At 38.8% G+C, this 72,089-nt stretch overlaps 4 protein-coding genes, 1 long non-coding RNA gene, 1 other non-coding gene and 1 pseudogene across 11 annotated transcripts; 3 read left to right on the top strand and 4 right to left on the bottom strand.

Moving 5' to 3' along the window:
• Positions 1-23,700: 23,700 nt before the first annotated feature.
• On the bottom strand, positions 23,701-29,252 carry LOC110924363 (annotated as a pseudogene).
• LOC110925657 lies at positions 29,005-30,771 on the bottom strand. The gene is made up of 4 exons (XM_035986481.1): positions 30,525-30,771; positions 29,795-29,852; positions 29,557-29,688; positions 29,005-29,494 (listed from the first exon to the last, which is right to left on the bottom strand). Exons 1-4 carry the CDS (start codon positions 30,589-30,591, stop codon positions 29,413-29,415), a joined length of 339 nt encoding a protein of 112 aa, XP_035842374.1. The 5' UTR covers positions 30,592-30,771; the 3' UTR covers positions 29,005-29,412.
• Positions 30,772-35,037: 4,266 nt separating this feature from the next.
• Positions 35,038-56,356, bottom strand: LOC110920906 (asparagine synthetase domain-containing protein 1). Of its 3 annotated transcripts, none has more exons than XR_002581985.2 (14): positions 56,197-56,356; positions 54,265-54,547; positions 52,150-52,334; positions 42,861-42,990; positions 42,544-42,792; positions 42,175-42,251; positions 40,923-41,010; positions 40,484-40,589; positions 40,278-40,371; positions 37,265-37,467; positions 36,403-36,470; positions 35,972-36,088; positions 35,708-35,764; positions 35,038-35,343 (listed from the first exon to the last, which is right to left on the bottom strand). XR_002581985.2 is itself a non-coding variant. In XM_022165142.2 (14 exons), exons 1-14 carry the CDS (start codon positions 56,305-56,307, stop codon positions 35,242-35,244), a joined length of 1,902 nt encoding a protein of 633 aa, XP_022020834.1. In that variant the 5' UTR covers positions 56,308-56,355; the 3' UTR covers positions 35,038-35,241. The 3 variants fall into 3 exon arrangements, 2 of the variants coding, with proteins under 2 accessions (XP_022020834.1, XP_022020835.1); XM_022165142.2 differs by having other exon boundaries at positions 36,403-36,502; positions 56,197-56,355; XM_022165143.2 differs by having other exon boundaries at positions 36,403-36,502; positions 42,544-42,786; positions 56,197-56,354.
• LOC110920907 lies at positions 46,608-47,168 on the top strand. The gene is made up of 2 exons (XM_022165144.2): positions 46,608-47,038; positions 47,128-47,168. The coding sequence occupies exons 1-2, from the start codon at positions 46,714-46,716 to the stop codon at positions 47,142-47,144; spliced, it is 342 nt and encodes a 113-aa protein (XP_022020836.1). The 5' UTR covers positions 46,608-46,713; the 3' UTR covers positions 47,145-47,168.
• Positions 56,357-56,433: 77 nt separating the features above from the next.
• TRNAT-CGU lies at positions 56,434-56,505 on the top strand. The gene has a single exon. It is a non-coding gene; the product is annotated as a tRNA-Thr (tRNA).
• A 1,836-nt stretch (positions 56,506-58,341) lies between these two features.
• LOC110922981 lies at positions 58,342-62,268 on the top strand. Of its 4 annotated transcripts, none has more exons than XR_002583610.2 (6): positions 58,342-58,559; positions 58,790-58,832; positions 59,487-59,647; positions 59,729-59,908; positions 61,231-61,559; positions 62,063-62,268. It is a non-coding gene; the product is annotated as an uncharacterized LOC110922981 (long non-coding RNA). The 4 variants fall into 4 exon arrangements; XR_002583611.2 differs by having other exon boundaries at positions 58,343-58,559; positions 59,501-59,647; positions 59,729-59,893; positions 62,063-62,259; XR_002583612.2 differs by having other exon boundaries at positions 58,343-58,559; positions 58,739-58,832; positions 59,729-59,893; positions 62,063-62,259.
• An 808-nt stretch (positions 62,269-63,076) lies between these two features.
• On the bottom strand, positions 63,077-63,520 carry LOC110924362. The gene has a single exon (XM_022168379.1). It carries the CDS (start codon positions 63,518-63,520, stop codon positions 63,077-63,079), a length of 444 nt encoding a protein of 147 aa, XP_022024071.1.
• Positions 63,521-72,089: the final 8,569 nt, after the last annotated feature.

Here is a 72,089-nt window from a genome sequence, read left to right as displayed (position 1 = left end):
ACTATTTAGAGTTGTAATGACCAAACGCTTTATATTGAGTTTTCGAAAAATCCTTTTGTTGATTTTGATTTCTACATTTGGCTGCATTCCAGTCTTGATCAAAAGGCCTAACCTTACGATAGTTATTCCTCATTGTCTTAGACCTTTCAGTCGTCACTGACTCAGAATAACGATATTGATTTGGCTTAACTTTCTGATTTTGTGCATGTTTATTTTTAGACTGCACACTTAGGAGATGAACACAGTTTCTGGCGATGTGTCCAGCAATTCCACAATTGAAACAAGTTTGTCGTTTCAGTGTGGGAAAGTTTTGAAGCTTCACAGCAGATGCGGGTCTCTTGGGTCTTGAGGATTGAGCTTGCTTGTTCTGTTTTGTTTGACTGGCTTGTGCCTTTTCTGAGCATTTAGATACCTGTTGGTCAGAACTAGCACTGGCACAAGCATGAGATTTGGATGAATTAGATTTATCTTTGTTTATCACTTCATCAGAACCATTTTGAAAGGATGTTTCAGATTCCGTTTTAATTTTCTCTTCAGAAAACTTTTCTTGCAATTTATCATTTAAAACAACCTCTTTTTCCTTTTGAAAATCAATATCAGTTTTAATCTCAGAAGATGTTGAAACTTCATCAACACATAAATCATCTGAGTTTAATAATGGTTCCTTTTCAACCTCGGTTTCTAATGGGGTCCCACTAGGTTCAACATTAGGGACATCCACTGAGATCGATTCAGAAGAAGAATCAGAACACTGTTGATTTTCTTGAGAAGCAGTTTTAGTGGTTTCACTGAATGCGTCCTGAGGGACCTCACCTGTCACACTATCATTAGCTGAAGAGTTAGAAACATTAGAATCACAATTTTCAGTTACTGAAAAACATCCATCATCACACACATTATTAAAAGTTTCATCACAAGCATTCACAGTTTTGCCCAAAACATCAGGCCCAAAAGAAGACGAAACATAACTATGAAACGAGTTCAAAAACGATTGTCCAAACACACAACCAGAATCAGTATTATCAAAAGTAGATTTAGAGGAATCAGAATCTAAAGTTTGTTCATTCCCAAACAAATCTCCCCACCTCACTTCAGGTACTTCATCTGCACATGATGAAGAAACGTTAGGATCAAAAGTACCCTTGGATACAAAACAAGCTGGTTGAACCACCTGTTTTTCAGCAGGTCTGACATCAAGTGATGACTTGTTGTTTTTGGGACCATATGTCATTTTGCTTTCATTCATTATCTCCTCCTCAGTCATGGGCAAGTAAGTATAATTGTCATTATACGGAGGAGGAGCCTGATTATAACCCAATCCCAACCCTTTCCTTTTATGGTATGCTAGCTGTTGATCACACAGGTTTTTGACTAATTTGCTAGAGGAATCAAACTTTTAATATTTAGCTCATTTATTTGATATTTATCTTTGATATCCTCTAGTTCTTTAGTCACAACGCATAGTTTTTCTTTAACCATGAAAAGTTGGGCCGTAGCTACACTAACATCATCCTTAAGTTGAATGCTGTCCTTTCGCTGAGCTTCGATTTTCTCCTTAAAAAGTTTTTCGTTATTAGTCAAAGTACAATTTTTTCTTTTAATGTCATTATAATCTTCGATTAGCTCAGCATTGTGTATTCTATAGGCTTCAACCCGTTCTCTACATTCAAGGGTACAGAAAACAGAAATTACCTCTTCTTTCGTGAGACCCTTGACTGGAGCTGAAAGAATCTGAGTCATGAAGGCAAGATTTTCGGCTGAAATCTCCTCCTCAGGTGCTGACGTCTCATCTTTAGTCGCTGGAACTTGATCATCTGTGGCCATGAAAGCAATGTTGCTTGAATTAGCTTGATTTTCTAGAGCTGAGATGTTCAGTCGCTCAATTTCCGAATTCCAATCAAAGGGCGAATCAGGCTGAACCACCAAGGCTTGAGCCAATCCCAGAGGTTGAGGACTTCCACTGGCAGCAGCATCAGTAGACATACTCGATGTGGTCACAAGAGCTCTCTCTCGATTGGGTGTAGCAGGTGCAGCAGGTTGGGCTAGAGTTTGTTCACTATTGACTTTACGTTTGGTACAGTTTCTTGCCAAATGACCTTGTTCATGACAGTTGTAGCAACGAAACTCAAATGGCATTTTTGTGGGTCTTGTAAAGGTAAGACCTTGCCATTTGTTTTTCCCGGTTTTCCTCACAAAATTTTTGGCTCTAAATGCTGCCATAGCCATCTGCCAAGTTATATCCATTTCTTCTACATCTTCGGGATGAATTTGATCTAAGTCATCCATAGAGAACTTAGGAGGACTAAGTTTACCAGTAACAAAAGCATTCAAGCAGTTTATGACAGAAGCAGCTATATCAAGGTTTTCTTTTGACTGTTGCGAGAAGAAAGCAATCATCTCGTTTGTAGCAGTGGGAGTTGACGATGCAGCAGTAGTAGCAGTAGCATTAGCAGAAGGTGGTGCAGCAGCAGCAGGTGCTGGAGTTCCAGAGTAGTACAGATTTGGTGAGGTAGGTGCCGCTTTAGCAGAAGCAGAGTTGCTGAACATTTGAAAACCAGCATGAGATACAAAAGCAGTATTATTGCTTGATGTCGAGGGTGTTGCTGTGTATCCTGCAGCCAACATGCTATTCTTGTAATTTGTTTCTCTTTGTTTATCATCTAGCTCACAAGCTTTAATGTGAGAAATCATTTCAGATAAGCTACATCTTGCTAGATCCTTGGTTTTCTTTATCATTGTGACACCCCGTTGAAACACGCTAGCTTGACAGTGGCTGCCTTAACTTTCGGGACGAAAGTTCTTAAAACTTGGGGATAATGTGACACTCTAGGTTTTTCCGAACGAACATCTTGTAATATCCTTGTGTATATATATTATTAAATGGAAACGTGACTTTTTGCATGATATGTGTGGTATGTATGTATTATATATATATTTAGGCGTATAAACTAGTGAGTCGAGACCACGACTCGAGACCACTCGGTCTCGAGTGGGCCTCTTGGGCCGTAACCGGTTTGGGCCGAAACCCCCCCTAAGCCTATTTTGAAACCTTGTATAAAATCCCAAACTTTCCCCACTTCCTTCATTTTACACAAACACACAAACACTCCTTTCTCTCTCACTAGAAACCCTAAAACAACACCCCATTCTCTTTCAAACTCTCGGTTCAAGCTCGGATCTCACAAGAAACACGGTCAAGATCATCATCACTCGGACACTTCATTTTCTCGGTTCCTTTCCTTTGTTTCGGCACCTTCTTCACAACCGGTTAGTAATGTAAAATGTGTAGATCATATGTGTTTGATGAACTAAAAGAATTATAGTTAGAAATCTTTTGCATGATTTGTATGAATTGTGAATGGTTGTGGGTGTATGAACCTTTCCATGTTGATGTCTTGCAAAATGATCAAAATAAATAAAAGAATGATATTTTAGGAATGTTTAAACCAATCAAGTCATGTTTAAAGTTACAAAATGTATGTTTCTTTGTTCTTGCATGATGATCTTGTTAAAATATGTGATTTTGGTTCATAAAAATGTATGATCATGTTAAAGTGAAAACCCTAAAATGATGAACTTGTTATGAACATGATTGAATGATAGTTGAATATGTGAAAACCCTTATGATTTGATCCATAATTGATTAATAGATAGTTTGGGTAAGTTGTTAGTTAAATCCTATTGGTTGTTTCCTGATTTGGGCCTGATGCTTAGTACCATTAGGCTGACTATATCTGAATCTGCACGTGAACAAGACAAGGACAGCATTGCGACTCGCAACCACAACGGTTGCGACTCGCAACCACAGCGTGACAACTCGAGACCGCAACGGTTGCGACTCGAGACCCCAACGGTTGCGACTCGAGACCAGACTCGGAACCTCTGAGGTTGCGAGTCAAGCCTGCACCACTCGAAACCAGCCAGCACAAGCCGAAACCTCCTGGTTGCGACTCGAGACCACCTTGTTGCGACTGGGCTGTCCACTTTGGTTATTGGGCCATAATGTGTTTAATATGGGCTACCTGTTGACTGGACTATGTGTTGCTGTTTGATTGTGTAGATATTAGGGCCGGCCCAATAACCCCATGTCTGTTTGTATGCATGCTACGTGTTAGTTATGTGTAGATTATACGTGAATGCTTGTACACCAAACCTGACCTACTGGTGACCATGTTAGGACGTGGTGACCAGCGTGTTTGACAAAGTAACCTAATCTGCCGAGCAACCCAAGGTGAGTTCACACACTAAAAGCATGCGTCCCGTGGAGGGACACGGACAAACTACCAACTTTGGGAAAAACACTTTTGAACCATTACTTCCGGGGGAAACCATAATGGGTAATTACTATCTCCGGGGGAGATATGTTTGGATACTATTTATAAATCACAACTAGCCATGCTAAACGAAACTCTATCACTTTAAGTCCCTGCTTACAGTACCGATTAATCGCCGGGGGCGAACGGGTTATTAGTTGATAGCGCTATTAGGTTTGACAACCTCACACCGTGACCGGGGGAGATCGGGCGTGAACTATTAGACCTTGCAACTTGGTCAATGACGATAGACATTGACTCGGGGCACAACAACTTTCCGTCAACAGTTTCGGTATCTACAGTTTAGTGAGCTTACAGATGGGGTAGCTCCCCACGACGTGATTGTAAATGCTTTATCTAAACAACTTAAGTTTTTGGTAAACTAAAACTGGACAACTAGTGAACTCACTCAGCATTATTGTTGACCCCTTTCTGCATGCTTTGCAGGTAACCAGTGACTGAGGAGCTGCTGCTTGGGGATGTGTAGTGTTCGTCAAAACCCGTGTGTTGGGTTTAATTATCTTGAACTAAGAACTATCTTTAAAACTATTTGGTTTATGCTTCCGCTGTTTTGTTCAAACTAATTATCGAACTTAAACTACGATGTTGCTAACTACCTTGGATAGCAAATATTTCTACTATTAATCAATGCTCAGTATAATTGGTGGCTGGATCCTGGTCGGTCACGCCTCCGAGCGGTGGTGTTCCGCACGTGGATTTTGGGGGTGTGACACATTGGTATCAGAGCCATTGGTTATAGTGAACTTGGTTTTAAAAAGGGAAAAATCTTTTTGAGAAAACCAGACTATAACTTGTGACTCGCGACGACACTACACTCCAAGTGCAAGGCTCAACACATTAGACCTCATAGCTCGGACTAGTGTTTACTTGCTTGCTTACCTTATGCTTCTTATTTTGCTATACGTACTAGTGTGCCTACTTAGATAGATACACCTCTCTCTTCTATCTCATTCTCGCTACATTACAACATCAAACTCATACTATGTTTTCTGATTATGAAGACAATGAGTGGACGCGGAAGAGGAAACATTAACATGACTCAGGCTCAATTCACTAACCTGCTTAACACGGTGGCTGCAGCTTTCGCAGCTCACCCTGGAGGTAAACTCGTTATCCTAGGATGTTTAGATCCTACCGCCACATCGCCTTTTATCCCTAAATCTATACGCTTCGCTTCTCACGAACAGGTCAGCATGCACCTGCGCAACCACCCGTGTGTACTTTCAAGACTTTCATGGATTGCAAGCCTCTCCCTTTCAATGGCACTGAGGGTGCCATAGGTCTTCTACACTGGATTGAGAAAGTTGAAGCTGTCTTTGCCGTCTGTGAGTGTCCCCCTGCGAATTGGGTGAAGTTTGCTACTGCTACGCTTGAAGGAAACGCGCTTTCCTGGTGGAAGGCGCAAATTCAGATGTTTGGATTGGAAACTGCTAATGCTACTGCGTGGGAGGATTTCAAGGACATGATTAAGGAGGAGTACTGTCACCGGGATGACATCCACAAACTTGAGAACGAGTACTATGCGCTTAAGATGGTTGGGTCAGAGATTGAAACCTACACTAAGTTGTCCAATGACTATGCTGCTCTTTGCCCAAACATGTCTCGACCTATGTATCGAAGAATCGAATTGTACGTCAAGGGTTTGGCTCCAGAAATTCGAAGCCATGTGACTGCAGCCAACCTCACTACCATTCAGCCGATCGTTCGACTTGCTCACAAACTCACTGATCAGGCCGTAGAAGAGGGCAGGTTGCCCAAAAGGATCAGTGCTACTGTCGGAACTTCTAGTGACAACAAGCGTAAGTGGGAAGGAAATCAAAGCAAGGATGCTAACCCCAGTCAGGCCCCAGCACAGCAAAGGAAAACTGAAAACAACAAGGGCACTCAACAACAGGGTGGCTATCGCGGTAACCACCCCAAGTGCAATAAGTGCAATCGACATCACAGTGGGCCTTGTGGGAAAAGTCAGTGTCAGCGATGTAACAAGATGGGGCATGAGGCCAAGGACTGTAGGAGTCCACGTCCCGTGGGGCAGAACCAGCAGCAACAACATCACGGGAACGCCAAGGGTTGTTTCCAGTGTGGAGCTGAGGGGCACTTTAAGAAGAATTGCCCTGAACTGAACCAGAACCGCAACAACAATCAGGGAGCTGGAAACAACGATCAGAACAACAACGCTGGGAATGGTGCTAGGGGAAGGGCTTTTGTGATTGGAGTTGGAGAAGCGAGGAATGACCCCAATGTCGTGGCGGGTAAGTTCCTACTCGATGATCGTTATGTTTCTGTATTATTTGATTCTGGAGCTGATGCTAGTTATGTGTCCCTACGTATTAGTAAGAAGCTTAAGCGTCCGCTTTCGTTACTAAGTTCTCATCATATCGTCGAGTTAGCTAATGGTAGAAACATAGAGGCCTCACATGTTATCAAAGGCTGCAAACTAGAACTGTCTGGTCAGACGTTTAGCATCGATCTTTTCCCTGTTACACTTGGAAGCTTCGACGTCGTCATCGGTATGGATTGGTTATCCAAGCATCGCGCTGAGATCCTCTGTCAAGAGAAAGCAGTTCGTATTCCCCGCCGTTCTGGCAAACCCCTCATTGTACAAGGTGGCAAAGGCGGAGAAATCTCCGGCGTTATCTCATTCTTGAAGGCCCAGAAGTGTTTACGAAAAGGGCACACCGCTATCTTAGCACTTGTCACCAACACGCAGGAAAAGGAAAAGAGGATTGAAGATTTTCCAGTGGTGCGTGACTACCCTGAGGTTGTTCCTGAAGAACTACCTGGACTCCCTCCCCACCGTCAGGTCGAATTTCAAATCGAGCTAGCTCCCGGAGCAGCGCCCATAGCTCGTGCGCCTTATCGACTAGCCCCCGCAGAATTGAAGGAACTCTCTACACAACTACAGGAACTATTGGATAAAGGGTTTATCCGCCCTAGTTCATCACCCTGGGGAGCACCGGTACTCTTTGTTAAGAAGAAGGATGGCACGTTCCGAATGTGCATCGACTACCGTGAACTGAACAAAGTTACCATCAAGAATCGTTACCCTCTCCCGCGAATCGACGACCTATTCGATCAGTTGCAAGGATCGAGCTACTACTCTAAGATCGACTTACGATCGGGCTATCATCAGCTAAGAGTCCGTAATGAAGACATCTCCAAAACTGCATTCAGAACTCGTTATGGTCACTATGAATTCCTTGTCATGCCCTTTGGAATGACCAACGCGCCCGCAGTATTCATGGATCTCATGAACCGAGTGTGCAAACCTTACCTCGACAAATTCGTGATTGTGTTTATCGACGACATCCTGATCTACTCGAAAAGTCAAGAAGAGCATGAACAGCACCTACGCCTTATCCTCGAACTCCTTCGCAATGAGCAACTGTATGCCAAGTTCTCGAAATGCGACTTCTGGCTTCGAGAAGTCCATTTCCTTGGGCACGTGGTTAACAAGGATGGAATTCACGTCGACCCAGCTAAGATCGACTCAATAAAGAATTGGCCTACCCCTAAGACTCCGACCGAAGTCCGCCAATTCTTGGGACTAGCAGGGTACTATCGAAGATTTATCATGGGATTCTCAAAGATTGCTCAGCCTCTCACGGCTCTTACTCAGAAGGGTATGGTTTATAAATGGGGTGAAGCTCAGGAAACCGCATTTCAGAAGCTAAAGGATAACCTCTGTAGTGCTCCTATTCTCTCGTTGCCTGAAGGCACTGACGACTTTGTGGTTTACTGCGATGCGTCTATCCATGGGCTCGGTTGCGTGTTAATGCAACGCGACAAAGTTATTGCCTACGCTTCTCGACAACTTAAGACGCACGAAAAGAACTACACTACGCACGACTTGGAACTAGGAGCAGTGATCTTTGCGCTTAAGATATGGAGACATTACCTGTACGGTACCAAGTGCACCATTTACACCGATCACAGGAGTCTCGAGCATATCTTCAAGCAAAAGGAATTAAACATGCGACAACGTCGATGGGTCGAACTCCTGAATGATTATGAATGCGCCATCAAGTACCATCCGGGCAAGGCCAATGTTGTGGCAGACGCCCTCAGCCGAAAAGACACTACGCCCAAGCGCGTGCGAGCGTTACAACTTACCATCCAGTCTAACCTCCCCACCCAGATTCGAAATGCTCAGACTGAAGCTCTGAAACCGGAAAACATCAGGGCTGAGTCCCTGCGAGGATCGAGACAACGACTAGAACAAAAAGAAGACGGCGCTTACTATGTGACAGGGCGCATTTGGGTCCCACTCTACGGTGATCTGCGTGGGCTTGTGATGGACGAGGCCCATAAGTCCCGTTATTCAGTACATCCTGGTTCGGATAAGATGTACCACGACATAAGAACCACTTACTGGTGGCCTGGCATGAAAGCCCACATAGCAGCATACGTTAGCAAGTGTTTGACCTGCGCAAGAGTCAAGACTGAGTATCAGAAACCGGCAGGCCTACTCCAGCAGCCAGAAATCCTGAAGTGGAAATGGGAACAAATTTCCATGGATTTTGTTACGGGGCTACCTAGGTCCCAACGCGGAAATGATACTATTTGGGTAATAGTAGATCGATTGACTAAGTCTGCACACTTCCTGGCCATTAAGGAAACAGACAAGTTTTCTACCTTGGCAGAAATCTATTTAAAGGAAGTAGTCTCGAGACACGGGGTGCCAACTTCCATCATTTCCGACCGAGACGCTCGTTTTACTTCCGAGTTGTGGCAAGCTATGCACAAATCCTTTGGCTCACGTTTGGACATAAGCACCGCTTATCACCCACAAACGGATGGGCAGTCTGAACGCACCATCCAAACCCTGGAAGACATGCTTAGAGCATGTGTGATCGATTTTGGCAAGAATTGGGAGAAGCATCTACCGCTGGTGGAATTCTCCTACAATAACAGCTACCACACTAGCATTCAGGCGGCACCTTTTGAGGCATTGTACGGTCGTAAATGCCGATCACCTATTTGCTGGGCGGAAGTCGGTGACAGTCAAATCACAGGCCCAGAACTGGTGGTAGATACAACGGAAAAGATTACCCAGATCAGACAACGCATGGCGGCAGCTCGTGACCTTCAGAAAAGCTACGCTGATAAGCGTAGGAAACCGCTAGAATTCTAGGTCGGGGACCGGGTTCTACTTAAAGTCTCACCCTGGAAGGGTGTGGTACGTTTCGGTAAACGGGGCAAGCTGAATCCGCGATATGTTGGACCATTCGAAATTACCGAGAGGATCGGTAAGGTTGCTTATAGATTGAACCTGCCTGCGGAGCTGAGTGCAGTGCACAATGTTTTCCACGTGTCTAATCTGAAGAAGTGTCTGTCAGATGAAACACTCATAATTCCCTTCAAGGAACTCACCATTGATGAACAGCTACACTTTACTGAGGAACCGATTGAAATCACGGATCGAGAGATCAAAACCCTCAAACGTAGCCAAATACCTCTCGTGCGAGTTCGTTGGAACTCACGACGTGGCCCAGAGTTCACCTGGGAGCGGGAAGACCAGATGAAGTGCAAGTATCCCCAGTTGTTCCCAAACGAAACCCCCAGCACTGAAGCTACAACCGAATTTCGGGACGAAATTCCAAACTAACGGGGGGATGATGTGACACCCCGTTGAAACACGCTAGCTTGACAGTTGCTGCCTTAACTTTCGGGACGAAAGTTCTTAAAACTTGGGGCTAATGTGACACTCTAGGTATTTCCAAACGAACATCTTGTAATATCCTTGTGTATATATATTATTAAATGGAAACGTGACTTTTTGCATGATATGTGTGGTATGTATGTATTATATATATTTAGGCGTATAAACTAGTGAGTCGAGACCACGACTCGAGACCACTCGGTCTCGAGTGGGCCTCTTGGGCCGTAACCGGTTTGGGCCGAAACCCCCCCCCTAAGCCTATTTTGAAACCTTGTATAAAATCCCAAACTTTCCCCACTTCCTTCATTTTACACAAACACACAAACACTCCTTTCTCTCTCACTAGAAACCCCAAAACAACACCCCATTCTCTTTCAAACTCTCGGTTCAAGCTCGGATCTCACAAGAAACACGGTCAAGATCATCATCACTCGGACACTTCATTTTCTCGGTTCCTTTCCTTTGTTTCGGCACCTTCTTCACAACCGGTTAGTAACGTAAAATGTGTAGATCATATGTGTTTGATGAACTAAAAGAATTATAGTTAGAAATATTTTGCATGATTTGTATGAATTGTGAATGGTTGTGGGTGTATGAACCTTTCCATGTTGATGTCTTGCAAAATGATCAAAATAAATAAAAGAATGATATTTAAGGAATGTTTAAACCAATCAAGTCATGTTTAAAGTTACAAAATGTATGTTTCTTTGTTCTTGCATGATGATCTTGTTAAAATATGTGATTTTGGTTCATAAAAATGTATGATCATGTTAAAGTGAAAACCCTAAAATGATGAACTTGTTATGAACATGATTGAATGATAGTTGAATATGTGAAAACCCTTATGATTTGATCCATAATTGATTAATAGATAGTTTGGGTAAGTTGTTAGTTAAATCCTATTGGTTGTTTCCTGATTTGGGCCTGATGCTTAGTACCATTAGGCTGACTATATCTGAATCTGCACGTGAACAAGACAAGGACAGCATTGCGACTCGCAACCACAACGGTTGCGACTCGCAACCACAGCGTGACAACTCGAGACCGCAACGGTTGCGACTCGAGACCAGACTCGGAACCTCTGAGGTTGCGAGTCAAGCCTGCACCACTCGAAACCAGCCAGCACAAGCCGAAACCTCCTGGTTGCGACTCGAGACCACCTTGTTGCGACTGGGCTGTCCACTTTGGTTATTGGGCCATAATTTGTTTAATATGGGCTACCTGTTGACTGGACTATGTGTTGCTGTTTGATTGTGTAGATATTAGGGCCGGCCCAATAACCCCATGTCTGTTTGTATGCATGCTACGTGTTAGTTATGTGTAGATTATACGTGAATGCTTGTACACCAAACCTGACCTACTGGTGACCATGTTAGGACGTGGTGACCAGCGTGTTTGACAAAGTAACCTAATCTGCCGAGCAACCCAAGGTGAGTTCACACACTAAAAGCATGCGTCCCGTGGAGGGACACGGACAAACTACCAACTTTGGGAAAAACACTTTTGAACCATTACTTCCGGGGGAAACCATAATGGGTAATTACTATCTCCGGGGGAGATACGTTTGGATACTATTTATAAATCACAACTAGCCATGCTAAACGAAACTCTATCACTTTAAGTCCCTGCTTACAGTACCGATTAATCGCCGGGGGCGAACGGGTTATTAGTTGATAGCGCTATTAGGTTTGACAACCTCACACCGTGACCGGGGGAGATCGGGCGTGAACTATTAGACCTTGCAACTTGGTCAATGACGATAGACATTGACTCGGGGCACAACAACTTTCCGTCAACAGTTTCGGTATCTACAGTTTAGTGAGCTTACAGATGGGGTAGCTCCCCACGACGTGATTGTAAATGCTTTATCTAAACAACTTAAGTTTTTGGTAAACTAAAACTGGACAACTAGTGAACTCACTCAGCATTATTGTTGACCCCTTTCTGCATGCTTTGCAGGTAACCAGTGACTGAGGAGCTGCTGCTTGGGGATGTGTAGTGTTCGTCAAAACCCGTGTGTTGGGTTTAATTATCTTGAACTAAGAACTATCTTTAAAACTATTTGGTTTATGCTTCCGCTGTTTTGTTCAAACTAATTATCGAACTTAAACTACGATGTTGCTAACTACCTTGGATAGCAAATATTTCTACTATTAATCAATGCTCAGTATAATTGGTGGCTGGATCCTGGTCGGTCACGCCTCCAAGCGGTGGTGTTCCGCACGTGGATTTTGGGGGTGTGACAGATTGGTATCAGAGCCATTGGTTATAGTGAACTTGGTTTTAAAAAGGGAAAAATCTTTTTGAGAAAACCAGACTATAACCTGTGACTCGCGACGACACTACACTCCAAGTGCAAGGCTCAACACATTAGACCTCATAGCTCGGACTAGTGTTTACTTGCTTGCTTACCTTATGCTTCTTGTTTTGCAATACGTACTAGTGTGCCTACTTAGATAGATACACCTCTCTCTTCTATCTCATTCTCGCTACATTACAACATCACACTCATACTATGTTTTCTGATTATGAAGACAATGAGTGGACGCGGAAGAGGAAACATTAACATGACTCAGGCTCAATTCACTAACCTGCTTAACACGGTGGCTGCAGCTTTCGCAGCTCACCCTGGAGGTAAACTCGTTATCCTAGGATGTTTAGATCCTACCGCCACATCGCCTTTTATCCCTATATCTATACGCTTCGCTTCTCACGAACAGGTCAGCATGCACCTGCGCAACCACCCGTGTGTACTTTCAAGACTTTCATGGATTGCAAGCCTCTCCCTTTCAATGGCACTGAGGGTGCCATAGGTCTTCTACACTGGATTGAGAAAGTTGAAGCTGTCTTTGCCGTCTGTGAGTGTCCCCCTGCGAATTGGGTGAAGTTTGCTACTGCTACGCTTGAAGGAAACGCGCTTTCCTGGTGGAAGGCGCAAATTCAGATGTTTGGATTGGAAACTGCTAATGCTACTGCGTGGGAGGATTTCAAGGACATGATTAAGGAGGAGTACTGTCACCGGGATGACATCCACAAACTTGAGAACGAGTACTATGCGCTTAAGATGGTTGGGTCAGAGATTGAAACCTACACTAAGTTGTCCAATGACTATGCTGCTCTTTGCCCAAACATGTCTCGACCTATGTATCGAAGAATCGAATTGTACGTCAAGGGTTTGGCTCCAGAAATTCGAAGCCATGTGACTGCAGCCAACCTCACTACCATTCAGCCGATCGTTCGACTTGCTCACAAACTCACTGATCAGGCCGTAGAAGAGGGCAGGTTGCCCAAAAGGATCAGTGCTACTGTCGGAACTTCTAGTGACAACAAGCGTAAGTGGGAAGGAAATCAAAGCAAGGATGCTAACCCCAGTCAGGCCCCAGCACAGCAAAGGAAAACTGAAAACAACAAGGGCACTCAACAACAGGGTGGCTATCGCGGTAACCACCCCAAGTGCAATAAGTGCAATCGACATCACAGTGGGCCTTGTGGGAAAAGTCAGTGTCAGCGATGTAACAAGATGGGGCATGAGGCCAAGGACTGTAGGAGTCCACGTCCCGTGGGGCAGAACCAGCAGCAACAACATCACGGGAACGCCAAGGGTTGTTTCCAGTGTGGAGCTGAGGGGCACTTTAAGAAGAATTGCCCTGAACTGAACCAGAACCGCAACAACAATCAGGGAGCTGGAAACAACGATCAGAACAACAACGCTGGGAATGGTGCTAGGGGAAGGGCTTTTGTGATTGGAGCTGGAGAAGCGAGGAATGACCCCAATGTCGTGGCGGGTAAGTTCCTACTCGATGATCGTTATGTTTCTGTATTATTTGATTCTGGAGCCGATGCTAGTTATGTGTCCCTACGTATTAGTAAGAAGCTTAAGCGTCCGCTTTCGTTACTAAGTTCTCATCATATCGTCGAGTTAGCTAATGGTAGAAACATAGAGGCCTCACATGTTATCAAAGGCTGCAAACTAGAACTGTCTGGTCAGACGTTTAGCATCGATCTTTTCCCTGTTACACTTGGAAGCTTCGACGTCGTCATCGGTATGGATTGGTTATCCAAGCATCGCGCTGAGATCCTCTGTCAAGAGAAAGCAGTTCGTATTCCCCGCCGTTCTGGCAAACCCCTCATTGTACAAGGTGGCAAAGGCGGAGAAATCTCCGGCGTTATCTCATTCTTGAAGGCCCAGAAGTGTTTACGAAAAGGGCACACCGCTATCTTAGCACTTGTCACCAACACGCAGGAAAAGGAAAAGAGGATTGAAGATTTTCCAGTGCTGCGTGACTACCCTGAGGTTGTTCCTGAAGAACTACCTGGACTCCCTCCCCACCGTCAGGTCGAATTTCAAATCGAGCTAGCTCCCGGAGCAGCGCCCATAGCTCGTGCGCCTTATCGACTAGCCCCCGCAGAATTGAAGGAACTCTCTACACAACTACAGGAACTATTGGATAAAGGGTTTATCCGCCCTAGTTCATCACCCTGGGGAGCACCGGTACTCTTTGTTAAGAAGAAGGATGGCACGTTCCGAATGTGCATCGACTACCGTGAACTGAACAAAGTTACCATCAAGAATCGTTACCCTCTCCCACGAATCGAAGACCTATTCGATCAGTTGCAAGGATCGAGCTACTACTCTAAGATCGACTTACGATCGGGCTATCATCAGCTAAGAGTCCGTAATGAAGACATCTCCAAAACTGCATTCAGAACTCGTTATGGTCACTATGAATTCCTTGTCATGCCCTTTGGAATGACCAACGCGCCCGCAGTATTCATGGATCTCATGAACCGAGTGTGCAAACCTTACCTCGACAAATTCGTGATTGTGTTTATCGACGACATCCTGATCTACTCGAAAAGTCAAGAAGAGCATGAACAGCACCTACGCCTTATCCTCGAACTCCTTCGCAATGAGCAACTGTATGCTAAGTTCTCGAAATGCGACTTCTGGCTTCGAGAAGTCCATTTCCTTGGGCACGTGGTTAACAAGGATGGAATTCACGTCGACCCAGCTAAGATCGACTCAATAAAGAATTGGCCTACCCCTAAGACTCCGACCGAAGTCCGCCAATTCTTGGGACTAGCAGGGTACTATCGAAGATTTATCATGGGATTCTCAAAGATTGCTCAGCCTCTCACGGCTCTTACTCAGAAGGGTATGGTTTATAAATGGGGTGAAGCTCAGGAAACCGCATTTCAGAAGCTAAAGGATAACCTCTGTAGTGCTCCTATTCTCTCGTTGCCTGAAGGCACTGACGACTTTGTGGTTTACTGCGATGCGTCTATCCATGGGCTCGGTTGCGTGTTAATGCAACGCGACAAAGTTATTGCCTACGCTTCTCGACAACTTAAGACGCACGAAAAGAACTACACTACGCACGACTTGGAACTAGGAGCAGTGATCTTTGCGCTTAAGATATGGAGACATTACCTGTACGGTACCAAGTGCACCATTTACACCGATCACAGGAGTCTCGAGCATATCTTCAAGCAAAAGGAATTAAACATGCGACAACGTCGATGGGTCGAACTCCTGAATGATTATGAATGCGCCATCAAGTACCATCCGGGCAAGGCCAATGTTGTGGCAGACGCCCTCAGCCGAAAAGACACTACGCCCAAGCGCGTGCGAGCGTTACAACTTACCATCCAGTCTAACCTCCCCACCCAGATTCGAAATGCTCAGACTGAAGCTCTGAAACCGGAAAACATCAGGGCTGAGTCCCTGCGAGGATCGAGACAACGACTAGAACAAAAAGAAGACGGCGCTTACTATGTGACAGGGCGCATTTGGGTCCCACTCTACGGTGATCTGCGTGGGCTTGTGATGGACGAGGCCCATAAGTCCCGTTATTCAGTACATCCTGGTTCGGATAAGATGTACCACGACATAAGAACCACTTACTGGTGGCCTGGCATGAAAGCCCACATAGCAGCATACGTTAGCAAGTGTTTGACCTGCGCAAGAGTCAAGACTGAGTATCAGAAACCGGCAGGCCTACTCCAGCAGCCAGAAATCCTGAAGTGGAAATGGGAACAAATTTCCATGGATTTTGTTACGGGGCTACCTAGGTCCCAACGCGGAAATGATACTATTTGGGTAATAGTAGATCGATTGACTAAGTCTGCACACTTCCTGGCCATTAAGGAAACAGACAAGTTTTCTACCTTGGCAGAAATCTATTTAAAGGAAGTAGTCTCGAGACACGGGGTGCCAACTTCCATCATTTCCGACCGAGACGCTCGTTTTACTTCCGAGTTGTGGCAAGCTATGCACAAATCCTTTGGCTCACGTTTGGACATGAGCACCGCTTATCACCCATAAACGGATGGGCAGTCTGAACGCACCATCCAAACCCTGGAAGACATGCTTAGAGCATGTGTGATCGATTTTGGCAAGAATTGGGAGAAGCATCTACCGCTGGTGGAATTCTCCTACAATAACAGCTACCACACTAGCATTCAGGCGGCACCTTTTGAGGCATTGTACGGTCGTAAATGCCGATCACCTATTTGCTGGGCGGAAGTCGGTGACAGTCAAATCACAGGCCCAGAACTGGTGGTAGATACAACGGAAAAGATTACCCAGATCAGACAACGCATGGCGGCAGCTCGTGACCGTCAGAAAAGCTACGCTGATAAGCGTAGGAAACCGCTAGAATTCTAGGTCGGGGACCGGGTTCTACTTAAAGTCTCACCCTGGAAGGGTGTGGTACGTTTCGGTAAACGGGGCAAGCTGAATCCGCGATATGTTGGACCATTCGAAATTACCGAGAGGATCGGTAAGGTTGCTTATAGATTGAACCTGCCTGCGGAGCTGAGTGCAGTGCACAATGTTTTCCACGTGTCTAATCTGAAGAAGTGTCTGTCAGATGAAACACTCATAATTCCCTTCAAGGAACTCACCATTGATGAACAGCTACACTTTACTGAGGAACCGATTGAAATCACGGATTGAGAGATCAAACCCCTCAAACGTAGCCAAATACCTCTCGTGCGAGTTCGTTGGAACTCACGACGTGGCCCAGAGTTCACCTGGGAGCGGGAAGACCAGATGAAGTGCAAGTATCCCCAGTTGTTCCCAAACGAAACCCCCAGCACTGAAGCTACAACCGAATTTCGGGACGAAATTCCAAACTAACGGGGGGATGATGTGACACCCCGTTGAAACACGCTAGCTTGACAGTGGCTGCCTTAACTTTCGGGACGAAAGTTCTTAAAACTTGGGGCTAATGTGACACTCTAGGTTTTTCCGAACGAACATCTTGTAATATCCTTGTGTATATATATTATTAAATGGAAACGTGACTTTTTGCATGATATGTGTGGTATGTATGTATTATATATATTTAGGCGTATAAACTAGTGAGTCGAGACCACGACTCGAGACCACTCGGTCTCGAGTGGGCCTCTTGGGCCGTAACCGGTTTGGGCCGAAACCCCCCCCCCCCCTAAGCCTATTTTGAAACCTTGTATAAAATCCCAAACTTTCCCCACTTCCTTCATTTTACACAAACACACAAACACTCCTTTCTCTCTCACTAGAAACCCCAAAACAACACCCCATTCTCTTTCAAACTCTCGGTTCAAGCTCGGATCTCACAAGAAACACGGTCAAGATCATCATCACTCGGACACTTCATTTTCTCGGTTCCTTTCCTTTGTTTCGGCACCTTCTTCACAACCGGTTAGTAATGTAAAATGTGTAGATCATATGTGTTTGATGAACTAAAAGAATTATAGTTAGAAATCTTTTGCATGATTTGTATGAATTGTGAATGGTTGTGGGTGTATGAACCTTTCCATGTTGATGTCTTGCAAAATGATCAAAATAAATAAAAGAATGATATTTTAGGAATGTTTAAACCAATCAAGTCATGTTTAAAGTTACAAAATGTATGTTTCTTTGTTCTTGCATGATGATCTTGTTAAAATATGTGATTTTGGTTCATAAAAATGTATGATCATGTTAAAGTGAAAACCCTAAAATGATGAACTTGTTATGAACATGATTGAATGATAGTTGAATATGTGAAAACCCTTATGATTTAATCCATAATTGATTAATAGATAGTTTGGGTAAGTTGTTAGTTAAATCCTATTGGTTGTTTCCTGATTTGGGCCTGATGCTTAGTACCATTAGGCTGACTATATCTGAATCTGCACGTGAACAAGACAAGGACAGCATTGCGACTCGCAACCACAACGGTTGCGACTCGCAACCACAGCGTGACAACTCGAGACCGCAACGGTTGCGACTCGAGACCCCAACGGTTGCGACTCGAGACCAGACTCGGAACCTCTGAGGTTGCGAGTCAAGCCTGCACCACTCGAAACCAGCCAGCACAAGCCGAAACCTCCTGGTTGCGACTCGAGACCACCTTGTTGCGACTGGGCTGTCCACTTTGGTTATTGGGCCATAATGTGTTTAATATGGGCTACTGTTGACTGGACTATGTGTTGCTGTTTGATTGTGTAGATATTAGGGCCGGCCCAATAACCCCATGTCTGTTTGTATGCATGCTACGTGTTAGTTATGTGTAGATTATACGTGAATGCTTGTACACCAAACCTGACCTACTGGTGACCATGTTAGGACGTGGTGACCAGCGTGTTTGACAAAGTAACCTAATCTGCCGAGCAACCCAAGGTGAGTTCACACACTAAAAGCATGCGTCCCGTGGAGGGACACGGACAAACTACCAACTTTGAGAAAAACACTTTTGAACCATTACTTCCGGGGGAAACCATAATGGGTAATTACTATCTCCGGGGGAGATACGTTTGGATACTATTTATAAATCACAACTAGCCATGCTAAACGAAACTCTATCACTTTAAGTCCCTGCTTACAGTACCGATTAATCGCCGGGGGCGAACGGGTTATTAGTTGATAGCGCTATTAGGTTTGACAACCTCACACCGTGACCGGGGGAGATCGGGCGTGAACTATTAAACCTTGCAACTTGGTCAATGACGATAGACATTGACTCGGGGCACAACAACTTTCCGTCAACAGTTTCGGTATCTACAGTTTAGTGAGCTTACAGATGGGGTAGCTCCCCACGACGTGATTGTAAATGCTTTATCTAAACAACTTAAGTTTTTGGTAAACTAAAACTGGACAACTAGTGAACTCACTCAGCATTATTGTTGACCCCTTTCTGCATGCTTTGCAGGTAACCAGTGACTGAGGAGCTGCTGCTTGGGGATGTGTAGTGTTCGTCAAAACCCGTGTGTTGGGTTTAATTATCTTGAACTAAGAACTATCTTTAAAACTATTTGGTTTATGCTTCCGCTGTTTTGTTCAAACTAATTATCGAACTTAAACTACGATGTTGCTAACTACCTTGGATAGCAAATATTTCTACTATTAATCAATGCTCAGTATAATTGGTGGCTGGATCCTGGTCGGTCACGCCTCCAAGCGGTGGTGTTCCGCACGTGGATTTTGGGGGTGTGACAATCATTGCGACGTGATGATCCCAACTCTTTGGTAAAGCATTTAGAAGCTGCCTATTTGATGAGGCATTCGACGTGTGCATTTCCTCCATCTGCATTTGAGTAACCAACTTAACGAATCTCTGAATTTGATTATCAACAGTCTCTCCATATATATGGTTAAAATTGTTGAAATTTTGACTCAGTAGATTCCTACGACTTTCTTTCATATCTTCATTGCCTTCGTAGACATCTATCAATGATTCCCACAATTCCTTAGCAGATTTGCAAGTGCGAAAACCAATAGCAATGTCTGGTCCCAATGCCATGGTCAGGTAAGAAAATGCCATCTCATCCTCCTCAACAATCTTAAAATCTTCTTCAGTATACTTATCAACAGGCTTTTTCACTTTCACACCCTCATCAGTAGGACTATCCATCATAATTTCTCTTGGGCCTCTTAGAATACTACGCCAGATTTTTGCATCTTTGACCTTAACATGTTTCTCGAAACGCCACTTCCACTCAGGGAATTCATTTCCATCCAACAACCGGGGAACACGAGTGGTAGTTCCAATGATGGAATCCAGTTCTTGATGTTTAGACATAGCTGCCAAATCCACAGTTTGATTGTTCGAAGTCATGGTTACTTAAGTCCTTAATTAATTTACTGATTAATTAATTATTTAAGTTCAAAGGTTCAAGTGTCCAAAGTTAACAATCTGAATGACGTTGCGAGTCGAGACAGAAGTCGAGACTGAAATTGCGAGTCAAAATGACAGCTCGAGACCACAGCAGTTGCGAGTCGAGACAAAGTGAACTATCCACTCGAGACTGAAATTGCAAATGATGTTGCGAGTCGAGACAGAAGAATTCTATACTCAGGACCACGGCAGTTGCGAGTCGAGACCAAACAAGCTTTCCACTCGAGACACAAAGCTTCAAAACTCGAGAACAAAGTCGTTGCGAGTCGAGATCGAAGTCGAGAACAAAGCTTCAATACTCGAGAACAAAGGATGTTGCGAGTCGAGACCAAAGACTTTCAATCGAGACCTACAAAATAGATTGATGAGATAACAGCAACCGTGATTCCTGATTTTCAGCAGCTTCCAAAAAATTCAAAGATATGATATCTTTGAATCTTTTATCCTCAACAAACTTCCGTTAATTCAGCAAACACCTTAACTACGAATCACAATCCAAAATCAGCAACTTTAATCAATATTTGTGAAGAACAGTTGAATCCGAACACAGTAACAATACTGAAATTCTGTAAACACTTAGCAAACAAGATCAGTACCACTTAATGCCTTCTTGAATCCAATGATATCAAAACCGAACCAAGACTTGGTTTCTTGGCTCTGATACCAATTGTAAAACCCGATAGAATCTTTCAATGATGTCAATGTTAACTTGTGTAAGTGCGGAATCCAAACACAAGTGGATTCAAGAAAACAATAAAGTAAATAAACGCAATAATCAAATCAGAACTATCTTGCATTCACCTTAACTTGATGACAGATACAAGACACATACGCAACCGATCTCGAGTGGTCTCCCTTGACTTTCTACCAGACGATTAACCCCTAAACATAACAAAGGTTTGCTTAAATACTATCTAGAATGGATCGAGACCATTCCAAGGCCCACTCGAGATCTCACAAACCCATTACAAACATTTGACCCAAAACATATTAGTTAGACATTACAAGATCAACCCTATACTTTAGTATTTCTCTATGAATAAACCTTAAGGTTTCAACAGGGGTTGATAGCGGCGAGGTTCCCTGCCCGGAGGCCCAATACCGGCGGAATAAAAGGCGAGATGAAGTAGAACTGACTTTCCTGGTTCAAAACCTTCTGGAAAGGATATCCCGTACCCTCCTATGGCGAGCTTTCCAACCACATGGATGCATCACGGATGCGTATGTCGCAAAAAAGAAAGATTCGAAAGGCAACCACTTTGGTTTTATCAGGTACGTGGGGTTGGAAGACATTAATATGGTGCTAAGTGCAATGAACAAGGTGAAATTAATGAACTGAGGAACCGGGAACAAGGGAGGAAAACGATCTCAGTTGCTGACAATAACTCGGCCTTCCCAAAACATTGTGTCGGAAGGTCCATTGTTGGTATGGCGAAGGACCTCTCGACTCTGAGAAAGGTCAATTCTGTTCTTGTGGCGTGAGGACTGGAGAACTTTAGTGTGTCTTATGTTGGAGGTTTAACTGTCTTGTTAGTTCTCAAGAGTCACAAGGTAGCCGGTGAAGTCCTACAAAGATGTACTGATTTGTTGGGCTCGATTCTCTCGCATGTAAGGATTTGGAATGGGGAAGACTTCTGTTTTGACAGAGTTGTTACGCTAAGCATAAAAGGGATTCCGTTCCAAATCCGAGACGACTCTCTTTTCGATCAGATTGGGGGCCTTTACGGGAGAATTCTGAAGGGGTCGTCGTTCAGTTGGGTTGCGGATAACAACTCCAACAACTCATGCATCGTTCTAACCCCTTACGGCCGTTCAGTTGAAGATGTCGTTCAACTTGTTTGGAAGAATAAAACGTATCCGGACTGGGTATCGGAGGTATGTGACCTTAGGCCTTTTAGTTTTGATGGTGAGGATCCACCTCCGATGTCCGGGAGCGATCAGAAAGACACGGGAGAACCGATGGTGGAAGTAGTCGAGGTAGAGGAGGGAGAAATCGGGATACCAGGAGCCCTCCCTTCTGTGGGTTCCACCCAAGGCCCCCCAACTAGATTGTTTCATCATCAGCAGACGGAGGAGGTGGTGCCAAACCCTTCTACAACGACAGATGGTGGTCACCAAAATCCTACTTCGGATGTACTTGTCGGTATGTACGAGGGCCCTCCGGTGATGTGTGATATTCCTGTCGGCCAGCATCCACAATATGAAGAAATACACGGTGTTCGACCAGCCAAATCTTCGACTTACGCGGCTTTGAAGACGACACGGCAAAGACCATAATTGGTGATGGAGGTTTTGAGGTTTCTCAATGAATTTTTTGAGCATAAATTTAAGGGGGCCGATTGATTCATCAAAACGGTAGAATCAATTTGGTCAATGTCTACGCACCTAATGACGTTGTATTGCGAAGAGAGCTTTGGTCCAATTTATTGCAGGTCAGGAACTCTCTTCAAGGAATTTGGGTTATGATGGGGGATTTCAATGAAGTAAGAGAACCAGCAGATCGTCAAAATTCTGAATTTGTGGCGTCGCGGGCTGATGCTTTTAATCAGTTTAGTTTATACTGGCAGCCGCATTTTTAAAGATCATATTTATATGTACAAGCATCCATATCCTAAATTTTCACTTTATTATTAATAATAATAATAATAATAATAATAATAATAATAATAATAATAATAATAATAATAATAATAATAATAGCAAGAACAAGAACAATAACAATAATAATAATAATCGTGAGGCTTTTCTTTTTCAATATCTCATTCTTAAACGTATTGTAAATATTGTAAAGTGTAAATTACTTTTTGAGTCCCTGTGTTTTATGGGTTTTTACTAGTTGAGTCCAAAATCAAAAATTTTAACGACCTAAGTCCCCATAAGAATTTTTTTAAACATTTAAGTCCAAATTTTTAACACTGTTTAAATTATTCTGTTAACTTTTGTTAAATAACCAAATTACCCTTTTAATTAAAAAAACATTTTATTATTAAATATATATGCATTTTCTAGATCATGTCCCGATCATAAAGAATAATGGATTACAATTTCTCCAGAACTTTCTCTCTACAAAATTATTATTTTGTATATAATTTACTTATTATTTCATAAATATTATATATAGTATTTATTATTAGGCTTGGGCTCGGGTTTGACTCGTTAAGACTCGGCTCTTTTCGAGCCGAGCTTGAGTAGTTCACTTTACGGGTATCTCGGCTCATTTGCACCCCTTTTTATTACTTATTGTTGCTAAGTGTGTATTTTCATGATAACCTATACCGTGCCAGAAGTGTCTCTGTCACCACATGTTAAAAACATACCCTCCGAGTGTCCAGTAGCTAGTAGTTGTTGCTTGTTGCATACCTGCAAAAAAAACAAAATTCGCTTAAAAGTCCTAACATATATACATGCATGCTATAGAAAATATATACAACTACACCATAATTATGACTAATTCTATAAAACAAATCACAAACCTTAATATATATAAAATCAAACCAGTGTTTTATCTTAGTTGATTTCCAAAGCCCTTAGTTGATTCATCTTTTCCATGGTCGACGTTTCATTCCTCCACGAGACACTGGCGTTCCGGCGTTCCACCACCAATTGAAAGCCCTAGTTTTGCTAAAGTTCCCCAAGGCTCCAAGCGCTTCGTTCCCGCATCGGCGCTCCTCAAAGATTGTTTGGAGTTCAGAACCAACTTTGGCGCCAAATTAAAGTTCCACATAAAACAGGCACGCATCACTATGGGCAGCAACCAGAGACATATGTGACACTGATCATACACGAACAAACCTGCATAAAACTCAACAATAAACAGACTTAAGTATGTCAAGTACTAAAAGATGTTACTCAATTACATATCGTTAACAGGAGCATCAGCACAATTGGGTTAAAAACAAGCCGAACGCACAAAAACAGATATCATAAGGTCAAATCCACAAAGTGGCTTCATTAATTAGCAACCTCATATTAATATAAATTCGATTTGCTTCATTAATTAGCAACCTCATATTAATATAAATTCGATTTGCTCTATTTTTCAACGTAAACTTTTTTATGGAAACGAGTATGGTTAAGTAAAAAAAATATATATTATTTTAAATTTAAAATTACTATTCATGTTCCTTCAACAACAATATATATATATATATATATATATATATATATATAATTGTAATTTTTTAAAAACTTTAATATATCAAAGTCAAGTGGAAAGAATAATTTAAGCAAAAATAAGTAAAGATATTGGATTTTTTTTATTTTTTATAATAGGATCCCTAAAAAATCGCAACATCTTCATTATGCTTTTCCTAATTTTATTACAAGAATAATATATACATTTTTTACGCTATTCGATAGGTGTCTATTTATATATTTATTCGATCTGTTTGTTTCGAAGTCGGTGGTCTTTCTGGAGCAGCATCTAGGGTTGTCCTTTTTTATCAGAAGACCAACCTAAATTCGAAGTCACCCGAACCCGAATTAGAAAATAACCGAAAAACCCGAACCCGAATAAAAACCCGAATATTAATTGTCTTTTTTTTTTACAGATGTGGTTTGATTTGGAGTGTTTTATACTTGAAACATTAAGTTTTGAGACTTTTGTATTTTATCATACCATATTGTTAAATGATGTTTGAATTATGATAATATTTTTTATAACAACATGATATATTTGATAATATTTTGTGAAAAAAATTATTTTTTTTCATTTTACATCTAAACCCAAAAACCGAACAACCCGACCCGAACGAACCCGAACCCGAATAACCCATACCCGAACAACTCGAACTTTAAATGGGTCGGTTATCGGGTCACTTTTCCCTAGCCAAAAATCCGAACAATCCGACCCGAAAAACCCGAAACCCGAACAAATAACCCGATGAACACCCCTAGCAGCATCTCAATCTATAAGGATAAAGGTAAGGCGCATTTCACCCTCTGGAGCTGACTCTGCTATTTGTGAGATATACTTTTTATAGTGGTATAGTTGTTGTGTTTGAATAATAATAACAATTTTTGAAATAATTAGGATATTACTTGCATATTTTTTGAATAGGGTAAGACCTTAAAATAGTAGAGAAGCTAATTAGGATGTTACACTCACCATAACCAACTATTGGTTAATATAAATCATTCATTTCAAGTTACTTATAATTGAAGTTATACAACAAAAGTCCACTAAAAATTCCCAAGTTTGTTGTACCCCTTTTTAACGCTCATTCAATAGCGTTGGGAATATCGCCTTCAAGAGGTTATAGCGGGAAACAGGGCCGGCCCTGATAATTCGTGTACCCTGTTCGAGCTCGAAAAAACGTGACCTAATGTCAATGGGCTAATAACTAATCTAAACCATAAGAATAGGTTTGTAAGTTGGCCTATGTTGGTGTTTGTATGGGTATATCCTATTAAAAAATATATTTTACATGTACATATCGGGTTTTTTTCATAAAATAAAGTGTCTTTCGAAATATCGGGCCCTGGCCGGTGGTCCTCCCCGCCCACCCTCAGGGCCGGCCATGACGGGAAACTAGAGAATCATCAGCTTACTACTGCACCACCCTTTGATTGTATTTATAATTATAATATATACCATTAACTAATTTTCCCATTAGCAACATAATCCTCAAATCTCAAACTCAATCAAATAGCAACATTAACAAGGTGCAAGCTACTTGCATTCTGTACTTAGCTAATCATTCATATCCAGGTTCCTAAAGCAGCATAATATGTTAAACATGTCGATAACTTTACAAACGACAAGCGTTAAATATACTAAACGATGTTATGCTCGCCTGCATTTCCATCACCTTCATCTTCTTTCATTGCCTTCTGTTAGGCCTAAAAACATCCATTAAAACTTCGGGTCTGAGTCTTAAGCGACAAAATATTATCTCTGGTTTGTCTGCTTGACTCCATAATCTGTTTATTAAAAGATTTATATTATGACTATAATATTAATATTGTTTTTGAAATCATAATTAACATGTTTAGTTACCTGCAGTAACTCATGAACCAGTGGAGGAATGTTATCAAAGAAACAGGAGCCCAAAGTGTTGTATCTTTTTCTAATTCAGACGACGCAAACACAGAGATATTAGGATGCGGTTCAACTTGATTCACTATACACTTATTGCCTTCCATAATGCGAATAACTCTACCGTCGTTTTTCTTCCATACGACACAGTCTAATCCACTCATAACATGCTCACTATCAGGCCCGAAAAAACTAACCCCTTTAACCATAAAATTGTTCCTATGCCCAGAATACATATGTGGTTCATCCAAACTATCCACATGTTCTTGCGACGCTGCAAGGGTACGGGCCTAAACCCATATTCTTTTGAAACAAATAAATGAGTTCACCGTTACAAGAAACAAGAAGCTTGCTTGTGTTGGAATAGGACAGTCCAGTGATTTGCATTTCACGAGTCTTGATTAGATGTTTTGGGCAGAATGTCTCAACAGGTGCATCCTTGTTGCTTGGAAGTTTTCTAATATCGTATACGCGCGCGTATTGGTCGCAATCTCCTAGATAAAAATAATTAGGGTGTCGTGGGTCGATGATAATGGAGTTCAGGCTTAATATGTTTGAAGAGAAGAGGTTGTCGGTTCCTGTGAATGTGGAGCAACAGAAAAGCTTTGTGGAAGAATTACTTCTCAAATCGAACTGCAACAGAAAAGCTTTGTGTAAGAATTAGTTCCGACTTTGTGATACAATCCGGCTAGTAGCGGGATTAGTTAAAGCTAATAATCGTTTGTAGTTAGTAACACTCGATAAAACAACCAAAAGAGAAAATCCAGATTATTTCTCTAATATATATCATAGATGAATAGTTCTAAACGACTCCACCAATAATATAAACATTTCAAAAGTGTAGCAAAGAATAAAATTTAATGCAACCGCGTATTTAGTCTTTAGAAAAGGCGAACAAACGAAAGTTATAAGAAAAAAACAAAACTATAGGATTAAAAACGTATACTATTTACAGTATAAGGCATGTAATAGAAACTTATAAAAAAAAAGTCAAAGTTAACGTTCACGCAAGTTGGTAACTGTTATAAACTATTGGGTTAAAAACGGATATTGTTTATTGTATAAGGTGTGTAATGAAAAAAAAGGTCAAAGTCACTATTCACAAAAGTTGATAAGTGTTGGTATCTTGAATTTCTAGTTCTTATCACTTTGACTATACAATGGTCAAACTAATTATGTTTCGGACAGAAATTTAACTTACACGCTGAACGAATCCGTCCTCGCCACAGCTGTAAAACATGTGGGGACTTCCAGGCTCAACAGCAAGCTTGTGAACGCGCCCATTGTGCTTCCCTAATTCTATTGTTTGAAGGTTACCGTTATCTGCTACTTGACCAAGTCTCACCTGAAAAATAACAAGTCAAAACAAAGTGTATCTGATTTTGATACCTACCATACGTATGTATATGTACAGTTTGACACGCGTTTTTATATAGAGTTACTCACCTGACCATCACCACAGGAAGTTACTATAGCCGTGTCAATGTGTCATTAGTAAAAGGCATAATCCGAGCCTGCAATACATTTCTAGCATGACCCGAAAGGACCAAAGCTTTACTTGCCACATTCCACAACATGTCATCAGAACCCGACACCAGGCGATCACCACAGCGGTTGAACTCGATCGTGTTTACCCAATCTTCATGCCCAATCAGTTTACCAGCAAGACCAATCCTTCTTACAAGACCAGACCCTTCAACAACAATCATACAAATAACAATATACTTGCTAATGATTAAATCTTCACAGTGGCCAACTAAGGGATATGTTTAGAATTTATATCAACACACCATACAACATACATAAGCAAAGAAAAGAGTTTATGCATCATAGAGTACAACACCTATTGTATTGCCCAAAAATTGTTACAAATTTACAATTATTATTATTATGTAACCTTTATCTCCTCCAATAATATAACATTAATATAAAAAAGAACTTTTTTGTCTCATAGTATAGATTATAAACTGCCATACTGAATCTGCCATGCAAACGAAAATAACAGAATAAAACTTGCGCGTACATATTATAACTGAAACATAGGATCCACCAGCTTCCATATCATTGGACAAGTTTCCAACGGCTAAGGCTCACATTGTGATGTCAGCCGCTTGAACAATACAAAAAATGAAACGTATTATATACCTTGGTATTTACAAAGTTTTCATGGTTAACATTAGCGGTCTGAAATCCAGCTATGCAAACGCGTGGCCACAGCTGCGAAGAAAGGCTTCGCTGACAGAATTGAATCCAGAATCTCAAAAAGACTTATACGTCTACCGATCAGCATATTCATCCTGAACAACAATCTGTCAATGGAATAGTTTTTCGCTTGTGACAAACCACACCAAGTAGCAGCCTCAACTTCAATCTGCATATCTATTCTTATAGTAGCAGCAGCTATAATATGCCAAGCCCAATCCTTGGTCCGTAGGAATAAGACCAAATTTTATGTAGGTATGAATAAGAACAATACCCTCACTATGGACAATAAACAAAGCAGCCCAATTCATCTCTTTTCAAACTCCTTTTATTGAACTTATAAAGATATTTTTCAAAATAAGGACTTTTATTAGCTAGCGTACTACAAAATGCGAACAAAGAGTCATCCAACTTTCGTAAGCGGACTTCAGATCCACTCTATATACTTTATAAAATTCTTTTAGTATTAAATAGTTTCTTAAATAAACTGATTATATTGTAAACGATGTCCATATCCACCATCATGAACCACAATCGCAAACATTCTGAATCATAAAAATCTAGCTGGTAATTTTTTCTTTTTTTTTAACTTTCGTAGGGCTTTGGTTCTAGAACACCCGTATCTTCATCAATGGCAAGCCTTCTAATTGCAAATTTAATACCAGCATCACTCTATATATAACAATTATCAGAGATTTCGTCTAATTAAAGTAAAAAAGTTACACTGAAACACATTCGATCCATACATCCATACAGAAATCAAGCATCACACTCAACTCACGCACCATTAGTAGCGTCATCTTCTTCATCATCATCACGCACTTCATCTTCAGTAGCTTTAGCTTTAGCTTTAGCGTCATCTTCTTCATCATCTTTATTAAGCGTTCTTCTAAAATAAAGGCGTTTACCCCTGTAAGGGGCATACCTTAAACTTGAGTCTTGCGCAGGTATGAAGCTCTCAAACCCCTTCTTTGTTGCATTCTTTTCGATTCTTTCGATGGCCCACTTCGGTGGGTGTACATCCTCGGGGAACTAGATTTGAATAATCCGTTTTGGGGCCTTCATGCTCTTGCTAATGAAAAATAATTTTTTAAGAGCCCCTTCCTCCAAATCCCTGCAAAACAAATGCATATTAAGTAACTTTAACCTTAAAATCGAAAATCATTAAGCACTTACTGGTCAAAATGCATGTTGGAGATCTTTTTGATGACGACCACAACGTCATCTTGAATGTAATCCCTGGTATACATGGAAGAATGAAATGTCGAAATTGTGCTAGAAGCTTCAAAAATGCAAGCACCCATACTTCTACATAAATACAAAAAGATACACAAATGAAAACTTAAAAAAGGAGATATTATAATGATAAACAGAGTTTGACGAGTATGCATTTATGAGTTTAACATGGTTTGACCTCTTCCGATGAGACCGTGAATCTCCATCATCTTTTGTGAGGGGAAAACCACGGTATCCTACAGAAAATTAGGATGTTGCATCAAATCCTATTAAAATAAGGCAATGACATGGAACCAAAGGGCGAAAGTCAGAGTGGACTCAAGTGATGTGCAAACGAGCCGCGCCGAGCACCAAGCTCGAGCTCGTTTAACTTACGAAGGCTTGAACTCGGCTCATTTAATATTTTATAGTTAATTTATATTAATTATAATTATTATTTTGTATATAATTTACTTATTATTTCATAAATATTATATATAGTATTTATTATTAGGAGGTGCAATTTAATATAGATTTAGGGGATAAAAAAAAACTTAGCTAACACTTAAACAAAAAGGAATCACAACAGTAATCCTAGATAACATCCAACAATACAGAACTAGAAAACTAAATAATTGCATAAAGTAATCATATTTTATAACTATGAATTTACTAATAACATTAGAATAACCCTTTGGATTAGAGATTAGAAATTTGGAATTTTATACATGTTAATCCAATCCAATAGGAATTCCTGTTCAGTTTCAAAAAGAACAAGAAGTTTTCAAAAAGGCAAAGAAAAGGATGGAACCAGCAGCAACCTTTTACTCCAAAACAAAAGCTCAAACCAAGTTCGATTTATTATATGGATTCACTTAAAATTTATGTATGGGTGACTAAAATTTAGGATAAAGGGAATGAGAGTTTACCTAAAATTTCCGAGATCACCGATTCCAACCAAAAATGAATGGAAGACTGATAGAACAGCCAAGCCATGGAATCTTGTAACAAAAGAAGCTCCCGCACACACACACACACACTTTGATCATGGCATAGGTTTGTTTGTAGGAACGCTAAAACCGTTGTATGTGGTTAGTGTGAGAGATGTTGGAGAAAGAAAGAAACCAATTTGGTAGAGTGTGCTTGCTTGCTTGCTTGCTGTTCAAACAAGCTATTGTATTGTGGATGGGGAGGAATTTAAAGTGTGAAAATAGGTTCTTGCCGGGTACAATATCACGGGTGAATAGAATAGTTCACCTTTGGCAGCTATGCATTGATTTGATTTGATGGATGATTGGAAAATTCAATACAATGCATTGCATTGAAGTACCAGTAGTAAGTAATTGTCAGCGGGGACTGATTAGAGTAAAAGGCCTGGCCACAATTAATTTATTTATTATGCATAAGTTAGTTAGTTGGTGGAGTAGTAGGAATCTAAAAGGCTTTGCATCAGTAGAGTAGTAATTGTCGTGTAGTTAACAACTCGCTGCAGCAGCAGAAAGTTGGACAAGTCTCGGAGAGGTCTTAGAAACAGACCAAAGGTTTTTGCTTCTTCTTGGCAAATCAAATGTATTAAGTATTGGGGTTTAATGTAGCAATTGGTTGTAGTTTCTTTTAGGCTCTATGTATGTATCTGGGTGGATGTAATTAATTTGGTGTATGTCTAACTATTGTTAGCATCTCTATATATATAATTGCTTTCTTGGGAAACAAACAAATGAAAGTTATACATACATTAAAATCCTTCCAAAAAAAATCTCACTTCAAATTTATTTAATTATTTTGTTTTTTTTTTTCCGCTTTGTCAACAACTGATTTCTTTTTTTTTTTTAAGTTAAACTTTTATTAAAAACACACCGGCCGGCCAGGCAAAAACAAGGCCGCACCACCCATTACATCATATACAAAGGATAATTACATCAATCATTCCATTCTAAACTACCAATCTTCGAGCGGCACTTTAACCATAAATACGCTCTAGATCTAACCTCCCCGAAAATTTCGTCACTATTACCATTCCCATTAGAAAAGATTTTGTCGTTCCTCGCTTTCCAAATGCACCACACCCTCACGTAAACCAGCCCCTTGATAATTTCTTTCACCTCGTTGCTGCCCGACGAATATCTATGGATCTCCATAAGATCCGAAAACGAAAAAGCAAAAATCTGCGGAATCTTCACCCAAGCACTTAGCCGGTTCCAAACCTTTAAAGCAACCTCATAGGCTGGGAAAATATGATCGATAGTTTCCACCGCTTCCCCGCATAGAGCGCAATCCTCCGAGTCGATCCTAATGTTTATCCTCACTAGCGCGTGTCTAGTAGGAATGCTATCTAGGATCGTCCTCCATATGAAAATATTACACTTGGACGGAACCCAGCTGCATTAAGTTTGTTACATTATAAAAGAGTTAAGTATACATATACTTTTTGTGGTTTATTGAAACTAACACCTTAAAGTATTAGCTTTTTTTTAACAGATTCAGATTTTATGGTTTCGATTTTGTAACACCGTTGAGTATTAAGACTAATTATTTTTTCTGTTAAAATAACTAAAATACCCTTATATACTTTTATGTTAGTAACCAAAGGTGTTACCGCCAATAAACCACAAGAACCATTTGTGTAATTAACTCTAACCCAAGGGACAATGTTAAGTTTTTTATATATAACTAATTTAAAAAAGAGTTATGATAAATATAAAACTTATGTATATTATCTTTAATATAACATAACACACACAATTTTTTATCTTTTATTATATTTCGACCTACAAAATATAAAATTCATGCATATTATAGTGCCTACTAAATGAACATGACACAGATGTTAACCATGAAGAGGGTACATCTGTAAATGTAGCTGGATCCATCTTGATAAGTTGACTTTCAAAAAAAGGAGAATGATAAAAATGATAGATTTAGGTGAAATTAGTGGTGATCGAAACATTAAACTAGTGAGTTTGTCAAACAAGGCCTGAAGTTCATTTTCACAAGGCTAAACGGGTAAAAAAACCATTATTGGGTTAAACAGTGTTTTGTGGAGAAAACGGTGGTTGTATTTTTTGCAAATAGTGGTTTGACTTTGGTCAAACAGACTTTTGAACCACTAAGAATCATAGTTTTGCAAACAGTGGTTTGACTTTGGTCAAATAGTGGTTGCATACTAATGCTATTTCTTTTCATCATGTTATCTCACTTACTTACCATCATTCCTTAATTTAATTACATCACATGCAACTTATATGAGTTTTAATTCTAATTTTGATTTCTTGGTGGAAAACAATACCTAACCTTAAACTAAAAATTACATATGGGTATCACTACTAGCCTTAAACTAAAAATTACAATATCTATATACCGGGTAGGGATCCTGTTAGTGTATGCATCTGTCGACTTTGTCTTGTATCGAGTCTTGCACTAGATAGGATAGATCAGGGCACGTAGTTCGAGAAAATAGGAAGTTTTATGTTGAATTAAGTCTGATTTCGCTTGGAAAGCTAATTCTAATAGATAAGAACTAGGAGAATCACCAGGAAGCTATATTAATATCACCTAAGTCAACAATGTGAGTCATTCCCTTTTTATAAACCTTTTTGTGAGTACATCTGTCTTTTTTGTAAACTGTTTTTACAAAACCTCAAATATTTTAAAATATAATTAACAGTGATTGAGTCTATGTATTCTTCAATTACTGCCGGTATGTTGGGGTTTTGTATACAAAATGTGAAAAACGTTACCATTGGACAAAAAGTTAGCCAATAAGTAATATGACCCACCAGTCAGGATTTACAGTACTGAATGAGTAATTATGTAAATATAAACATTGTAATCGCTCTCAATACTGTGAAATTATAAAAGTTGTTTTGATTAAACTGGGATGCACTTGTCAGTATTTCTTGCTGATAAAATGTTTTTAAACGCGTTTCAGGAAACAGACAAAAAGTTAGCCAATAAGTAATATGACCCACCAGTCAGGATTTACAGTACTGAATGAGTAATTATGTAAATATAAACATTGTAATCGCTCTCAATACTGTGAAATTATAAAAGTTGTTTTGATTAAACTGGGATGCACTTGTCAGTATTTCTTGCTGATAAAATGTTTTTAAACGCGTTTCAGGAAACAAAATGTGAAAGCCAATAGAAACCAGCTGGAGAGCATTGAAGGCTTAGAAAGGTGGTTATAAAAGTTATCTAAATAAAAAGAAGTTTTTTGTTTTCAATAATTATGGTTTATCCCTACAAATGTATTGTCAAATGAACTTGGGTTTTATCCCAATGATTTATTATTATAAAAGTTGGTGTTTTATTCTAATAAAAAAATTTCCTAACTACGGTCCTGATGTATTCCGCTGCTAAATTAATAAACACCGATACCATCCATCTGGATGTTCGCGGCGCCCGCTCCTGGAGTAGGGATCAGGGGCTGCGACAAATATTATATTGTGAAGCGAAAGAAATACGAGCCCAAACAAACAAACACTCATTTTTCATCTACATCAAAATTTGTGATCATGGATTGTGTACGTTTATTTAAACAAGACGAACCCTTACTCTCTTCTGGTCATAAAAGAATTAAGATATTTAATTTTGTACACTTAGATCAAATTCATTATAAACTTAATATTTTCAAACTATAAATTTTCAAAAAATATATGCTTTATCTTGTTGTAACATAGGCATTGAGAGTTTTCCAAAAAAAAACTTTTGCATTTTTCACTCTTTAAATCAAATATTTTAATCTTTTGCATTTTAACCCCTTTGACTTTTTACTTTTAATACAAAAAGTTTTTCATCTTTTGATAATAAATTACCAAGAAATTTATGCTTTATGTTGTACTAACATAGGCATTAGGAGTTTTCCAAAAAAAAAACTTTTGCATTTTTCACTTTTAACCTAAAGATTTTAATCTTTTGCATTTTAACCCCTTTGACTTTTTTACTTTTAACAAAAAGAATTTTATCAACTTTGGTCCCTCGTACTTTTCATCTTTCACAAGTTGTTCGTTTTAAGTTTCATTATAAATTTTTCGAGTGAACACGCCACAACATTCGTTTACAGCCCTAGCTCCTAATATGATATCCATTGGGTGCAAAGCGAACAATATTGGTTGTGCACAGATGTTACAGAGGTTCTCTTTATAAAGATCACTTTCTTTAGAGACAAATCTATTCTAAAAGCTCACACCGTGAAACCAAACCAAACCAGAGCCAAACTGTTGGTATCAGTTTGGTTTTGATTTTCGATGATCCTAAATTAATACTAACAGTTTGGCTTACAGCTTGACCTAAAAGTAATAAATGAGCATAATAAATTCTCCCTAAGGTGTAACCATAAATCGATGTTAAAGTATGGTTTCATACCCACAAAGTAGCTTGTTCTGAAGGGATTCGAACTAAAAGCTTTTTAATATAATTAATGGTGTAACACATAAAAACAGCTTTAAGAAAAACGAGAAGATAAAACTCATATGAGCAAAGATTCCAAAAGTACACAAGTACATCTAACATGTTCCATAAAACAGTAAATTATATATAGTCCCTGCAGTTATACCGAAGTTTCAAATTAAGCCAAAAAGTTCAATTGCATACATCAAATGAAAATGTCATCTATAAGTTACCATCCAAACTCTTTTCAATGCATAATCAGAGCGGGTTAAAGAGTGCACTTCCAGCAGAAGCTTGATTTGCAGCCCGGTTACTTCCAAAATTCTTGCGGTTTGATTCCCTAGCGATTCTAGAACCGAACTGTAAACAGAACATGTGAATAATAGATTAAAAAAAAAAAAGTGTCGGTGTGTCAGTCATACACAACAAGCTCATTCAATTCAAATCCATATTATATAGGGGTGTTTGGTTCGTTGTAATTCAATGAAACTGACATCTAAATTGATATCCCACTACGCGCCTGCCACCATCATCGCATTCCAACTCTTTTGACAAATTTCATTTCTAAATATAATACCTTCAAAATTCTGATTACTTAAAAAAATTGTGAACCGAACACCCCCTAAAGTTATCCGTTACCAAATCCATATAACCCCCAATTTAACTCGTATAATCGGAGCCAAATCGTGTATTTTTGGTAACTAAGGGAAAGACGTATGCATGCCTGTATAGCTCTTTTAGGTAGAACAGCTGCTTCTTGCAAGTGAAGCATTCTTGCAACCTTCAGAAAACCAAGAAAGTAGTTGATAATTAATCTATGATGTACAAAATATTGTTTTGACCATCCTTTTCTGAATTATTATTTTCATTTTTATGATGCAAAATTTAAATTTTTCAACAATAGAATATGACGGAATATATTTACCATAAATTTTCCCCAACAAGTTCTCATGGTTATGTAAAAAATGATGAAATAAGTAACGTGTACCTCACGCAATATTTTTTTATCACCAACTCCACTTGGTTGGCGAAGGTCAGCAATTTCCCATAGTGGAATATCGAGCAGTATCCTTATTACATCCTCATCTAGAAAAGGAAATCTTGCCTAAATAAAAAAAAAATGTGATCAAAGTCAGGAGCAAATAATTTCATTCATAACGACAGTGATTTTGACTCGATTACTTGCGGGTGGTTTGATTCAAAATTATCTCGAACATATAGAAAAAGTAAAATCAGAAAATTAAGCGAAAAAGAAAGCTATTATCCAAATAATACAACTTTGGTAATCATGTTTGACATGGTAACTGTTCAGAAAAAGATGTGGAAAGAAAGTGTTTTGGGCCGAACCAATCTGACCCGTTACCCAATCCAGCAGCCCACTTATTCTTTCACCTCAAATTGTCAAAATAACAGTCGTACCTCTTTGCCATTATCAGCAATGCATCTATCATCTCTACCTAGGTTCCTCTTCCATATTCTCTGCATATCTAATTTCATTTCTTCATTTAGCCCAGCCCAACTGATGACAAATTGCATTAATAATGTTACTTTAATTGTTTTTTTTTTTCACGACAAAAACGGTTGACAAACTTATAAAGTAAGACACTTGATACGATAAAGATATTTTTTCTCATTTACTTGTTTATCTGGTTTGGTAACTCGCAAATTTTCAATCCCATCATTTTTTGAAAATAATATATGAACATTATTGATACTAACTAGAGTAAATGCCATTTTCGTCCCTGTGGTTTGGCCAGTTTTGCGACTTACGTCCAAATGTTTGTTTTTCCGCATCAGGGTCCAAAAGGTTTGAAATCTTTGCCATTTTCATCAGGCTCGTTAACTTCATCCATTTTTTCTCCGTTAATTCAGGGGTAATTTTGTCTTTTTTATTTAGTAAGGGTATTTTGAATACTTGTACATTATACTAAATGCTTCTACATAAAGTGAAAAAGACCGAATTGCCTTTAAGTTAACAAAAAAGACGAAAATACCCCTGACTTAATGGAGAAAAATGGATGGAGTTAACAAGTCGGATGAAAATGGCAAGATTTCAAACCTTTTGGATCCTGATCCGGAAAAACAAACCTTTGGACGAAAGTTGCAAAAGTGGCCAAACCTCAGGGACGAAAATGGCATTTTACTCTTTTTTATATTATAATAAAAATCTCATACCCAGTATAGTTAAATGTGTTATCTCCATGAACCAATGTTATAAAAACCAGTGTAACCAGGTTGACCATATGTAATAAAAGTGTCAGCCAATAATTGTCTTTCTAACCTGCTTTTTTTGTACTTAGTTTTATGGCGGCCGTAACCAGCACATTGCTCATCTGCACCAGAACCGACCAACAAAATTCTGGATTCAGACTTGTACTTAATACGCTGGCATTCTGAATGGTTATTACTATCCGTCCCAATTTCTTCACTCACCCACCCATCACCGCCAGCTGCCAACCACAAGGCGATTCCAATATTAAGGTCCTGCAAAATCAATGATTAGTAGTAGTAAATGTGGAAAAAAGTAGCAAATAACCATCCGCGTTGCGGCCAACAGTATTGTAACAATTAGACATTATATTTGTGGCATGTAACCTTAGATGTTAACATTAATCTATGTACAAAAAAAGCCTGCAACATTTGAAGTACAAACTTTGGTTTTAAATTGCGTGATGCGCTCCAACGCGTTTGGTCCAAAAATCTGATGTGTGATGCAAGCGCATCACGTATGCGATAAGCTCTTTATACAAAATACTAAAAGATTACTTACACATAACAACTTATCGAAACATACTTAAACTAAAAAAATTGATGTAGTAAGAAGATAAGAGTTGTCCTTTTCGGTCCAAATCAACCATACCAAGATACAGGGGCGGAGGTAGTGTACAAGCAGGGGTAGCATGGGCTACCCCTCAACTCCGTCTACGTAGTGTAATTTTTTTTTCTGGTTTTATACAAAGGATGCAACTGATCCAATAATAAATTTGGGATACCCCTGAATTTTTGGGCTAGATCTGCCACTACTAAGATATTAATTATCGTGTCCGGGTCTTAACAGGTCGGGTTGACACGACATGCCAGCCCTAGGTTTGTTTACAAAGTTGTTCGCATAGCTAAAATTAGCAGTAATAAAAGTGACAAGGTCTAAAGCCGAGGCACAAAGTGTCAAAAGCGCAAAAGAGTACCATTTGCAAAATTTCGTTTTGAGTGTTGTTAAATGATTTTTGTTTTTTTTTTTTTTTTTTTTGCAACATCTTCTATGTCCATTGTGTTGGAATGGTGTTTTGACTTAAACCCACCCGAGTTTTGTCGCTCTTTTGTTTCGACCCTTCTTCATTTTTATATCTTCTTCGACTTAGAATCACACCTTTCACTCATCCTTTTTAACCACAATATTCACTCGTTCTTCTTTACTTTTCTACACGTATAAAGATGGGAAAAAAAGTTTTAAAAGAATTGATTCTCATTATACCAACGGGTCAATGCCATTTTGGTTACTCGATTCTGGTTGTATGAAAAGATCACACAACTAAAGGGAAACTTTGCAATGAGTCTACAAGACTGTAGGCTTTTTCGGTTCTCACACAAGATATGGAAAAACCCAATTTATTCATGCAAACTTAGAAAAACATAAAACAAAAAATAGTATTAGTATACTGAAAATTCATTAACCAGACGCTCTATGGATTCAGTCAAATCATGCCAAGACAAAATTTTAACTTCTTTTACTTTTTTTGTGGAATTGAATGAATCTTGTGTGGCAACAGAAAAAGTCAACGATACTCAATACAATGTCTCTCTTTAGTTGTTTAATCTTTTCATATAACCGTGATCGAGTTATTTAAATGCTATATTTAAAAAAACGGACCCGGAACCAAAATGGTATTTCCCCGGCTGGTGTGACGAGTGTCAACTAATTCTTTTAGAACCTTCTTTTCATCTTTACGGTATAGAAAATGAGTGAAAGGTGTAATTAAACAAATGGAGTGGAAATTGTATTCCGATTCGAAACAAGATGTTGAAAATGAAAAAACGGTCCAAACGAAAGAGCAAGGAGTCTCGAGTGGGTTTGAGATGGCAACAAACTTTCGAAAAATATACACATACAAAGATAATAAAAGGTTTAACAGCATCGGTCATCCAGCGGGCCGATGCCTTTTAGGTTAACGCTCTACGATATTCTAAAAAGTAAAACCTAGCATTCAGGTTATGTTACCATAAATGTACTAAAAGGTCAAAAGACTCACGAAAGGCCTGTTTCTTTACACGTTAGAATGTTATTTTAACGTGGATTAGCTAAATAGCTTACGGGGTTTGTATTAGTGCCTACTATGCGATCCTCGTTAATGACATTTAACCTGAGTATGTTTCGTCCTCTCATGAAATACTTGATTCTTGGCTAAATGTATAATTGACTTGACTATCATAATATAGCCGCAACAAATCGTTAGAAACAACCATGAATTCTCTTAGAAAACGACGAACCCATATCATCTCTCATGTGACATATGCCATGGCTCTATACTTTATACTCTAACTAAGCAATCGAGATCGCAATCCATCTCGATACCGTGTGTTTCTTCTTACTCTTACAAAATACAAGATTACCACCGACAAACACAAATTATACAAGTGATTGTGAAGTAGTTAAGTTACCCAAATAACCACTTGTATCATTGTAGATCCTTCATTGGGCTCCCGTCCTCTCAATTGACTTGCAGCCAAGTAAAAGGGCTTCCTAAAAGAGGCTTTGTGCTATCAATTGACTTGCAGCCAAGTCATCCGCACTTAGATACCACAGTGAGAGGTCTAAAAGGTAACTGAACAATTATCACGTCCTGGAAAAAAAAAAGTCGTTTTCCGAAAACGACAGTTGTAGGAAACATACGCCAACTGTATGCAACATACTAGAAAGCTACATTTAACACAAAAACTAGAAGGTTGTTGCGGCTAGAGTTTGTACTAGGAGTCTTAGCTCTAAGACTAATACCATGTAAAGCAGGCAGTTATAAGTAACTGTTTTTTTAATGTACTACGAAATGAATAAATATGATAAATTTATGTGTTTTACAACACGTTGTCTGACTTAAAACTTGTTCAGGCTCATTTGGGAACGTATATCTTTAACTAATTTTCTTTTACCAGTTAAAGATACAGCATATAAAACCTATATTTACCCCTACATAATACAAGTTTGACCAGTCATATTGCTATACATGAGAATAATATTAATAATAATAATAATAATAATAATAATAGTAAAAGTAAAACGAACAAATAATAGCTTTAAGTACCATGTATGTATTCGAGGGATTGATAAGCGACATGACATGTGGTGTCTCCGGAGTCAATTTTGACAATTCTGCATCTATCTCTACCAGATTCCATCTGCATTCAAAGACCAGAAAATCAAATAAATATATACAACCATACAAAAAGAAATACAATACTGATCCTTGATACTCCAATAAGAGAAAAATGTTTACCCCTTATATTTTACCTTCTCAAGGGGGCAATTTTTCTAAGCTCGTTCACACCTGCCCTAGCAGAGATTCTGTCAGGAGCTAACTGACCATCAAAACTCACATTCAACAAATCAATTTCATCTGTCAATAAAAGTGTGATTATTAGCCTGGCAAAAATAATAACAAAATGCAAAGAAAACCAGAAAACATTATCAGTTCTTTACACTTATTCTTTCGTTTTTCCTACCATCATGAGTCTATAAGAAGAAAATAAGTACCTAAAAATGCTGCCATTAATCAGACGCTGAAATTCAATTAAGTGTACATGGCAAAATTGATATGCTGAAACACTTAATAATGTTTATAGGCATGTCCAGTTTCGGTAGTTCAGAGACCATATAAGCAAAAGCCTCAAAGTTCGAGGATTAGTTTCAGTTATTTTTATACTGGAAAAAAAAGGATATAATCACCTACATTTTGGATCTAAGCACTGATCCAGCAATGCTGCAAGAATCATCGAATCTAAGCCACCAGAAAAAAGTACAGCCACTGGAGAATTGCCCTGCCAGTCGGATACAAGTTGGATAACATAAAATAAGAAGCTACAATATATTCTTCCATTCATTAAAATTCAAAACCCAAGAGAAATAACAGTGTTATATAAATACAGAGAGCCAGAATATATATATGTATATATATAAGTTAGGAGTTGGCTACAAAGTCCAAAACATAGTTATCGATAGCGAATAGTGACAAATAGCGACAAGGTACCTATATGCTACGTAGCGATAGCGATGACATAGCGCCCACTATTTCGTGTATAGCGATAAGGCAGTTAAAAATTTAAGAAAGAAAAAATGGCTATCTATAATTTTTTTATATAAATAATGTTAAGTTTATACCTTTTTATGTATAAATTTATAAACTTAAGGACCAAATGTAAAGTAGTGAAATAATGGGGGTTAAATGTACAAATATACTAACTAACTTTACACTTTTTAAGTAATTTTTACAAGTTTTAGGGACTAAATGGAAACTTGTGAAAGATAGAGGGGTTAAATGTTAAAATACATATAGTTATTTAAAACCCTAAAGCATCAACACGCTGAAATAACCAGCCACTGTCTTCTTCATCATCTTCTTCCTGGTTTCCGGCAGAAAGCATCACCGGATTGGTATTTTTCGCCGGAATTCGCTGTCAGAGTCGCTATATGCTCAATATGCACCTCGTAGCGGCGATTGGCTGCCACGCCACGCTATTCGCTATAGCGTTCGCTATGGACGCTATCGATAACTATGGTCCAAAACTCCTAAAAAGTGTAAAAAGTGATCCAGACCTTTAATTTATGGACTCTTTAGGGTTTGAATATGGTGTTTTAGCAATCTTCACTTAGTTATCCGTGGCCCGTGGGTTTTGATTTTTTGGATGATAAGGCTCTGATCATTGAATATCTAACAGTATGGTGTTTTATGTTCATTATCATGTGATGTTTTACATTCAGAGTTGTATATGGTGTGTTTGAAGTGTGTATGGACTCTTAGGGTTCGAATATCGTGTTTTAGTAATCTTCACCATATTATCAGTGGGATTGTGGTTTTTATGATGGTGTTCCTATGACTTTGTACACTTTTTAGGAGTTCTGGACTTTGTAGTTGAACCCTACCCCCCCCCCTCTCTCTCTCTCTCCCTCTCCCTCTATATATATAACAAGATTTATTTACAAACCTGGTGGACTCCTGAAAATATTGTGCGTCGTCTCACAGATTCTTTAAGCGCAGAGAGAACTTCCTGATGCAATTTCGCTGTAGCAATTGAAGAAAAAAACAATTGCAAACCATAAGGTACTTCATATCATTACATAAGTTATTGCAAAAGTAGTTCAGAAATATCTGACACAAAAAAACCAACATATTAGCCAGTAAACAAGGAAGAATTTTGCACGGTGAATTTGACAAAAATAAACCCATTAACTAAGAACAAAAAAAAAGATTTGGAGACAATAAAAACAATGGTCAAACACATGATTAGTTTGTGACAAGTATGAAACTGACAAAAAGTTTATAAGCATTTTAAGTGACGAAATGTACTCCTTACCCCGTTGCTCTTGCTCATTAGAACACGTTTTATAAACATCACTTAAAACATCAGGTGTGGGTTCCACGAGAGATCTATCCCACTTAATCAGTTCTTGCAGCAACGGATCAAGCCAATCATGTCTTTTAACTTCACACACCCAATTTCCATTCATTTTTGAAGCATTCATGGACAAGCTGTAAACTCCACATGGAAGCTCTTCCCAAAAGCTTGGTTCACCGGGTCCATTTTCAGATCCAAAATCTGTAACTATAATTATATAAATTGCATATTTTTCACATAAAAAGTAAAGCAGGTCTGAGTAAAAGTGTGCATACCGGCATGAAGAGCGTAAGGTGGTGATACAGAAGAAAGCATGAGTCGGGAGTCTTTTATATTTGGCCGATGAATTAGAAGACTTCGCCTTCCAAGTGCATCTCTACCAAACCATATTGTCTTTGAGCTCTCCTAAAATATATAAAAAAATAAAGAAATAATTTTATAAACGTAAAGTCAGATTATGCTACTTCTAGAGTTCTAGAGGTGACAAAGCGCTGATTGAGCAGAAACACTTTGATCCAAACACATCCAACTTTATCATTAACTAATTATGTTATCAAAAGCGCACAAGGCGCATGCTTAGGCGCTCGGACCATCAAAAACGGGTCTGAACCGACTAAAAACACGCCTAGCAGCCCGTAAAGAGCTTAGCAGCCTAAAAAGGCTTGAATTAACTTATGCTTCATCATTTTGACTTGCCTCCATTTTATATCCATCTCACTTCTCAAAATTCTTTACATTGACGAATGTGGGGCCAAAACCTACTGAGAAAACATTTTCTTGGAAGTTTTTAAACATTGTTTTATAAATAAAGAGTAAAGTACACGGATGGTCCCTATGGTTTACCAAAATTTTAGATTTGGTCCCTAGCTTTCAAAAGTACACAGACGTCCCTGTGGTTTCCACTTTGTAAGGCATTTAGTCCCTAACTCTTTCCAAAAGTACATGGATGGTCCCTGTGGTTTGCACTTTGTAACGCATTTGGTCCCTAACTTGGACATGCTAAAACCTTTAGATTTGTTGGTTGGGGACTAAATGTGTTACAAAGTGCAAACCACAACGACTATATGTGTACTTTTGAAAAGCTAGGGACCAAATCCAAAGTTTTGGTAAACCACAGGGACCATCCGTGTACTTTACTCATAATACATAAAAAAACTGGTATTGATCTTTTATTACGTCTGTAAAATAATATTAAATTATTAAAATTCTACATTTCTACGCCTATATTGTTGGATATAATGTTCAATTGTTGATTAAGATTCAACGTTGCCGTCAAGGTACGACCCAAAGAGTTACACTTTGGGCAACGAACATTTAACGGTGTGTTAATCGTTAACCACCGGATCACGAAATAATAAGCGTAATAAATGAAACGGGTAATTATTTGGAATAATTACGGAGAGACGGATTAATATTATAATTAATTTGTTAATTATAATTAATATCAGATAAATAAATATGTATATCCATATTGTTAGTTATTAGATAATTAATAATAATCAGAGATATTATTTAATTATAAGATAATTATGGAGGAGTTGTGATTAGATTACAATTCCTAATCCTTGTATATCTTTAATTTGTAAAAGAAAAGGATTACTAATTAATGTTGAAAGAGAACTCTCAAGTTAATATATATATGTTTCTCTGGACGTTGCTTTTAAATGGGAGGGATTTCGATTCCTTTGAGGAATGCCTTTTGAAAAGTCAACAAGAAACAGAATAACAATATATGTAACTTCGATTTCGTTTTTTTTCCGGCTTCCGCAAAAGCAAGAAGGGAGAGGAGCAACAGTTTAGAAATAAATCATTTGTTTCCTTGATTACGCATAAGGTAAGGTTTTGAACTTTATTTTCTTTAGTTTAAGGTTTCGTTTGAAATCGTTTCAAACGAACAAACATGATTTCGTGGTCAACGATCATCTAGCGAGATCGTTCGTTGAACCAAGGTGTCTTTCTTGGATGTCACGATTCTTTATTTTATTATAACCTATTTTGATTGTAAAGAGATCACTGGTGGAAACGGTTTAGAACCGAACCTCGTGTACATGTTTTCCGCTGCGTTCAGTTTGTTTGACAAATTGATAAAAATTATTTTCTAAAAGTTACACGAAATTTCCAACAGTGGTATCAGAGCCACCTTACAAATCAAAGTAGGTTTATTTTTGATAAAGTAGTTTATAGAATTGCATGCTTAAAATCGAGTAGATTTGGCATAGAATCCTGTCACGTATAATAGTTATAGACAAGTTTGTATTAAGGCCAAAACTAACACTTGTCAAAGTCTTCTTTGAAATAATTTTTGGCCTTAACCTATTTCGTTTAGCTTAATGATCGTACTATGCAAATCCGGGTTTAGAATTTTTTTATGACACGCGTACTAAATTAGTTTTTTAGCTACGCGGTTAAATAAATTAAAAAGTTGGAAATATTGAAATAATGATTTTAATATCAAAGCGATATATATATTTTTTTTATTATTAAAAAAAAAAAAATAAGAACTCGTTAATTTTTTTTTCCTTATCGGAAATTTAAACAAACAAAAAAAGGGAAGTTTTTTTTTAGGATTGGATCCAAGATTAAGTGGGAGCACAAAAGGGTTTGTGCTACACTTGATGGGCTCGGTTCACGTTCTTGGGCTCGAACGAACCGAACATATTATGAACCCGGAATTGCATATTTATTTATTTTTTTTTTATGCGTTTTGCCATGAGATGTTTGTTACGTACATAAAATTAATAATTAATACACGATCATTAAAACGACAATTTTAATAAAAGGTTTATTAAGTATTGGATAGGTAATTAAAATAAACAGTTTATTTTAAAATACAAAAATCGAAATTGGTTTTTCAAAAATTAAAAGTTAATTTGAAAACCATAATTAATAAAAGTTATTAATTAAAATAAATTTGCGACACGACCAACTTAGATTAAATAGGGTATTTAAAATTAATCGGTCGAGTGATTGAAAGGTGTTTCAAGTCGTCACAAATTAAAACGTAAAATTGATTTTTACAAAGGAATTGTATAGCCTATGTTCATGCCATAGGCCGTACAAGTATTTTAAAACGACCCGAACTGGTAATTTTAAAATATAACCCAAACTAAAATCGATATTCTACGCCATCCTGAATTAAGAACACCCGAACTGATCTATCCGAACCCCTGGTGCTAGTGTTTACCCTGCATCCAGGCCTACGGTTTTGGTTAGGGGTAGTTCCGCGATTTCCATGCTTACATGGGCCGGGCTACAGTTCTGATTTGAGGACAAATATCACTTTTGCGACACGAGAGCAAATGTTAGTGTTTACCCTGCATTTATTTTCTACGGTTGTGAAAGTGGGCGTAGTTGGGGTTAACGTACCAATGCTTGACACTACTCGTCATGCGACCCCAAACCGAGAATTGTGTAGTTGACACAATTGGTGATCGTCACCTACCCTTCAATCTATGCCAGTGAAGAGTGCTAAGTCCATTCACTGAGTTATGGGGAGATGGGATCTCATCCTAATTCCTAAAATTTTGTAAATCTTGGGTCAAAATTGAATTAGGTTAATGCATGAAAATTACTAATAAAATTTTCTTCTAAATTCTACAGATGTCTACAAACAATTCTGATAACACCAAATTCTCGCTTAAGTCCATCCTTGAAAATGCTAAACTTGATAATTCTAACTTCATGGATTGGTACCGCAACCTGAAAATTGTTCTCAGGGCGGAGAAAAAGGCTTATGTCCTTGAAGGACCAATTCCCGAAGCACCTGCTGCTAATACGGGTGCAGCCCGTAGGACATGGGAAAAACATGTTGATGATTCCCAAGATGTGACATGTCTTATGCTTGCTATGATGATTCCAGAACTTCAGAAGAATCTGGAAAACTTAGGAGCATATGAGATGAGTGAGCAGCTGAAAAACATGTTTCAGCAGCAAGCTCGTCATGAGCGTTTTGAGGTGATGAGATCTCTCATTACATGTCGCATGCAGGAAGGTACTTCGGTCAGTTCTCATGTACTGAAAATGAAGTCTTTCGTTGATCAACTGGAGCGTCTGAACGCACCCCTTAGTAATGAGTTAGCTACGGATGTGATCCTTAACTCGCTACCCAATTCATATCATCAGTTCGTAATGAACTATAACATGAATGGGTGGGAAAGAACGATCCCAGAGTTGCATCATATGCTAAAAACTGCTGAGACAAACATCCCAACTAAGGGCAATCCAGTGCTAGCGATCAGGGAAGGAAGAATTACCAAGAAGAAGCAATCCAAGGGAAAAGGCAAGGCGAGTAAGCAAGACAAGGGCAAAGGCAAAAAGGTTGCCACTCCGAAGGCAAAGCCTCATAAAGATGCCAAGTGTTTTCATTGTGATGAGATCGGGCATTGGAAGAGGAATTGTCCCAAGTACCTGGCTGAGCTGAAGCTTAAGAAGCTGCAGATAGGAGAATCCTCAGGTATACATGTTATTGATCTATTTTCCTTTTCGAGCAAATCTTGGGTGTTTGACACTGGATGTGGTTTTCACATTTGTAATGATTTGCAGGGACTAAAAAGGATTAGAAAGCTGAAGCAGGGTGACTTAGAGCTGCACGTTGGGAACGGGCAGAATGTTGCTGTGAAGGCAGTTGGAGAATTTATTCTTGAATTACCTTCTGGATTGTTTATTTCTTTAGACAATGTTTTTTATGTTCCTAGTTTGACTAAGAATATTATTTCTGTTTCTGCTTTAAGAGAACAAGGTTTTAATTATGCTTTTGATATTGTTAATGGTAACATTTCTGCATTTTTAAATGGTGTGTTCTATTTTGAGGCTAAGCCTCACAATGGTGTCTATGAAATAGATACTTCTAACAATAGATCAAATAATATGGTATGCTCTCTTTCCTCTAAACGTGTTAAAACTAGCTTTAATCAAACATATCGTTGGCATTGTCGTCTTGGCCATATTAACATCAATCGCATGAGGAAGCTCCAGACCGCAGGGATTCTAGAATCCACGGGTCAGGAGACTTATGATTTATGCGAATGTTGTCTAAGTGGCAAGATGACTAAGGCCCCTTTTACCGGAACTAGTGAAAGGGCCAAAGACCTGTTAGGACTCATACATACTGATGTATGTGGTCCATTCAGGACTATGTCAAGGAACGGGGAAAGATACTTCGTTACATTTACTGATGATTATAGTAGATATGGATATGTTTATCTTATGAAGTTTAAACATGAAACCTTTGAAAAGTTCAAAGAATTCCAAAATGAAGTACAGAATCAACTAGGGAAAACGATTAAGGCACTTCGATCCGATCGAGGTGGTGAATACATTAATCAAGAGTTTGATGAACATCTCAAGAAGTGTGGGATTATATCCCAACTAACTCCACCCGGAACACCACAACTCAATGGTGTGTCTGAGAGGAGAAATCGAACCTTATTAGATATGGTTCGATCAATGATGTGTCGTACAAACTTACCACACTCCTTTTGGAGTTATGCTCTTGAAACTGCTACACGTCTTGTAAATATTGCTCCTACTAAAAAGGTAGAAAAGACACCATATGAGATGTGGCATGGTAAACCACCTAAAGTCTCTTACCTTCGCATATGGGGATGTAACGCTTATGTTACCAGTGAGTCTTCGGACAAACTTGATCCTCGCGGTGAAAAGGTTGTTTTCATTGGATATGCATATCCGGTTGGTTATTATTTCTATAATCCTGCTGAAAATAGAGTTTTCACTAAGCGTCGAGGAACATTCCTAGAGGATGAGCTTATGGCGCGAGGAATTGGAGATAATCTTGTGGATCTTGAGGAAATTCGAGAACCACAAATTAATCAACCAATAGTCGAATCTGCCTCTCAACAAAATATTGTTGAACCTGAACCTGAGAGGATTCAGGAATCTGATGTAACACTAGGCGTCCGCAGAAGTACGAGGGATCGTCATGAACCTAATCGGTATTCACCTGATAGGTACGTCTTGATAATAGATCAAGAAGAGCCCTCAACCTACAAAGCTGCGATTTCAGGTAACGAATCTGAAAAATGGCTCGAAGCCATGGGCGTCGAGATGCAATCCATGTATGACAACCAAGTCTGGGATTTGGTTGAACTTCCTCCCGAATGTCGGACTGTAGGAAGTAAATGGGTTTTCAAGTTGAAAACAGATATGGATGGAAATGTGCAAACCTATAAGGCTCGATTGGTTGCTAAAGGTTTTACTCAGACTCAAGGAGTTGATTATGAGGAAACCTTCTCGCCAGTAGCCATGCTTAAGTCTATTAGGATTCTACTTGCCATAGCCGCGTATTATGACTATGAGATATGGCAAATGGATGTCAAGACCGCGTTCCTAAATGGACACCTTACAGAAGATGTCTATATGGAGCAGCCTGAAGGTTTTGTAGATCCTAAGAATCCTAAGAAAGTTTGCAAGTTGAATAAATCCATTTATGGATTGAAACAAGCATCTCGAACCTGGAATCTTCGTTTTGATCAGAAAATCAAACAATTTGGTTTTATCAAAAATGAAGATGAGCCGTGTGTTTACAAGAAGGCAAGTGGGAGTTCTATTACTTTTCTAATCCTGTATGTAGATGACATACTTCTCATTGGAAACAATATCCCGATGTTGCAGGACGTTAAATCCTGGCTTGGTAAATGTTTCTCAATGAAGGATCTTGGAGAAGCTGCTTATATTCTAGGAATAAAGATTTATAGAGATAGATCTAAGCGGCTACTTGGACTTAGTCAAAGTACGTATATCGATAAGGTCATTCGACGCTTTTCGATGCAAGATTCCAAGAAGGGTCTCTTGCCAATGGCAAGTGGAACCGTACTGAATAGTCATCAGTGTCCCAAATTGGACAAAGATAAAGAGGATATGAAAAGGGTTCCATATGCCTCTGCTATCGGTTCCATCATGTATGCCATGTTATGTACTAGACCGGACGTATCGTTTGCTCTGAGCTTGACTAGCAGATATCAACAGAATCCTGGTAAAAGTCACTGGATTGCTGTGAAAAATATCCTAAAGTACTTAAAAAGAACTAAGGATATGTTTCTGATATTTGGCGGTTTGGAAGAAGAGCTGAAAGTAAAATGTTACACTGACGCAAGCTTCCAAACGGATCGTGACGATTCACGATCTCAGACAGGTTATGTTTTTACTTTAAATGGTGGTGCTATAACTTGGAAGAGTTCTAAGCAAAGCGTGGTGGCCCAGTCGACCACTGAATCAGAATATATAGCGGCTTCAGAAGCTGCTAAGGAGGCTGTTTGCATGAAAAAGTTCATTGCTGATCTCGAAGTTATACCAAGCATACAGAAGCCTATCGAGATATTTTGCGACAATACAGGTGCAATTGCTCAGGCAAAGGAACCAAGGTCGCATCACAGCACGAAGCATATTCTCAGAAAATTCCATTACATACGGGAAGTTTTGGAAAGAGGAGACATTGTAGTAGAGAAAATTGATACTGATCAGAATCTAGCAGACCCGTTTACTAAGCCTATACCTCAAGTGAGACACGAGAAGCATGCTGATTGTATAGGTCTTAGATATGCTAGACAGTGGGTCTGATTTTGTAATTTAGTAATTTGGTGCATTTTGAACTGTAAACAGTATTTTATGTTTATTTGAATTTAATGGTTGAATGTCTTTTAAACTATTATATTTGTGTTCAAATATTAGTACGTTAAGTATCTATGAATATTGTATTCTAAAAATGTCCGTAGTCTATCAGATTCGTGAGAACCAATCTGGTAAAAGACTATTGTGAATCAGATGGTTGATCCATATCATGGATACTCAAAGTGTTGAGAACCATATTCACTGATATGATTAGTTGAATCATATTGGGCGTAACTCGTTTCAAAATGATCTTCATGGATCTTAGTCATAAGACATTTTGAATAGGTACGATCATTGTATCCTTAGACCTGCGGTACATACTAGAACTAACTTAAATGAATGGTTGCTCTTTGATTCTATCTAACGCTGTACGTAACTGGCAGTAATAAGGATAGTTTTGGGAATGATCTGAAGTTTAGTGGGAGTTGTTTGTAGCCAAAGGGATCTGTACTTCTATACTTAGAAGAAGAACACTCTGGCGCCTTTCGTTGACTTGAACTGGTGTTAACGCGTGGCCACGCTCGAACTAGTAATAGTTTGATAAACCACTTCAAATCAAGAACGAAATTAGAAATGGTTGAATAATATATGAGAATGAATTGGATCCATGTCTCATGTTCAACAAGTGTTCAATACAGAGGGATAAATGAGTCGATAACCAGGGCTATAGTATTTGCATAACCAAAGGTTTGATTAGTGCAAAGAATTAGTTGACATAAATTTGTCATACCTTGCTGGGGGCAATATGATGCAGCTAGGCACCCACTATTGTTTACATTGAAACTTAATCAGCCAATCGACCAAGTGGGAGATTGTTGGATATAATGTTCAATTGTTGATTAAGATTCAACGTTGCCGTCAAGGTACGACCCAAAGAGTTACACTTTGGGCAACGAACATTTAACGGTGTGTTAATCGTTAACCACCGGATCACGAAATAATAAGCGTAATAAATGAAACGGGTAATTATTTGGAATAATTACGGAGAGACGGATTAATATTATAATTAATTTGTTAATTATAATTAATATCAGATAAATAAATATGTATATCCATATTGTTAGTTATTAGATAATTAATAATAATCAGAGATATTATTTAATTATAAGATAATTATGGAGGAGTTGTGATTAGATTACAATTCCTAATCCTTGTATATCTTTAATTTGTAAAAGAAAAGGATTACTAATTAATGTTGAAAGAGAACTCTCAAGTTAATATATATATGTTTCTCTGGACGTTGCTTTTAAATGGGAGGGATTTCGATTCCTTTGAGGAATGCCTTTTGAAAAGTCAACAAGAAACAGAATAACAATATATGTAACTTCGATTTCGTTTTTTTTCCGGCTTCCGCAAAAGCAAGAAGGGAGAGGAGCAACAGTTTAGAAATAAATCATTTGTTTCCTTGATTACGCATAAGGTAAGGTTTTGAACTTTATTTTCTTTAGTTTAAGGTTTCGTTTGAAATCGTTTCAAACGAACAAACATGATTTCGTGGTCAACGATCATCTAGCGAGATCGTTCGTTGAACCAAGGTGTCTTTCTTGGATGTCACGATTCTTTATTTTATTATAACCTATTTTGATTGTAAAGAGATCACTGGTGGAAACGGTTTAGAACCGAACCTCGTGTACATGTTTTCCGCTGCGTTCAGTTTGTTTGACAAATTGATAAAAATTATTTTCTAAAAGTTACACGAAATTTCCAACATATATTGTTTATTTTGTTTCATTTTACTATTGTGCCTTCCTTGTCTAAGACGTGCGCTTTTTTGCCCCTTGAATCTTGGCAACACGCGAACCCTTTGCGCATAGGGTGCACGTTAACTTCTATTAACTAATGTGTCAACTCTGATCACAATAATGATAGGGTCAACCTCTAGCTACATATCCCAGTACCATTCAAATGAATGGAACTTACTTACCACTCAAAAGTTACCTGCCAGTAGATTAAAGCCCAAGGCCCCTTGATTTTCGAAAGAAATTCAGGAACAGAGTACTTCCCAGGAGAACATGCAGCGTCATGTTGACAAGAAAGGCAGTTGCAGCATTTACTTAAGGACTCAATGAGAACTTCAGCATCATTGCTATCGTTAACGATCTCAATTCCTCCAAACACTTCACCTGTTAAAAATAATAAGATATTTTTCATGAATGTTCTTTATTTAGGATAACCCTTGGTTTAAAAAAGCGCGCTTGAAGCGCGCTTGAGGCGATGAAGCGATCAGAAAAACGCTTTTTTGGCTCTGAAGCGATGCATTACATGAAGCGACCTGAAGCGAGCTTTAAGCGGTGAAGCGTTGAAGCTGTGAAGCGACGCTCCAGCCAATCAGGTCACCATTTGGGCCATTTTTTAAGCCCAACAGTCTTTACAAGGTACATATCGACCTTATAGCGACGATATAGCGACTTCCTATGTGAAATCCGGCGACAAATTCCGGCGACGGAGTTGCTTTCAGCCGGAAACCAGGAAGAAGGGGGAAGAAGAAGAGAGATGCTGACGGTGACGGCTGCGTATATGTATTTTAGGTTTTTAGGGTTTTTATAAGTTAAGGTTTTTAAACATTTAACCCTTCTTATCTTTCATTAGTTTACATTCAGTCCCTAAAACTTCTAACTTTTTACTTAAAAAGTGTAAAGATAGTTTGTCTATTTAAACATTTAACCCCCTCTATCTTCAGTAGTTTACATTTGGTCCTTAAACTTTTTAATTTATGCATAAAAGTACAAAATTAACATTATAAAATACATATATATAATATGGATAGCTATTTTTTATACATATATATAAAATTAACATTATATATAATTATATATAATATGGAGCGCTTCGTATACGTGAAGCTCTCGCTTCGCGCTTGAAGCTTCGCTTAAAGCTTTTGGAACCAAAACGCTTCGGAGCGCTTCGCGCTTTTTTAAACCAAGGGATAACCGTTCTAGTCTTATCCAAATTTCAAAAACTCGAAACAATGCCTACAGAGGATATTGTGCATGTGCTTTGTGAAAGTGACTATGCGGAGTCAATGAATCATAAACAAATATTCGGTTGTAACACAACAGACGGTAGCAAATAGTGTTTGAATGTGGTTTTTTAAAAACTTTCACACTTAGTACATGAATCAAATGTTTAAGTGTCTGGCTAATGTTTAAAGGTACAAGTTGTGAAGCAACCCAGCTCAACCCCGCGCATGCGGGGGCCTCGTGCAAAAGGTTTGCCCTTATTTAGATTTATGAAAGTTAAAACCAAGAATAACATTATTTACATGATATACATATATACACACGGGATATAAAGAGGGTAACTAAGTAATTATAGTTTACTCTTGAACAACCATTTTTGTTGAATCTAGTAAAACCGATCATCCAGACGGACCAGAATCAGTTTAACCAACCATAAAATTGATATTTAACCACCATCATACTTATTGATAGCAAATAGCGACAATGTACCTATATACTACGTAGCGATAGCGACGAAATAGTGCCCGCTATTTCGTGTGTAGCGATAAGGTAGTTAAAAATTTAAGAAACAAAAAAGTAGCTATATACAATTTTTATTTATATATATAATGTTGATTTTATACTTTTTATGTATAAATTTATAAGTTTAAGGACCAAATGTAAACCAGTGAAAACAGAGGGGATTAAATAAAATGTCAAAACACACAAACTAATTTTACACTTTTATGTAAATTTTTACAAGTTTTAGGGACTAAATGTAAACTAATGAATGATAGAGGGGTTAAATGTTAAAATACATAATGTTATTTAACCCTAAACGCAAGAAACAATTGCCCCTCTTCTTCTTCCCGGTTTCCGGCAGAAGTTGCAGCACCGGAGCCGGAATTCGTCGTCAGAATCCCGCTATAATCACGCTATGGAGTCGCACAGATTTCAAGATAAGTGTGATACGCTATGAAGCGTGCAATAGTGAATGCTATCTTCGCTATTGATAACTATGATTATCATATTATCACATCAATAGAGTAAAATTCAAACACCCCTATGAATTATCAAGCAATGAGATGCTAATTTAGCGGATAAGTAATCATACCATTATAGACAAGAATATTCCCAGATTTGTCCACCAAAGGTTGTGTGATTGGATGTACTCCTCTTAATTGCAATGTAGCACCAACAAATAAAAAATTTCCAACTAAACCATTATTCAAATCAATATCAACGTTTGATTTGGATAATATAGTTGGTTCTTCTTCCTCCACCGAAGATCGAATAATCCTTCCATCATGAACATGAAGTGATATAGACTTGCTTCCTAAACTATCAGGGCCTCTTTTCCTCAGAGCTGCCTTGATATCATCTACAGAAAACAATGTCTGGAAATCATTGTTAAAATAACTTTACATAATCAAATCACACAAAATCTATGACACTTTACATAAGTTCAATGAAACTTAGTTAAAATCACACAAAATCACCAAAATCAGTAGCAAAAGGATTCATGTAGACTTATGTGCAACGATATAGTGAACATTGAATATCAAATTATATATACTTCTAATTTGCAACAACTTTGTGCAATAGGTAGTTGTAACTCTAGCTTTATTGGTTTTATATGCATAGATAAGGTGTAGATGTGCTTAGGTTGATTGTACACTAAAGCTTCTTTTGGAAGCTTTATATTTCATATAAACTAGAAAAGTAACCCGCCCAAGGACGTAGCTTTGTGGGGGCGGGAGGGGGCGGCCGACCCCCCCGAACTTTTCACTCAGTAATGGAGAGTATGTAGTTTTCGTATAGAAATTTTTGGGTATATACGTTTTTGACCCCCTGGTTTTATAGAAATTTTTGGTATATACGTGTTCAATCCCCCGGTCGGAAATCTCAAACTTCGCCACTGAACCCGCGGAAATGCGACTGTGGCTAGATTTATATTTCGATCAAGTTAGATACATGACCTGCAACCAAGAGTTTATGCCTAGATGTGGTCAATTTCTTTGCCAGCGGCGCAACGCGCGCGAGGCACTTTTCTAGTTATCAATCAAAAATTAACTCCAAATTCCATGAAATTTTGTTGGATCATAAAAAACTGTTGATAGTACAGATTGCTTACAGTTGACAATTAAAATCACTTTACATAGTTAACCACACAGATCTATGACACTTTAAAATTTACATAAGTTCAATCTACGTAATCTATAGCACTTTACACCATTAAAATCACACAAAATCATGAACCTGAAAGTAGTGACAAAAAAATTCATGTAGATTTTTTGTGTAGCAATATAGGAGACGACGAAGAGCAATCGAACATGATTGTTTTGTATAAATATCATATCGTCATTCGTCATTCCGAATTCCGAGCAACTTTTTACCTCAATAAACTTGGATCATAAAAAGTCCTGTTGATAGAACCGAATGCTTAATGTCGACAATCAAAATCACATTACATAGTTAAAATCACACAAAATCTATGACACTTTACAACTTACATAAGTTCAATTTACATAATCTACGGCACTTTGCATAGTTAGAAATCACAGAAAATCACGAAAATCATGAAACGGAAAGCAGTAGCAAAAGGATTCATTCAGATTTACGTTTAGCGATATAGTAAACAGCAAGTATCAGTCGAATATTATTGTTTCATAAAGTTATCAGATCTTAACTTCAAATTCCATGCAATTTTCACAACATTTAACATGGATCGAAACAGATTGCTTACCGTAGACACTTAAAAACACTTTATGTAGTTAAAATCACAATAAAACTATAGCACTTTACAATTTACATAATCTATGACACTTTACATAGTTAAAATCACACAAAATTATGAGAACTGAAAGCAGTAACAAATAAATTTATGTAGATTTACGTGTAACGACATAGTATACAACGAGAATCAATCGAAGATGATGGTTTTATAACGCTATCAAATCATAACTCCGAATTTCATGCAATTTTCACAAAAATTAACTCGAATCATAAGTTCATAACAAAATTGTTGATAGTACAGATTGCTTACAGTTTCCGATTGTTGAGAATGAGGTGAATAATAATAATAATCGGTTGCATCTGGAAGAATATGCGATAAATCGACACGAACACCGGAGATGATTAGGGCGATTCCGCACATCTCGTGTGTAATTTGCGTCTGAGTCTACAAGTCTAAACCCTCCCTCTAGGGTTTTGAAGTAGCAATCGTGATAATTGTTCTCTGACTATGGATTAAATGTTTATAGGCAAAAGCTTTAAGCAACGTGCCTCCGTAGCATAGTGGTATTGCGTTCGCTTCGTAAGCGAAAGGCCGCGAGTTCGATCCTCGCCGGGGGCTACTCTTTTATTTTTTAATACATCTAGGCCAGTATATATGTAGATTTTATTTTATTTTATTACATCCAATATCTATATCTATATATATATATATAATAAAAGAAACCTATATTACATCCAATATCTATATCTATATCTATATCTTCTATATATAATAAATAAAACTTTTGGTGGGACAGATGTCAGCCTATGGTTCAACCTCACATTCACTTTCCCGCCCATTCCCCTGTTACCCATATAACAATAAGTGCGATCTTTTTTCCCCAATAATTGATGGCCATAACAAACTAACTATGAATGCCCAAATTATATTTCATTCTTCATCAGCCTCTTTTTTTTTTCTCGCCATTCATCTGCACCTAAATCCATCCCTTTATTTTATTACATTTAGGGATTTCAAATCGAAGAAGGACATAACTTAAGTTGTCCATCTGTGGCAATTCAAAATCCATGATTATTAGTCCCCCATAGATCCTTCTGTGCAAAACGTTGCAAAAGATGAGTGGGGTAAGCCATATGCATCTTGTGTTGTTTTCTTAGGCTATATTTTCCATTAATGTATCGTATTTTTGTTGTCAATTCTGTTGCCCGACTACCTGCCATTGCTTTGTAATTGTCCTTTTTCGTGTGGAATGATATTGTTGTGGGATTCTGTTCTAGCGCATGTAATAGTAGTTTGCAATCCCTAATGTTCATATGTTTGATCCCGATTTGATGTATTCAGTTTGAGTAGAATTAAGCGGTGGTTTGTGGCGTTTCTTAGGGCTTCGATAGAAACAATCGCCAATTCGCCAGGTATGGTTATTTTGCTCACTCAATTAGATGTTTTTTGAATCGATTTTTTATTACGGTTTTCAAATTTGGTTAAGTGTATCGAACGTGTTTAACTGGAGGAAGATGAAGCTCAATATTTTGATATATTTTTCTAATTGTCGTTTAGGTGTGTGTTGTTGTCGATGAGTTGCAATTTTCAGCTGATCAGATTGACAAATAGATTGTTTAAAAGTAATGCCCCTTCAAATAATCCTTCCAGCTCGTGTTTTTTGTACTCCTTTATCGTTTAGGTTGTTCAATTTTGATGAAAAGGCGATTAAAAATTAGGTATATATGTACACACTTTTCTACTTTTTATATAACATATAGGTATATGATGTACTACAACTATGAATCTCTTTTGGCCTTTCATCAAATGCTCATGCTCTCAAAAAATAAACTGCTATCAATTTGAAGATATGCATACTTGCTTTTATGATTTATTTTTTTAGATTATGGTTGCATTTTCTACTCACTTTGTTACAAGGGCACCTACCCACTTTTATGTCTTCGTTGACTTCAAGTTGTGTTTTATTACTTTATCTCCGCCTCGCCTCAACTGCTTGATTTGTGTTTATCTTACAGGCCAGTTTTACTTCATAATATGTTAAAGTATCAATCTATTTGAAACAATTGTTTATTTACGACTATTTTAAATCAACATCTATTAGACAACCATATGTGGCACGACTGTTAACTTTAATTCTTAGTTCATGTCTGTATAGTTCTCATTTTTTCTTTATATTCAAATGGTTGCTAAGGTGTACATTACTAATTTTTACAATACATCATTATCTACCCACATGGATATATGAGATCTTTTCTTTCTAAATTTTCTATAAGACATCCCGTGTAATACACGGGTTCTAACCTAGTATATAATAAAAGAAACCTATCATTTGACAGATGTCATGTTCTGAGGCATCCTCAAGCTTCTTTCCCGCCCATTATGACCGGGCTTTACTTCGGGTCACAAGCGGTGCCCCCAAACATTTATAACCCGAATCTATTTTTTTAATTAGCCTAATATGCGCCTCATTAGGTTTTTTCAAGAGACTTCTCACAAACCCTAACCAAACTATCCATCATCCCTGATAGTCAGAGGCGAAGTTCAAGATTTTCCAACATGCTGCTGCTCAACAATTAACAGTTTCCAAACTCCTCATCCATAATTCTCGCATGATGGTTCTGGAAACTCAACTAGACGGTGTGATTTTATACCGCAAACCCTAATTCTAAGAGGTTAGTGTTCGATTTATTGTCAAGCATCGTTTTTGTGGTGCCACAAACCCACAAACCCTAATTCTTCATATATCGATTTGAATCGTATCTGCTCTGCTATTCAATTTCCCGGTTGTATCTGTTTTCTAACTTGCAATACGCCTTATATTTCTTGAAATATCATATAATACTCCACAAAGAGAAAGATTTCAAAGGGGAATGATGATGAAAACTATGGTGTTCTTGTGCAGCTGATTCTGGAATAGTACTCGGGTTTCAAGATTTTGTTTTTGGGTAAGTTTGAATACTGTATATATACATACATAGAAATACGTATATATATTGTTTTGTTCTTTTATGATTTTAAATGTGAGTTTGTATGGATCACTTTTTAATCTGTTAATCTTGTATAGAGGTGGAGAGATATATTATGAACTTTGATTTGATGAATTTGTATTTTTGTAGTATTAATGTTGTTTTCTTAGTTTTTTATTTAGTTCAACAGACTATTATCAGTAAGGTTTTATTTTATTTACTAAGATACAATATTTTGAAGCGATAAATAAGCTATCATGAATTTAGATGGATAAGTATGAACATTCTAACGTCTAAAAGGACATAACTAAAGTTATTATTTGTTTATAACCCATGTATACCAAGTTTGTATTATTTAATGAACTTGATTTTTTTTTTGCTATCGTAGTGCACATAGCATATAAGACTTTGCTTATCTATACACCCTATTGCTTTATGAGTATTTATACTGATGCAATAGTTTACAGTATGATGATCATTAATGTGACACTAGCAAACTTGTGAATTTTAAAGTTAAATGGTTCTTAATGTTTCCTTTACTTTAACAACTTTATATGTTATTTTTCCTGAAAAAAATGGATTTTTTTTTGGTGAGACTGTGAATGAAAATTGAAGATGTAACATGTTATATAGTTTCATTCATCCAGAGGATTCGCCACTGAATCTGATGTGGACGACGTCGTTGTGATCGGACGATACGTGGCAACAATTAACGCCGCTCAAAACCACCTGTATTAAGAAACGGGGGTGTCGTTGGTGGTACTTGCCACCATGCCGGCTGTATCCCTTCTAAGGTATACTTATTATTGTTTTACTTGATCTGGGTCTTCTAATGTGAGTTAGGTTTAATTAAGTTTGTGTTTGTTCTCTGTTAGGATAGGAGCATCTTTATTCTTCTCATGAAACCCAAGACCAAGTTTGCAAATCATGGCATAAAGTGTGAGAGTGCAAAGATGAATCTCGCTGCCATGATGGCCCATAAGGACAAAGTCGTCTTTAAGATAACAAAAGGCGTCGAATCCCTTTTCAAGAAGAATAAGGTTGGCCATGTCATGGTATAATTTTATTTTTTGCTTAATTTTAATTTTGTTATTCATTTTTATTTTGTCATTTAATCCAATATCTACTTATTTACTTATTATAATTTTTTTATTATTTAATGGTGTACTTGATCTTTTGACCTGATCAAAACCTAGAAAAAGTGGTCTTTCGTGGAGCCCTTTATTTTAGGTGTAAGTCGAGTCTGCAGTTATGCTCAACATAGTGACATACAATGGATGACCAGGGGGTAAAATTGACCCGTACACTAATCAATGGTTTTATTTGGACATATGCAGTTAATATCCCGATATATCAACCGATATATCAGGGATATACCGATTATCAGTCCCCTGCCGAGTTATCGGTACAAAATATTGTTCAGAATGTCGTTACCGATAATATCAGTGATATTGATTGATATTTGAGCGATATTGGACCGAGATTTGACCAATATATCACCGATTTTCCCGATATCAATACCTTTCTTCTTAGTTCTACATTATCTGTCTTTTTTCTTATTGTTGCTATTAGTGTTTTAAGTCTTAATTGTTAGTTGTTATTGTTAAATGTTAGTGTTTTAACTCTTAGTAAGTTCCTACTTACTATAATTGTTAATGTTTTGCAAGTTGCAAAAGGTTAATTTGTTAATGGTAGGAGAGTATACTGAATTGTTAGTGTTAAATTTCTATATATATAAATTTAGCATGATATTAAAATTACCGATATCCCACCGATATCATACCGCGATAACCGATACCTCAAATATCGGTCCTTGACCGATATCCGATAATTTACCGCATTAACTACTTAGATTTGGACTTTTATTTTAAGGGGATAGGTTGTCATGGGTTAAATATAGATTTTAGTGGGCAACAATGAAAATAGAAAAGGTTGAGAACATTTGTTTTATTCTCTATGATTTCAGGCGTAGTTTAGGTTTGACTAACTACTTGTAAATATTCTCTTCTAACTTTAGGATATTAAAGCATTTAGCTTTCTTTCATTAAGTTATTTTTCTATATTATTAAGGCATATGATGTTTTAAGTGATTCTGATGATGAATATTAATGATACTTTCATTATGATAATGAATATAATGGATACTCTGAAATCTTAATATGATGATTGCACAACCTATGATAATGATGTTTCAATTAACTTAAAGAACTCGAGTGAGATGCTGGCTTCCATGGCCTTAGCTGGATAATCTGTCACGCAGAAAGCTTGGTTGCTATAACTTAAATAAACATTTTATAAATATATTTTTCTTAATGAAAACCTAATAAGTGTAGCTATTGTCTGCAATAACAATTTTCTTTTTGGCTTTGCGCTGCAGATGGTTTCTCCAACCGAAACATTGCCAAGACTTTAATGGAAGTAGAGATGAGCGAATGGTACCTGATATCGGTTCTGGTACCAAATTTCCCGAGTCAACTCAATTTACGGTATTAATTTGGTATCGACATTTTACATTTTCGGTACCGGTCCAGTACCGCTTTGGTACCGGCAAATACCAATTTTTATCTTCAAATACTGGTACCGAACCGTACTGTACCAGGTATTTTCGATCCCGGTAACTGGTACTGAGCTCATCCCTAAACGGAAGTTGTTGGTTGGTATCTCCACCTCAAATGGTAGAAAGTGTAAAAGAAGATGAATAATGAGGTGAGTTTTACATATACAATAATTATTAGCCATTAGTATACCTTGATAGTGTAATTGTTGAATATTATGACCATTTGTTTAGATCTGCCGAACTGAAACACCTTCACCCTCACGCCATTGGAATGGAAATTCCTGGTGGTTATACAATTTTAATAGTTATAGTTTTATGTAGAATTGAAGAAAATTGAGGCTTTGTTAAACCATCTAATAAAGCTTATATGTCTTCGTTTCTTTATCTTCGTGATATATGATGTTGCATTTTCAAAGTGGCTGTTTTGACTGTAAAATTGTCAAAAAGTCAAAACATAATAAGACTTATCATGTTTAGATGTATATTCTGAAGATGCCTATTGCATATTACAGATGTAGAAACTAGAGATAAGATAATCGAATTACATGATATTTTATGGATGACCATTCCATTAATTAGTTGAAAGGTTTCTCTTTGTTAAATTTCTGGAATAGTTACAACCTTGAGTTATTCTTACTCTCATGATTGGCAGGTTGTGGTTCCTGATTTAGCAGGGAATCAACATTTGAGAACGAACATCAATGGATTGGTCTAGATATACAAATAAGACTACCCATGTGGTGTACAATGAAAATTTTAATGAAATTTGAATTATTTGTTGTATTTTTTTACCTATCATGTGTATTTTTAAGTTATTTTATTATTAATGTTGAATTTATTTTTATTTATTTTTTATTAAATTCACAAGTTTAAAGTATTTTCATTTGTTAAACCGCGTGTACACGCGGGCTCTAACCTAGTGATATTATAAATGTAGAGTAAGGTTAAAACATATTATTCTGCATTCCTCCATCCCCAATAATATATTCTAGAATTTGATATCTAAATATTAATAAAACACTACAAATAATGCCACATGGCATTCTCTCCTTCAACTACATAAATTTTATTTATATTTATTTAATTAAAATATTTCTTTTAATACTAATAACTAATATATATATAAACTATATTAGAGCCCGCGTGTACACGCGGTTTAACAAATCAAAATACTTAGAATTTGTTCGGACTAAAATGAATTATTATTGAATATTAATAAAATAAACTTAAAGATACATTGTATAGTTAAAAAAAATCAAAAAATAATTCAAATTTTACTAAAAATTTCCTTGTACACCTTTATTTTAATAGGTAAAATACAAATTAAACTCACTTGTTTGTTATAAAATAAATTTCACCCTGAAATTTTAACTTTTTTAATAAACTTGATAAATATTTAAATAATAAATATTATAATTAATTTATTTATTATTTTAGCTTTAGTGTAAATCACCAATTATTTATGAGATTTATCATAAAATATTTATGATGATTGCAAATTTAAAAATTATTATTTTAGCTTCCGTGTAATTGGTTTATGGCTCTTCTTTTTTTTAAACGGCCGACAGAAAATTTTATTCAATGTAGCAAGATGCTACCCACCAAAATTACATCGTTTGACACCAAGAACCAACATTCCACATCAAAATACTACTAAATTACATTATCACAAGACGCCCAAACTAAACCGACTCCAATCTTCCCAACTTAAAGCCGCCACTTTTGCTCTAGATTTGACCCATAAATACGTTACCGATTTGATCTCATCCAAACTCCTTGTCGTATTTGCTTTAACTTGTCTAAAAACGACTTCGTTTCTAGCCTTCCAAATACTCCAAAACGTCACCAAGACTAAAGCATGTATTACTTTCCTTATCTTTCTCGAACCCGAACTCGATTCATGTAACGTAAGTAAGTCACCAATACCAAACGCAATTACCGGAGGGATCATACACCATCCGGCCAAATTTTGCCATATCGTTTGTGCAAATTGACACGAAACAAAAACATGCTCTGATGTCTCTTCGTAATCTCCGCATAATACGCACAGTTGATTCTGAACCGGGACATTTCTTCTAGCTAAAGCGCACTTTGTCGGCAATCTTTCCATCTCCGCTCGCCAACATCTTACCCGTCAGGAAAAGAGAGATCGACGTCTCGCCAAGATCATCTCAAGGTCTGTAGCAAAAGCTGTCAGTGAGGTGTACGAGAACACAAGCAAGTCATCGGAAGAATCCCGAACTCTCACAGAATCCAGTAAAGCTCCGTTTAGCTTCAAGCAATTTAAGGCGTGTGGACCAAAGGAGTTCACCGGTGAAGAAGGCCCTACAGGCTTGTTTCATTGGTTTGACTCGGTAGAGGTTACCCTTCGTCAAAGCGGATGCCCAGATCATCTCCGTACTCTCAATGCTACCGGTGTCTTCCAGTCGCGAGCTTTGGACTGGTGGACAGCCGAAAGGAACAAGCGCGGGAACGACGCTGCATACGAGCTGACGTGGGAGGAACTGAAAGCAATCATGCTGGATGAGTTCTGTCCTCCCCACGAACGCCAAAAGTTGGAGGATGAGTTCTGGACCATCAAGCAAAAGGAGGGCGACAATGCTGGTCTCACTGCCCGTTTCAAACAGCTGAGCATTATCTGTCCAGACCAGGTCAAGACTCCTGACATGACCATCAAGAAATACATCCGTGCTCTTCCGGATTGTGTTGCAGATTTTGTTCACGCCTCCAAACCCGCATCAATCGAGGAAACCTACCTACTCGCCGCTGAGATTAACGACAAGCGAGTTAAGGCTGGAGTCTGGGATAAGCCATCCAAGTCGCTGCATCAAGTCACTACCGCATCAACCGACAACACCACCGCTCAAGCCTCCAAGTCTTCAAGAAGAAGGAAGAAGAACAAAAGTTGCGCTGCCGCAACCACTGCTGCTCCACTCCAGTCTGTACCAGCACAGCAGCAGCAACCACAGCGCACTGCGCCAGTGATCAATGCGCCGCCAGCTAAGCGTGCGTACACCGGCCCCCACCCACTCTGTGCTACATGTTCCTATCATCATCCGGTGGGTGTGGCTTGCCGATTCTGTGCCCACTGCAATGTCTACGGGCATTTCACTGCGAGTTGCCGCTATGGTCCCCGCCAAGCGCAAGCTCAAGCCGCTGTTAACCAGGCTCTACTCCCTGCTCCTCAAGCTCAACAAGCCACTCAGGCCCCAACAACCAATGTTCGGACCTGCTTTGCGTGTGGTGACCCTAACCACTTTGCAAACCGGTGCCCGAACAGGGTAGTAAAGCAAGAAGCCCAACAGCCCCAGCAACAACAACAGCCTCAACAGCAGGCAGCTCACGCCAGAACCTTCAACATCAACGCGCGTCAGGCTCAGGCTGACAACAACGTGGTTAATGGTACGTACCTCGTGAATGGTATATATGCATCATGTTTGTTTGATACTGGAGCCGATAACTGCTTTGTGTCATTTGAATTTGAGAAGCTTCTTAGACGTAAGCGCTCTTATCTTTCATCGTCATTCGAAGTAGAAATCGCTACCGGAAGAACCATTGCTGTCAATTCCGTACTCCGTGATTGTACTCTTGAGCTCAACAATCATATTTTCCCAATCAATCTCATTCCAATGCAGCTCGGAAGTTTCGATGTCATAGTAGGCATGGACTTTCTTCGTGAAAACCATGCTGAAGTTGTGTGCTTCGATAAAATGATTCGTTTTGTGCTAGCTAGTGGTGATATTCTATGTGTGTATGGTGAAACTACTGCGAAAGATCTCAAGCTCATGTCATGTCTTCAAGCTCGCAAATATCTCCGCAAGGAATATCGAGCCTTCTTGGCCAACATTGTTGTAGCAGAAGAGGACAAGAAAAAGAAAGTTGAAGTCAAAGACGTCCCAGTTGTCCGAGAATTTCCTCAGGTATTCCCTGATGATCTTCCTGGATTACCTCCAAGTCGTGATATCGATTTTCGAATTGATCTTATTCCTGGAGCCAACCCTGTAGCCAAAGCTCCTTATCGACTCGCTCCCTCCGAGATGCGAGAACTCTCAAACCAACTCCAAGAGTTACTAGAAAAAGGCTTCATTCGCCCGAGCACTTCTCCTTGGGGCGCGCCAGTCCTTTTCGTCAAAAAGAAGGACGGGTCGTTCCGGATGTGCATCGATTACCGGGAGTTGAACAAGCTAACCATTAAGAACCGATACCCCTTGCCCAGAATCGACGATTTGTTTGACCAGTTACAAGGTGCTCAGTGCTTCTCCAAGATCGATCTACGTTCAGGCTATCATCAGTTGCGGATTCAAGAGGAAGACATACCCAAAACCGCTTTCCGAACCCGATATGGCCATTACGAATTCGTTGCCATGCCTTTTGGTTTGACGAATGCACCCGCGGTCTTCATGGATCTGATGAATCGCGTGTGTAAACCATTCCTAGACCGCTTCGTCATTGTATTTATCGACGATGTCTTGATCTATTCCAGATCGAGGGCATGCGCAGCATTTGCGGTTGGTTCTCGAGTTACTTCAGGGGAATCAACTCTACGCCAAGTTCTCCAAGTGTGAATTCTGGTTGGAGGAGGTCCAATTTCTGGGTCACATTGTGAACAGTCAGGGTATACACGTTGATCCTGCAAAGATTGAGGCAGTTAAAGGCTGGATTACGCCCAAGAATCCGTCAGAAGTTCGCTCTTTTCTCGGATTAGCCGGTTACTACCGACGATTCATCGAAGGATTCTCGGAGATTGCTGTACCGCTTACCTCCCTTACTCATAAAGACAAACCTTTTGTGTGGGGAACCGCGCAAGAGACTGCTTTCCAAACTCTCAAATACATGCTGTGCCATGCACCGATTCTTACACTGCCGGACGGAAGCGATGATTTCGTTGTCTACTGTGATGCTTCAAACCTTGGTCTTGGCTGTGTTCTTATGCAACGAGACAAAGTTATAGCTTACGCTTCTCGACAACTCAAGATCCACGAGAAGAACTATACAACTCATGACCTCGAGCTAGGCGCAGTTGTCTTTGCATTAAAGATCTGGCGACACTACCTGTACGGTACAAAGTGTACGATCTTCACCGATCACAAGAGCCTACAACACATCTTTAACCAGAGAGAACTCAATATGCGTCAACGCCGATGGGTAGAACTTCTCAACGATTACGACTGTGAGATCCGTTATCACCCAGGCAAGGCGAATGTGGTTGCCGACGCACTCAGTAGGAAGAATTACGTGATAGGTGTTCGAAACATCCAGGCACAGTATAACCTCGAAGCTCTCATTCGTGAAGCACAACATGCCTGTTTCAACGAGCGTACGCTGAAGCGAGAAAGAATCTATCACGATGGAGCTCAGCTCGTGAGCAAAGCCAATGGGATATTCTATTATCTGGACCGAATCTGGGTTCCGAGGAGGACAGATTTGCGAAAGATCATCATGAACGAAGCCCACAAATCCCGATACTCCATTCATCCCGGCGCAGACAAGATGTACCAGGATCTTCGTTACAAGTACTGGTGGCCTGGGATGAAACGAGATATCGCTCTATACGTTGGTAGCTGTTTAACTTGTGCAAGAGTCAAGGCTGAACATCAAAGACCTTCCGGCTTACTCGAACAACCGCCGATACCCGTATGGAAGTGGGAAAGTATAGCTATGGATTTCATAACTAAGCTTCCGACCACGCCATCAGGTCACGACAGCATTTGGGTTATAGTCGACCGTCTAACCAAATCAGCCCACTTTCTGCCAATACGAGAAGACTATAAGGTGGCCAAGCTAGCCCAAATCTACACCGACGAGATCATTAAGAACCATGGTACGCCTCGAGACATCATCTCTGATCGTGACGCTCGGTTTACTTCGAGATTGTGGGAAACATTTCAAGCGGCTCTTGGTACGACGCTGAATTTGAGTACCGCATTCCACCCGCAAACCGACGGACAGACTGAAAGAACGATTCGTACTATTGAAGACATGCTCCGTGCGTGTGTTATCGATTTTGGTGGTAGTTGAGGTAAACACCTGCCATTGGTCGAATTCTCGTACAATAATAGCTATCACTCCAGCATTGAAATGGCACCTTTCGAAGCCTTGTATGGTAGGAGATGTCGCTCGCCTATTGTATGGCACGAGGTCGGTCATTCGCAATTGACTGGGCCCGAGATTCTGCAAGAAACGACTGACAAAATCCACCAGATCAGGGAAAACTTGGTAAAGGCCCGGGATAGACAGAAGATGTACGCCGATAAACGACGCAAGCCCCGCGAATTTGCAGTTGGTGACTATGTACTCCTAAAGGTATCCCCTTGGAAGGGTGTAGTCCGATTTGGCAAAAGAGGGAAACTTGCGCCTCGATTTGTTGGACCTTTAAGATTCTGGAAAGGATCGGTAAAGTCGCCTACAAACTCGAATTACCGGAGGAACTCGGCAATGTCCACCCAACTTTCCATATTTCAAACCTTCGGAAATGCGTAGCCGATCACGACGCAATAATACCGCTCGACGATCTTCAGGTCAATGAGACACTGCACTTCGTGGAAAAGCCTGTCGAAATCATGGACCGACAGACAAAGCAACTCAGGCGCTCTCGCATTCCGATCGTGAAAGTCCGATGGGAAGGCAAACGAGGCGCGGAGTTCACTTGGGAACTCGAAAGTGACATGAAGGCCAAGTACCCGCAATTGTTCAGATAGATCTGAAGCATCAAATTGGTAAAATCACACGGCGAGGTACGGCTCTCAGCCTAATTTCGGGACGAAATTCCCTAAAGGAGGGGAGACTGTAACACCCCGTGTTTTCCAAAAGTCAAAGTCAAAGTCAAGTGTTGACTGTGATTGGAATTAAAGATCAATAAAGATTAATTTATTCTTAGTTTCATTTTGATTTTCATATTATGTGGCGTAAGTGTTGTATAATCAGGCTAATCGACCGATAATCGAACCGCGAATCGACGACCGACTGTGAATAGTAGGAAGTAACAATGCAATAAAGTTAATCAATCAATAATCAATCTAATCGAATCAATAATCGAGCTCAATGTGGATATTTTTACTGCTTTTATACGTGTGTGTGTGCCTTACGTGTTCTTTGTGCATGTTACTTTATGTTAAAATGTGTGGTGAATCAATCAAATCAATCGAGACTCGAAGGATAATCAAACTCAATCGAAAACGACTTTGAAAATAGGTTGTAAGGATGCTTGTATGTTAAATATAATCCCGACTACTAAAAGTAATTTGAATAGAAACTCTATCTTACTCTACTCCCCATCCATCGAAATCGAAATATCAAAAATCGTCGCGAAACACTCAAAACAGGACAAGCCAATCGAACAGGGCAACCTGATCGAGCAGGCTAGCCGATCGAACAGGCTGTTCGATCGAGCAGCCCACTCGATCAGGGATGCTGTTCGGTCAGCTGACCTTTCCTCTTTTGGAAGCCTATAAATAGGGCTGTCTTTGTCAAGCTTTCCACTTTTGGAAAAGCTCTGACCGACCAGCCTTCTCTTCTCACTATTTCTCCGATTTCTCTCAAACCGGTAAGTATTTCGCTCCGATTCTTGTACGTTTTTGTTCATCTATCAATTCTCCAACTTTCTATCTTTCAAAATCTGAATTTCAACCGTGAAATCACCAAGATCTAGGTGTTCTTGGGTGATGTCATCATGGTGTTCTTCAAGAACACTAAGTTGGGCATCAATCCACCATGAATAACTTAGATCTAACCGATTTCCACATCTATCAAAGATCTTAACATTTCACAGTGGGAAAGGATTAAAAGATGGGTTTTCATCTATCTTTCAACTCTTTTACACTCAAACCGGTGAAAACGAAGCTTAAACCGACTTATAAACCACTCCAAACAAACACATGGTTCAAGATTCGGGTTCTACCACGAGATTTACCGATCTCGGGTTAAACGTTAGACTTAGGTTTTGAAACACCCACTGACCGGACTTGGGTGATTCCTGCCCGAGTCAGTGAGTCAAGTAAGGACTGAGGCTTTATAGTTCAACTCGTGACCAAACCATCTCTAAATCACACCAAGTAACGGGGATAACCAAGTGTTGAGTGATAGGCTAACCAGGTCAGGATGCTGGCCGAACGGTTAGGTTGTCCGATCGGACAGCCCAACCGAACGAACAACACCAGCCGATCGACCGGGCTAACCGATCGACTAAGCACTTAGGCCCACCAACCCACCAAGTGTAGTATTGACAGGGTATTGGTGTTCGATCGACTACGCCACTCGATTGAACAATACTACTCGAATCATGAGATACTATACTTCAAACACTTAACCTTTTCGAAACATTGGAATGTCACCCGATCGAGCATGCCACCCGGTCGAGTGACATGTTACAATTTAACCTACTGAAGTTGCTAACCGATCGGTTGGGCCAACCGATCGAACGGACCGTTCGATCGGCCAACTTGAAAGGTAATGCTGCAAAAACCTCAAAGGTTCAAACCATCATACACAAACACATCCTTCTCATCAAAGGAAGAAACAATCCACTTGAAAGAACCAGCCGATCGAGCCAGCCGGCCGATCGAATGGGAGTGTTCGAACGGATTTCAACCCAATCGAACAGCCCACTCGATCGAACCAGCCGTCCGATCGAATGGCCTACTCGATCCAACATCCATTGTTTACTTCTTCCGCGTTACTCATCATATTGTTATCGAACTATTCAGGCTAACCTATTCTCAGTGCTCCCTTCAATCCACAATCAACCACTGTGAGTATACTCGATCCCTTTTTGCTTTCAGCACTTTTGGGTGTTACATACGTAAACTATCAAATTCACAATCAACTCAAACTATTTGAACGCTAACCTATTTGCATGTGCTACTTGTCTAAATGATTGCTGTTTATTATGTTTACACGTGGAGTGCTATCTACCTGCTTTAGCAACATAGTACTATAGTTTGGACTCAGCACCCGTTCACACGGGGGTTGCTAAGGACAATTACTTGCATAGATTACGGTGGTAATCATGTATTGCGAACTGTCTCGGACAGTCAACCCGCAGTCGTTGGTACCGATGGTCCCATGTTGATAATTTACATGCATCGTTTTCCCTTGTGTACGTGCCTGGTTATGCGTAAACTATTCGAACTCTATATGCTATATTAAACTTGTGTACTCACCTTTACATTATTTGTATTGACTTTTATTTTAACGTATGTGACAGGTGTTTAAGCTACTAGCTTGCTAGGGAAGCGAGGCAATAATAAGCTTCTAGGAGCCTGTGACCTTAGAACAGTGTCCACGTACCTGCTCCAGGGCCATAGTTCTCTGTAGATCTTGTACTGGCACCTGTAGTCAGTGAGATCTACAGTTAGGCGTCTTAGAAACATTAAACAATATTTAATTCAGTCTGTAATAATTAAGAATCTGAGTTGTCAGAACAGCTCTAAACTTGTTTAGTTGATTTCTATGATAACTTGTTATTATTTAGGACACGGTATGGGACGTGTTATATAACTGAACTATATGATAGTTGTTGTGGAAAACTTCTGAACAATCTGTTTCGCTCAGTGCCGCGCCCCGATGATTCCGCCATCGGTTGGGGTGTGACAAAGGGTGGGTGGGTAATTCTATGTCTCGTTCAGTGTATAGATTATGCGAGAACCTCGTTCAAGCTTAGCAAGACTTCACGAGTGGGCGATAATGTCCGCCTTGGGAGAAGTAAGAAACCTCTTGAATGACTAGGGGTGTGCAAAAAAATCCGAATCCGAAACCGAATCCGAATTATCCGAAATTCCGAATCCGAAATATCCGAAATTTCGGATACCCGAAAATTCAGATTCGGATAGTGATTTTGATAATTTTCGGATATTTCGGATATCCGAAACAATAAATAATATTATTTTTTACTATTTAAATATATATGATAACATATGTTGGTAACCTAGGTTCCACTTCCTTTTTCACCCACGCCTCCAACTGCCACTCCTTCATATCTTAATCATCCACCATCCTTTAAACCTTCAGATCTTCATCGTCACACCTTTCAATCTTTCATCAACCCTCGTTGAAACCAAATCGTCATCTAAATACTACAAGCCTTCAATCTTCATCGTCACCTATTCCGGTGGCTTCTCGTTCCCGTCACCCATCGCAGGAAGCGACCCTATTTACTTATCGTTCTCTATAATAGCCTTGCACTCTCGTAGGATGCAGCCCGACACAACCTCGAGTTGGTATTATTGAGAAGAAAACCACAACTTTGAAGCGGGTCTGATTAAAAGCTATAAATAGATCTACTTATGACTTGAGAAAAGTAAATATAATATTCACTTCTTCATATTGAAATAAGTTAATGGTTGCTGTATGTTCATTATTTCTTCACTTATTTTTGAATTATTATTGAATCACAGAAAGAATATAACGTATGGTGGCGTTGGATGATGATAAAGATGAGTTTTAATTTTAGTCAAAGTTGGAAGCACATATTTTCTTCTAGAAAATGGATATCCGATTCAAATATCCTAATCCGTATCCGAAGTTTCGGATATCCGAAATTCGGATATCTGAAATTTCGGATACGGATTCGGATACCTAAATCCACTATCCGAAATTTTCGGATATCCGAAATTCGGATATCCGAATTTGAACACCCCTACTTGAATCCCTTATCTATAAAGTACTATTAAAACTTTAAACCG

Source organism: Helianthus annuus, chromosome 17 (genome assembly GCF_002127325.2).
Source record: "Helianthus annuus cultivar XRQ/B chromosome 17, HanXRQr2.0-SUNRISE, whole genome shotgun sequence".
NCBI classification, from domain to species: Eukaryota; Viridiplantae; Streptophyta; class Magnoliopsida; order Asterales; family Asteraceae; genus Helianthus; species Helianthus annuus.
The sequence above is the reverse complement of the archived record's forward strand: the minus strand, read 5'-3'. Positions and strand labels throughout refer to the sequence as shown.

Excerpts from the sequence above, each read along its gene's own strand:
- LOC110925657 (XM_035986481.1), bottom strand. The coding sequence starts at position 30,591 with ATGGCTTGGCTGTTCTATCAGTCTTCCATTCATTTTTGGTTGGAATCG. Across the intron at positions 29,689-29,794 it reads TCACGGTCTCATCGGAAGAG|AAGTATGGGTGCTTGCATTT; the intron begins GTCAAACCATGT and ends GTATTTATGTAG. Across the intron at positions 29,495-29,556 it reads TCCAACATGCATTTTGACCA|GGATTTGGAGGAAGGGGCTC; the intron begins GTAAGTGCTTAA and ends TTTGTTTTGCAG.
- LOC110920907 (XM_022165144.2), top strand. The coding sequence starts at position 46,714 with ATGAACTATAACATGAATGGGTGGGAAAGAACGATCCCAGAGTTGCAT.
- LOC110924362 (XM_022168379.1), bottom strand. The coding sequence starts at position 63,520 with ATGGAAAGATTGCCGACAAAGTGCGCTTTAGCTAGAAGAAATGTCCCG.
- LOC110920906 (XM_022165142.2), bottom strand. The coding sequence starts at position 56,307 with ATGTGCGGAATCGCCCTAATCATCTCCGGTGTTCGTGTCGATTTATCG. Across the intron at positions 40,372-40,483 it reads AAAATTGCCCCCTTGAGAAG|ATGGAATCTGGTAGAGATAG; the intron begins GTAAAATATAAG and ends CTTTGAATGCAG. Across the intron at positions 36,089-36,402 it reads TTGCTGATAATGGCAAAGAG|GCAAGATTTCCTTTTCTAGA; the intron begins GTACGACTGTTA and ends TTTTTTATTTAG.